A 72,089-nucleotide genomic window follows, 5' to 3' on the forward strand; every position below is an offset into this window, starting at 1 on the left:
GCCAAGCAGCCATTGCCGTCATGCAGGATGATCTCCACAGACTGGCAGCTCATTGCTACAGTACACTGGAGGTGGTCATTCATTGGTTGACAGCTGGGATCAGACACCTAAAAATAGACTAACAAAACAGACACCATTTCAATGAACATGAATCAGTCATCGTACCGGCAGCCTTTTCTGTAGCATAGAGTAGAGAAAGAACCCCTTTGACCATCTTCAAAACAGGATATAATGGCTTAATGTGCAACAGTTTCCTTATCATAACACATTTAAGTCAATCAACCTGGACATAAGACTCTTGAACCTAGATGGACCAGAAAGAAGCACTGCATACCAAGGAGAATTAGAATGTAATTACATTGGTTATATTTAATATTTTGACAAAAACTACAAGGAAAGCTAATAAAAGGTTTGTTAGCAAACATCAACATCATACTGAGTGCTATGTTTCAGGAGCATGTGAAAGGAAATTGAAAAAACAACAAACAAAATTAAAAAACAGCTAAATAAAACAAAAAGGTATCCCTTTCAAATACAGTCTTTTCCCCCTAAATCATCTGGAAACCAGTATAAAACTTGTGCAATCTGTAATGCTGGGTGCCTCGTTGATCATTAATGACCTTTGGGTCAGTTCCTGTCATCTTGGCTTTAAGTACATTCAAGAACACGTTACATTAGAGAGGAAACATATACCGAGCTTGGCTTATTGGGCCAAAAGAAGTGCTATAGGGAAGGGAAGCCCCATAGGTTGGAGGCACACTGGGCAAGTTAAAGTATAGAATTTCATGAATCTACGTTCTTGATCGTTTCAGCTAAAATCACAAAAATATACATATCATATACTATTACATTTTGATTTACAGAAATAGAATCACTTTTGTCAAGCGGAAGCATGAGTACAATATACAACACTGATCAATGGACATTCAATGAGTCAAAGATCCATTGAGGCAGATATAGTGCTTTTGTGAAACTGACTACAGCAGCTCTTTAACTTGCCAAGTGTGCAATTATAAAAGAAAGATTAGAGATTTAGTTATTATGACATACAGCTACTGTACAAATGGATAATTATTAAAAGAACAGGGATACCATAACAAGAAAGATGTCTTAGGGTGTTTTTTATCATTCACGTGCTTCACTGTTTAAATCTTGGGAATTAAACTATAACCCAAATGAGGCAGAAGCATAAGACAACACTCCGTTTCATTTCAGATATACATATCCATGCCATTTACGTATCAGAAAAACAAAGACTATTCTCATCGTCAACCCGAACAACAGTTTGGGTTATATACAATACAAGGGACAATGTACAAAAAGAAATGTTCAAGTACTATGTACTATGTAAGCTTCAATCATGACCCCCCCCCCCCCCCCCCCCCCCCCCCCATAGCCAGCAGCATAAGTTTTCTTTTGAGAGATAGAAATGCATACACAAGTTGATACCTGGATGAAATCACTCACTTAATCAAGGACATTTGGATATACAGGCTGCTGCCAAAGTAAAGAAAGCCATATTGTTAATACAAATACACACTACACCTTTAAAGCTGCATTGTGCAAAACTATAATAGTCATATGAATATACAGTAGGTTTAGTTGAGAACACTACCGACCAATGTGTACAGTACATGTGCCGTCCATGTTGTCCTTTGCATGTTGTCAAAATCATGCCAGATAGAATAAGCTCATCATACTGTCATAGGGACCATTACATACTCAACCCAAGCAATGTGTGCAAAGGGCTACACAAGGGGCATTCTATGTATTCTTGCATAGCAAAATGTGCAGTCCAGAATTTGCCCACACCTGCTACCATATCATGCATTTCAGGGGTGCTACATTTGGCTATTTGGGCGTTGACTATTGTATTCATACTATGCACCTGCACAAAGACCTATTTTAGAGGTGGTTTCCACTAATTAAAAGGGGTGCTACATGAAAAATACTACTCGACAAGCAACTACCAATTAAGAACAAATAATGTCCTGTGTAAACAAATGGTGACAGCCAGAGAGTGTGGCAGGGATTCATTTGTGTCTACAGACATGATACCTCATCATCACTGCATACAGAAATACTGAGAATATATGAAAGAACACCTTCCTCTACGGTGGCCATTTTTAAATACTACAGCATCGCATTGGCTTTGCTTCCCCCATGTGAATTAGTGATTTATAACCTCAGACGGTGCCCAAGGACGTCAATCTACGCACAGTTACTATGCGAAGAGCTTGTGCATGTCATACACTTTTGTTAGCGCATGTGCACCTTGTGGAGAGTATGTAATGGGTCAATGACTCCAGGCTCCCATCCCCAAGCTCCTGCCAGGTTTGTTGAAATATACCTTGGCAGCTACCGATCTCTTTAAAAGCATCACAACATATAATCCAGCACAAGATTATGTCTTAACCTTACCGTGGTTTAATGGCAGTTAACAACAATCTGTCTCTGTGTAAAAGCAAGGGGGAGAGTAGGCTTGTTTTGAAACACAAAGGCTTGTTATCATAATTCCCACTGATTATTGGTAGGAGTCTATTGCACAATGGAGCTTTACTGCATTCAAAAGCCTTTGTGTCTCTCATTTACCGAAGAGCTTACTTTATTTTGGCAGTATACCTATATCTGAAAGAATACTGAATAGACATTCAAGAGGACACATAACAATCACTTTCTCTTTAACAAAAATAGACATGGCTTATCCAGCCTTGAAATTCCTTCTTGGTATATATAAAATTAAGTCTGCCTATTTACAATCAGATAGCATTCTGGAGAGTTAGAAAGGACCTGTTCCATTGCTGCTGGGGATTGTGGGTAGTGCAGTTTTGTTGTCAACCTTTTCCAGGGCAGACAACTTGTGGTGAGTGAATAGGGCTCTACTGGGCAGAGCAGGTGTGTTTTGCTCCAACCAAGTCTTATCACAGCCCTAACCACAGTCTGGATACAAGACTCAGATTAGTATATAGGATGATTGTGACAAGCTGATGATGATTGAATGTTGACTATGTTAATGCTAGGCTGGAGCAAAAATCTGAATTGCCATTAAATAGACTACCATGCCTTGATCTCTACCTAGTGTGGACAGAGCCAACAAAGGGCCGAAGACATTTTGTAATAGTATGATACTACAGAGTGCATCCTTCCCATTTTTTAAATAACTTTGTCATTAATTTGCTAAATGTGGCTGTTAACTGTCGACTTGCAAGGCAAAACTGCTACAGGTGTGCTTATCTGTTATCTCTGATTTCACTTAACTAAGGCTTACAAAACCCGCAGAGTCAGGTCTTGAATTGAGAAATTCTGATCTACAACTTTTGAAGATGCCTCATGGAGCATGAGATACCTGATCTCTTCCCACAGGGGACAAAGCACCTATTCAAATAGATACGAGATCACCCTGCTTAAAACGTTGCTCATGTGGGCATTCTGTTGACCGAGGTCAAATAATTCAGGAAAAAAAGAATAAACCTGATTTTAATGACATCTACATTTTATGATGTTTCTCTCCTCTCTGCTGACAGCTACACCTGATTTCTCTGTGGGTTTCTCCATTTTTAAGTCAGATAGAACAGATGCGTGGCAGTGTTTCCTTGTTAGTTGGTGGCATTCTCAGTACCCTGCGCCCACTCTCCCATCCCCCAAGAGATAACGAGCTCTGTTCATGGTTGTGCTGAGTATGGTACTCCATTCTGATTGATGTTTTGCTGTGATTCAAACAGATGACTGGTCCCATACCTGTTGTAAGATTCATAAGGATGTTATCAGATACGTTTTGTGCATCAGAATGAAGGATTGGTGATGAACATTTAGTATGCAAAGTGAAAATAAACAAGGGACGAAACACGCAACAATAGTAATTAATATTGGTGCATCATCAGCAAAGAGATTTACCTTAGTGCAGGTATAGTAATAAATGCAACACACCTTGTTAACAGGGTTGATGGGTGTGCGTCCAGAGCCAGTATGGAGTCTCTGGCGCTCTTCAAAGCGCCCGGGGGACCTCTCCCTGCGTACATCCATCAGTCGGCCAGGCGAGCGGTCCATACGAGGGTCTGCCATGGCCCTCCCTGGGGAGCGGTCCATGCGAGGGTCCGCTAAGGCTCGACCAGGTGACCCCATGATGTGGCCCTCCAGCATCCTGCCAGGAGACTTCTCTCTCTCCATTGGACGGCCGCTAGGGGACTTGTCTCGGCGGAATTCAGTGCGGGCCTCTCTGTAGCGGTGAGGTGTGCCAGGATCTCCGTGAACCACAGGACTGGCTGCCAGCCTCTTAGAGATGTGCTCGTTGTAGGTGGGAGGCCCTCGTTTGTTAGGGCTGTGGGGGGAGGAAATTGTGGCATCAACATGGCCAAAGTCCATTTGTCAAAAGAAAGGGGATTTGTCTCATGGGTCATGGGTTTTTGGCTCAGCATTTGTCTACTATTGCGGTGAGGATAGGTTCAGGGACAGGCTATGGTTCTTCAACTATATGCCACCAGAGATGTCAGTTTTGAGTGTCTTTCAAAGCCAATCTCAAATTTAGCAAGGACTACAAAAATAAAGCACATGTGTAGCTTGGTCGTTACTGATCATTGTTTGCACGTAACAGAAGAGTCACAAAACTAAAGAAAGAAGACATTGTTTATTCAATTAATTCCTTCTGACAGGCACAACGTACATGAATATATAGTTCAGTATATACATATTTTTTTCTTTAAAAAAAAGCTTAAGCTTTGTTACAAATAAAAAATGCACTCTTCTTCCTGCAAAGAACAAAATGTTAGCATTACTCCCCTGTTCTAGAAAAGAATCATGGAGGCCAACCTTTGTCACCTGTGAACTCCAGTGCCAGCTACTGTAAATCCGAATGCCCTTTGACAACACCAGTGTAGATTGGATTAGGCCGTGCTATGTGCCAAAAAACACTACTGCTAGCCCACTTAAACCACACCTCACCGTGCAAGTAAAACAGAATGGTGCAGTGCAGAACTCAAGGGAGGAATGGTATGCATCACATTGCCAAACAGTATTTGTTATAGTAACTGATCTGTAATGCACAGTAGAGCTTTAAATGTAGGGATGGCAAGTGTTGGGGTTGAATAATAAAACATCACCAGTGTGAAATAACAACAGGAAATGTAATTAAGGGAGTTGAGTGAGTATAGTCACGCATACAGTACATTTAACCACTTAAAGGGCAAGACCACTTTGGTAGAGGTTTGGGTTGTGTAGTTACCTTGCCATGATGTAACTCCAAAGAAATAAAAGATAATTGCCCGATTGATTAGAAATTGATAATTCAAAATATGCTCCTCATTGACTTACATTGTACGGTAAAACTGCTCTCAAAGTCACTCTTTTAGCACAAAAACGAACGCAAAGTTGATTCAGACAATATAGAACATCACCAAACCCAGTACTGTTTTTTTTTTTAATAAAAATGTCAACTTCCTGTTGATTTTGCCATTTTTAATAAGTAGAAAACCCGGACTGGATTGGCGGATCCGGATCCAGATCTTCAAATAGTAAAATCAACAGTAAGTTGACATTTTTATTAAAAAAACGAACAGTACTGGGTTTGGTGATGTTCTATATTGTCTGAATCAGCTTTGTTTGGGTTCATTTATGTGCTAAAAGAGTGACTTTGAGAGCTGTTTTACCGTACAATGTAAGTCAATGAGGAGCATATTTTGAATTATCAATTTCTAATCAATGGAGCAATTATTTTTTATTTCTTGCCCACCTTTGGAGTCATATCATGGCAAGGTAACTACACAACCCAAACCTCTACCAAAGTGGTCTTACCCTTTAAACACTATATCTCTGCTGTCGGGCAGAAACCAGCTAACTCCCATTACAACATTTTTCAGGAAATGAAAAAAAAAGAAGAAAAAAACGTGGAGTTAGGAGGTTTTGTTCATCATTGATAAGTACAGCTAAATGGACCTCCAAGCTCACAATGAGGTTGGAGGTCAAAAGGGGGTGGAGCCTGGAGTCAGCAAAACCAGCTAACTCCACCCCCATTTGATGGAGTTAGCTGGTTAAGCAGAAAGTTTGAGGATCCAATGGAGTTAGCTGGTTTTGTCAGAAGCGCTTTTTAATACTTTTCATTGCTTCAACTATTTTTTTCTACCAACACACAGACATAAAGGGTGTTCAATAGCACTGATTTATGGAAAAAAAATCAAAAGTCAAAATGGAGTTAGCTGGTTTCTGCCCGACAGCAACGACTGGAGTCTATTTTTCCCCTCTACACCAAATCTTTTCATCGAAAATAGCAAGCTCACAATCTGCTATTTTCGATGAATGTTCACTCCAGAATAGGGATGCTAGGGTTCAAGTGGTTAAATAATAGTCTTGTGTAACCTTACCTGCGTCCAGAGCCGTTCCGCTGTAGGTCTCCCCCGACACCGACATCGTGGCTCTGGGCCAGGTTGCCCTTGCAGCAGATGACTCGTAGCTTGTTCTGGTAAGAGGAGGCCAGATAAATTGCACCTGAGGAAATGGCTGGCCCCAGGTAGCGAGGGTTTGGGATGTCCAGGTGGGCATACGAGTGGGGACTACAGAGAAAGAAAACAAACAACAACTGTAGATTAGACACCAAAATCCACCGTTTGAAATAACAGGTGGGGCCATATTTGGTGATTCTCGGAGAGCTACCTAATTGGCCAAAGCGGCAATGCAAAGGTAACCAATACAAATGGCTTGTTATCTGTACATGTCTTACCCAAGAGCTGCATGTCCATGGATCTCGATCACATCCAGTGAGTTGAAGTAAGTCACAAACAGGTATGGTTCCCTGTAGGCTGAAATCACAACAAAAATATCTATTAAACACGCTGGCACGCATGATGCATTAACACATTAACCGCCAAGAACGTAGTCCTACGGTCCATTAAATCCAACTGTTAAGCGCTGAGACCGTAGCCCTACGGTCCGAATGCTTTTTCCTTTTTTTGAAAAAAATGTGTTTTTTTTTTCAATTTTCGACACGGACCATTTCATTGTAACACCACCGGAAACGGAACTATTTGCGATCCGGTTTTGCCGATCCCGTCGGCCTCCATTCTAAAGCGCACACTAAAACTCAATTTTCTCCTTGTATTTTTTTCTCCTCGGTGATCACTGTTTAACATAAACCGTTCTAACTACAACATGGATGCCCCGTTTGACACGTGGTCTTCACTGCTCGAACCAGGTAGATGTCCGCGATGTATACAAACAGTGCAGAGCTCAATCTTACAGATTTTAACAAGGTCTATGGCGACGTGAAAAAAACAAAAAACAACAATAAAACATTGGCACTGGTGAGTACATTATGAGATTAACCTCTGGCGGTGGAAGTGTTAAAGCACAACTTTGCACAAACACATTTTTTACCTGAATCCTATCGCTCTATTGTGAGGAGGATTATGTGAAAATCTGAGATCTGGTGAGATCCAGAGCTACAATACATGTGTTTGAGATCCAAAAGCTAACTATGAGACCGGTAGAACTATCACAACCCAGAAAGCAGAGGAAGCAAAAATCTTTTGAATTTGAATCTGGGGGCGATCTTAGATCGGCCCAAGAAAACAACCATACAGTATGCTCCTTTTGAGGCTTAGGACCCGGGTTCAAATCCAACCACCATCTTGTCTGGGGGCTCATCTCTCTGCTTTTGTCTCTCTCTCTCTCGATCTAAAGTGAAGTATAAAATGCCTAAAAGCAATTTTTTTTTAAATCTAAAGAAAGCAATGCCCCAACTTTTTGTTTTTGCTTCTGTGAGTGGTGAGTGGTAAATGATAAAAACAGCAGTTTTATTGTATCAACATGAAACGTTGTTAGGCCAAATCCTAATCTGCGATTTGTGAGCCCCCGACACTGGCACTCTGTTTCCTAAACCTAAACAATGAGCATAATATGTAGAATTATGATGTTTAGGTATAATCATTGATCTATTTTCGCACTGTTCCACATAGTGTACAGCCAAATAGTTGAAGAAATTGCAGATTGAGGCTTTAAGCTTTTATGAAATATCCGAGACCATTAGGGTTTATGGAAGATGCTTCTGAACATGCATTCTTTTGCTAGTTTGACCACTTCAAACGCTCTTTAATCTATTATTCTATTGCTAGTTTGACCACTTCAAACGCTCTTTAAATCTATTATTCTATTGCTAGTTTGACCACTTCAAACGCTCTTTAATCTACAGTATTCTATTGCTAGTTTGACCCCTTCAAACGCTCTTTAATCTATTCTATTGCTAGTTTGACCCCTTCAAATACTCCTTAAAATAACGAATAAATGAATAGCCTATCTACAAGTTCACAACGTGACCAACGACGTGCTGTGAGCTTGTAGATAGTTGACCTATTATTTTCCTATAGACCTAGTCAGATTATTAGTACAGTCAAACACAGTTTTGACTGTACAGTCAAAACAGTACAGTCGGCCAATATCATACATATCATTTTGGGTGGTCCTTGTCATGAAAAAGTTTGAGAACCACTGATATAGAAAAACATACAGTACGTTTTTCAAAAAACTGTAGGATTTAGAGGACATTTGTAGAATCCCCAGAAGCAAAGATTTAAGTTACAAGTGTTTGCTTAAAAAAGATATATGTATTCAAAGATTTCAAACGTTTTCTCAAAAATAGCAGATCTACAAGCTCGTAGCGCGGCACTCTGTGAAAACGTTGAATGGGAACGGAATCTACAAATGTCTACTAAATCCTAACAGTTTTCTGAAAACCGTATGTTGCTATGGTTGCCAACTTTTTCATATCAAGGACCCCAAAAATTATATGTATTTGGTCACGGACCTCCATCTGAAAATATTTTGTTCCAGGGATGCCCCAGAAGCAAAGATTTGAGTTACAAATGTACACTTTAAAAAAAATATATTCAAAGATTGCACAAATCTAAATAACAGATCTACAATCTCATAGCTACAAGCACTCGGTGCCACACTATGAGCTTGTATATCTGCAATTTTTTAAAAGCCAAAGTATAACATAATGGTTATAGTAAAATCTAAAATGACACAGATGCGCACCAGCATGCTCCAAACTATGATGTGTAAACAGTACAGTATACTGTATACATTGTTAGTAAAGTAGTATTTTGTATAGATGTGTGTTTTCATGTTAAACACAGGCACAGTCACCCTTTAAAATAACTCCAGTTCTCTGCCTTTTCTGGATCAGGGTCCACCTGAAAATCTCAAAAGTGTTTGCGGCCCACCTATCTAAGCACGTGCTAAGTGGTCAGATGGGTGGGCTGTGTGTATTTTCAGAGCATGTTTATTTTAATATCATCAATCGATTTTGTTCTGGCTTGGATCAATGGAACAAACACAGTATTCCTATTTATCGGGATCACAATGAAAACAACATTTTCAAGGTTTTAAATAAAAAAAAGACCATGTAATTTGTTTTTTTACATAATGTTTAAAAAAAAAACATATTAATGTTTTATTATGTTAAAAATGTTAGTGTTTTGCCAATTATTTGGGGGCCCACTTGCAATATCCTCACTGGCCACAGGCTGAGAACCACAGCTCTAAATGGTGATCACAACAGCTCTGAGGCTGACACAGAGGAGATACAGTTTTCACTGACCGAACGACAGAGGCAGACGACTCCACTTGATGTCCTCACTTCTACTCCTGCGGCCGTACGCGTCCACAAACACACCGAACTCTGTACAAATGACAATGGCATCAATTAGGTTACAGTTTAATAGTCAATGTCATCAGTGGAAAAATATTTGTTACACTATCATGGATATATGCAGGAAAATAATGTCCCAATTAATACCCCATTAGAAATTAATTGGATTTGTATGTCCAATCCCACTCCCGCTCTTTGCCAAAAATAGCAAATCTACAAGATCACAACACGTCGCTTTGGCAAGGCGGTGTGAGCTTGTAGATCTGCTATTTTCGGCATGTCAAAGCCGTATGATCGAGAATAAATCAGGCTTAATACTGAAAAGGTGCAACAGCAGTCTGGATTAAACATACAGAGACAAATTCTTCACCGGCATGCTTTCCTGTGTGTACTCAACATACAGTACACATTACACAGACACACAATGGCTAACCATGGAAACAGAGCAGGTACTCGTCCTTCTGTGGTGCCGTGGTGACCTGGATGATGGAGATGGGGAAACTGTGCGAGGAGGCAGCAAACACAGCCGAAGCTAGCGTCACGTCATTCTTATCCAGGAACTCTGAGGGGGGAATGGACAGAACCGCTGTCAATTAGTTGGTTATAAGAACATTCTGTGCAAAATACCCAGCAAGCTTAAATGTACAACCCACAGTGCCTAGAGCCTCGTAGTGTCGCCAACAGCTGCAACTCAATCTCAACTATCGGCCGGACTGATACAAGCTCTGTTCTATTGTGTGTTTACCCCAAAAGAACAGAGCAGGACTTTTTTGGTGTTATCCTTTTAGACAAAGTGTTTGACTGTACTAATAAATGTGTGTATTTCTGTCTAATAAAATAATCAATCAATCAATAATTACTTATTTGGTCCTATTTTCATTGTGTGAATGTCTTACAGTAGAAATCTCCTAAATTAAGGCCCATTGTCATCCTTTTTTTTAAATAGCTAATAGTAGTTTTGGAATATTAATATAACTCATATTGAATTTTATTGGCCACCCCTGGTTAAATAAAGGTATAAATGTATCCATCTAATTTATGCCAAATTGACTTCCACTCTCACAGCCCAGCCCCAATGTTGGCTCTGGGCGGATGTTCATGTGAAAGAGCAGTGTAATAATCTACCTGGAAGGAAAGGAAGGTGGCCCAGCCCAAACCAGACTCCATATAAATATGAGTGCCCACACCGTCTCAGCTTGCCAAAACTCGTCCTAAGCAGCAGCAATCCTGACATGTCTTACATTTAATGCACAATGTAATGCAGATTCATGCTGGGAACCTTTTTGACAATGTCGGTCAATGTAAAGTACACAGCAGCAGTCCTGTCTTCAAACAGCTTGTCACTTTAAGCTGAATTAGTTCACATTTCATAATGTCAATATGGACATGGGCGGAATAATCTGGTGAAACTGACAATAAACTTTGTAGATCAGTGTGTGCTATAACATGCAGTATACAGTACTGTAGCAATATATATAGTAATATAGCAAATCTTAGTAGTTGATGACCTACCCTCAAGTACATACTGCTTCATCTCAATCTCATAGAACTTATTGGTGCCGATGATGATGCTGTAGCCTGTGAAGTGGATGCAGCTGCATGGTTCTGATGTCTCAATCTCCTGCAAAAATACACACACTTACATTACAACTTAAATCATTTACTGGGAAGCAGGCTTTGAGATGCAGACCATATTAAGCATGTGGGAGAAATGTCCTAACAACACAACTGCTCCCCAACTGCCAATCTCTGGGCACATGACGTCACCCAGGTATCCTCCCTTCCCATTAGGCAGTGACCATGGAGAGGTGGTGTTGGCATCATCAATATAGGGTCAACATAACTCACTTGTCTGATGCAGAACTTGTTGAGGCTTTCATTGTGGCGGAGAATGGTGATCTTGTTTGGCATGGCGGCACAGATACATAATCCGTTATCAATCTGCATGGGGAGAACAATGCTGTCAGATAACAACACACATTTCGTCGCTGTCGGGCAGAAACCTTGTATCTCTCGTATCTCAATTAATGCCCTACTTCGTAATACGAGTCTCACACAAAAGTAGTGAAAATAGCAGATCTATGGGCTCGCAATGCAACAAGTTGTGAGCTTATAAATCGTCTATTTTCACTATTTAATTACAAATAGATAATAATAAAAAAAGAACGGTTTTGGACATACAAGGTTTCCGCCCGACAACAATGATTTGCTATACTAACGTGGTAATATAAACAGTATGCTGGTGTGTTGAACTTCATGGCTTATTCAGTTTAGCATGAACAGATCTGTATGTGTAAAGCAGCTGTTAGCGCTATGTAAGTAAGAGCCTAACTCACCTTGCCAGAAGAAAAGAGGTGGCATCCCTTGACAGTCTCAAAGACAAAGGCGTTGAGGTCGGGCTGAGCCGGGAGGTGAGACTGAGACAAAGACTGCTTCACCCTTTTTATGTCCACCAGACAGAGTGTCCTCTCCTCTCCTACAGGACATATTACCGTCAGTGACACGGGCACATCAGTCACACGCACCATCAATGTTTTAGCTGTGCTTCAAGGAGCTGATTAAAGTCATACTGTGTAACATTCAATCCCAGCCACACTCTTTTGTCTTTTTTGGTGACTGGTAGATCCTGACAGTGTATGTCTGTACTGAAGGAACCCTGAGGAATTAATGCCGCAGGGGTGCCGCTAGCGCTCGAGGATATTTTGGAATACACAAACACATTTGCGGTATATTTCCGGCGCGAGTGTCGGCCCCAAGACTCGCAACTATACAGAGTATTTAATAGTGTTTAGAGAATTTGTCAAAAAACACATTTATGTGGAATGGTTATTGTGGACAAGAAGACATCAAAAATAACTTTTGTTTGATTGAAAAAGTTACACAGTATGACTTTAAGGAGATTAAGTATAAAACATTGTGTATTTAACATTAACTTGTTGTAATTACTTATTTCATTAATTATAACAGCACTGTTTAAATGTTCATTACAATATGACCATCTACAGTGAATTCCACTCGTTCTTCTGAAAATCACAGATCCTTTCTAGAGAACAAACCCGATGGTCCTTTTAAAATTTTATATCAGCAACAAGTATTCACTAACAACAGTATTTTTCCCCTAGAGTCAGATTTCCTTATGTAATGGGAAAATACACCAGATGCCGGTGTTCATCCATTTGTAATCAATTAAAAACTGATTCTGATTCTGATTAAATAAATTAATGATTTTCCCCATCCCTAGGTCTGACCTTCACAACTTTTAATTGCAGAGTTCTAAGTACATGTTTCCATTGACTTCAATTAAAACTAAACTCCAGTAAAGCACTCATTTCTTGGTGTGTAATACTGACCAGTGATCATCAGCAGCTTCTCAAGATCTTTAAGGATCTGGATCTGGAAAACGGAGGTCAGGCCCGGGATGTGGGTCAGAGAATTCTTTATGACGTTGAGAGCATACAGACCTTCTTCAGAACCAACCAGCACAATCTAGGAGAGATGAGAGTGACAGATTACAAGGATGGGAAATATGTCAGAGTCGTCCTTTGAGTTGGAGAGAGGCTGGTAGTCGGAAGATCATAAGTTTGCTCGAGAATGTTCAGTCTGTGTGACAGCCGACCACATAAGGACGTCCTCAAAGTTTGATTCCCAGCTGAGAAAGGACCTATGTTGCAATTAATCCCTCCTCTCCCCAAACACACCTGTTAGGGCTAGGCGATATGGCTTCAAATAAATATCACATTATTTCAAAAGTTTGCCTCGATTAGGATTAATGAGCGGTTATTTCAAAATAAGTGGTTAATCAGACTAATGGTTTTGTCGATTATAAAAAAATCTATTAAATGTTTTTGTGTCGATTCATTGATATACAATAAATAAAAAAACTGCATCTTGGTTATTTGATTAAGAGCCAGATTAAATCGTTTAGAGCTTCTAAATGTCAGTTTTGATATATTTTAGGTTAATTGCCCAGCCTATCTATTTCCAATTCATGACAAGACATCCTGGGAAGGAACAGCAGCTATAGGCCTACTGTACAAAAGGATAAAAATCCAACTTTCAAATTGTGACATCTACAATGCACATGGACTATTCATGGCGCTCCTTTCTCAAGGCACTGATACCTGGTCTGTGAGAGGCAGAGTGCAGTTGATATCCAAACGGTCATCGCCCTCCAGCTTCAGCAGAGAATTGCCCAGCAGCTTCTAACAGGATATGAAGCAGGCAGAGAGAGCAAAGAAGCATCACATGGGACAGGTTAGTCAGCAATCACTTTAGTACAGAGACAGATTAGTCATTATGGAATATGACCACAACGTGTGTACAAACTTAGAAATGGTATTGTTATCCAGTGTCTGTGAATTTCAATCCATGTTCTCGACTTCCCGTAGTTACCCACTTGAACCCTATATACTTTGTTGACAAGGCTCACCCAGGTACGTACTTGGTCCTTTCCCCCCCCCTCACACTAAATGTCTTGCTGAAAATAGCTACAAGCTACAAGATCTACAAGCTCACAACGCATCTTAACACGATGCATTGTGAGCTTGTAGAGATGCTATTTTCGAATAATATTCGCTTATTTTTGCCAAATGTTCGCCTATCATGACATGCCCTGAATAGGGACGCTAGCGTTCATGTAGTTAAGATGATGAAGATTTTTTATTCCAATCGTAACACATCAACATTTCTGTACGGCAGCACTACTGTCTTTCCAATTTTTTGCCGTTTGATATCACTAAAGAATTTCCAAAGATACCCGAAACACTTTACATATTATCTCCAACGGGAACCGTAAAATAGCATGGCACGTTTCAGAAACAAGACGTATACATCTCAGTAAAAACATAATACAATTTCCAAGGCTCAGTAAGCAGAGAATGACTAGGATGAAAAACTGCATTAATGCTGGCAGTAATTAATACACGAAAACACCCAGAACAGAAGTGTGCAAGCTCAGGAACAGCTTGGTATGCTACAACAGTGTGCACATGTGCTTCTACAGTAAGTGCTTCAATGAAGAGGGCTGAAGCAGAGCATGGCTTTTGGAGAAGCATGCATGACATAATATGACACACTAGGCCAATGCTGCACAGCGGTGTCTCTTCACATCCATGCATGGTGTGTGTATGTGTATGTGTATGTGTATGTGTGTGTGTGTGTGTGTGTGTGTGTGTGTGTGTGTGTGTGTGTGTGTGTGTGTGTGTGTGTGTGTGTGTGAGTGTATGTGTGTGTGTGTGGGTGTGTGTGTGTGTGTGTGTGTGTGTGTGTGTGTGTGTGAGAGTGTGAAACTGAATGCAGTTGGGTATCAAAGGTTGAGCCTGATTTATACTTAGTTGCACGCCAGTGTCACGGCCCAAAAATGGCAGATATACAAGCTCACAACACGTTGCGTTCTGAGCTTGTAGATTGACTAAAGTAAGAATTACGCAATAGTCATTTGTGCTGCCAAATTGTGTGAAATTCCTCTGTACAATGTCAGTAGTGTATTATGGATAAATATACGCCTACTGCATGCTCAGTCAGTCGGTCGACTGAAGCCCAAGCGTTCGTGCAGCCACTTACTGTACCTGAACCAGAGGGGATAGGTTCTTCGGTCTTTTAGCAACACCTGCCTACAATATGATCCACACAACCCCATTGGGTGGACATACACACACAACGTAATCACAGCAAGACAGAACAATGACAAAACACAGGTAGGAGACATGTGTATTGAAAACATGCAGATAAAAAGAGGGAAAGAGAAGAGGGAGGGGGAGAAAAAGAAGTGAAGGTGCTGGCTGACTATTATTGTAAAGCGGACATTCGCGGCTTTGTTTCATTTGTCTTATTTAAATTTTCATAAAAAAACACACTGCATGTTGTACACATGCGCTCACAAACGGAACACACTTAAGGGTTAAGATCGCTATTTTGAGATGGATGTCATTACTAAGCTGGTCAGGTATGAAACAGCCAATAGGGCCGTACATCTTACACTTCAGGCAGCCTAAAGCAAGCTTGAATAAATGACTGACCCCCGTGCCCCCAACACACCGTACTCACAGCATCGGAATCCACTTTGGATCCTCGACTGCCAGCCACCACCGACTCCAGTACAGCCACCCAGCGCTGCTTGTCGGGGAAGCTGGGCGCCATGAAGTAGAGGGACTGGCCTGGCCAACAGCTGGTGTAGGGGTGAGACTCTAGCTTCAACACGTAAGGGATATCTGTGTGCGCACAAACAAACACACACACACACACACACACACACAGTTATCCTAACAGTCCAGTTTCAATTCTAAACTGATTTGTCAACATTTGAAGCCTGATCTATACTTAGTGCCAGTGTCACGCACAGAAAATAGCAGATCTGCAAGCTCACAATGCTTTGCGATGTGATGTGTTGTGAGCTTGTAGATCCAGGCACGCAACACGGTGCACAACCAAAGTGTAGTGAGGATTTGCAGCAGAGAGGAGCCCTGTGGGTTCAATTTCAAATCTGGAGAGGAGGTAGATTCACTTCAAATCCTCCAACAAGATGAGTAAAGTAGGATTAGGCAGGATTGATCCAGTACCTGACTTGGCGGTGTTGATGAGCTCAGAGGCTCCCACTGCTCCATGCACGGACACCTCGCCATCAGGCAGACACAGCTCAAACTCCTCTTCAGCCGTCACACAGTCTGCAGGACAAACACCAGTAAACTAGGAATGCAACTATTTATTATTTTCTGAGCGATTTTCTATCGATTACTTTTGGCAATTAATCTAACTAGAAGCTTGTTTTTAAATATCAACAAATGGATACCAAATCATTTAAATTATTATTATTTATTTACTTTTAATTATTGACTGAATCGATAAGTCTGATTAACCACTTCAGCCCTATTTTATACTATATGAAAATTGCCAATCTACAAGCTCACAACATGTCACGGTGCATTGTGAGCTTGTAGATCTGCATTTTTTTCTTTATTTGCTACTGTATTCAGCAAAATCGTTTATTCTTCAAAAATAAATTAAATCCTTCAGTTCAATTAACTGTTGCACCCCTTAAACCTCATATAACTATGAACACCTTTAGTTGTTTTTTTTACACAAGGACACATAATCCACACATTTCTTTAGAAGCATTTAACAATTCTCATCCATGGAATGGTGATTCTCAGATTTTCCTTAAAAATGCTAGACTCATACAATACGAATGTAAATATATTTATCAAGTACAGACCTTCTCTGGGCTCAGTCTCAAAGACGGAGACTTTAGTTCCATCCAGCACAACATACTTCCTCTCCCAGCCCTGCTGGCCACGCTGGCCATGCCTGTGTGAGCAGATGCACATACTGTATGAGCAACGTAGAGCCTGACCGAGCAGATGTAGAGTCCTACAACCATGTTACCCATGTTTTGACCAATATTTATTCAGTTAAAAAACATGCATAATTTTCTTATCCATTTTAAAATAGATGATCTACAAGCTGACAACATGTTGTGAGCTTGTAGATCAGCTATTTTTGAGAATTTGTGAAAACCTTAGAAATATTTCACCTATGATGATATGCCCAAAATAGCGATGGCAGGTTGAAAGTGGTTAAAACGTCGGCTAATTGCCAATACTATAAAAAAGTCCAATAATGGCCTTTATATATCAGCCAAACTGATGTATCAGACAGGCTCTACACCAAAAGGTAGAAAGAAGCTTAAACATCTTCCATATAGTCAATAAAAAGTAAATACTATTGTAGGTGCTGAATGAGTTACCTTGGTTGTTTCATCCATCCCTCTAGGCGAACATGCCCGCTGGCCTCTTTGACCTGCAGGGCTGGGGAGTTAGCCTTGTCCCGACACAAAGCCTCTGTGAAGTGAGTGGCATACTCAGCTGGCAGGCCGCAAGTGGCCGGGAGGCACGGTGAACATTTGGGGTGGCACAGGGTGTGGCACTCTATAATCAGACAAAGACACAGGGTGGAAAAAACAGTCAACACAGTTTGATGTGTATTTCTTTCTTTTAGTTACATTTTAGTTATCCTTATTTACTCAATTGTCTTTTATAAATTCACACTTTATTCTTAATACTCTTTAATGGGGTCTGTTTATACATTAAATATGCATTCACGTAATTAGATTAAATTCTTTTTTGTATCATTCATACAGACAAAACAAAAAAAGGAACACAATTGTAAACTTGTGCTTCTGTACCTGTGCCGCTATACTTGTTCCCTAATAAAAACATGAACACAATCAAGTGCTGGGGGGTACAGACCTAGACAGGTAGCTGCCTGACGTCCAAAGTGCACAGTGTCCAGGCAGACGGCACACTTGGCAGCCCTCATGTTGAGGCCCACAGTGAAACGGTGAGGGATGTTGTGGTGCATCCTCTCTTTCACACGCCGACCAAACTCTGGTACACACAAGGAAGGAGAAAGCCTGAGTTACAAGTGGTTGTGGTGCACTGTGTTGCGCCCCGAAAATAGCCGATCTACAAGCTTGTAATTGTAGATTGGCTATTTTCAGGCTGAAGTGAGGCAGGAATGAGTGCTAATGACTGCAAAGAGGGCTGACAGGGTCCACATTATGTTTGCTCGTAGGCCAAATAAAAATGTGTTTTCAAGTTGTAGGTAAGTATTCGTGCTGAAGAATCTCATTACTTATTTATCACAGTGAGTGAGGCTGGGCCAATGACGATGGCATGCGTTACATTGTCTATGATAGATTGGCCCATAGATGCAAGGTAGCTTAATGGTAGTCTCAGGTGGTCAGACCCACCACATTACGATGGAGGGTCTCAATCACAAGTCAGCATGTCTGGGATTTGTCAGAGACAAATCCAGGGAAGCCTCTGATTGGCTGGGCTGTAACGGAAATCCATGGTTGGTCAATTCATATGTCTGACACGTATTGTGAGTGTGTGTTTGGTCTTCAACCACTTTTCAAATAGTTATGCCCCAGACATTAGATACCATGATCAATAAGAGATGAAGGAGCGCTATTAGATACAGTATCTATCTAATCAGCTGGCTATTGTGACACTAGCTCAAAGACCACCTGAAATGAAAAATATGTTGTTGTTGTTTTTCACTTTTATGGCATATCCGTATGGCATATCTACTTCCTGTCAAACAAAAACATAATGAGTGATGATCGGCACGATTCGGCAGGCTGAACCAGTTCCAACCAATAATACAATGACAGGCACCAGTCAATCAGTCTGCTAGACAGTAGAGAGAGGTGCTACTCTGAATGTAAAAGATGCCAGACGTAGCTAAACAAACATTTCTAAACGTTTGTTTACAAACTTCGTTTTTTTTTTTACAAACTTTATTTTTTGGGGGATTGCAGTTACATAAACTTGATTCAGTACTGAATTGTTGCAGTGCGCAACGTGTGACACAGCGTGCAGGAGTTAGATCCCAATTGGCCGAGTGGACGGGACGGTCGGCAGTGAATGAGTTTCATTCAGTGAACGACCTGCCCCCACAGCCCCTATCACTGTGATTGGTTGAAGAAGCACCCAGCCCCTGTTTCACTAGGAACTACGTCACGATATGGTCATGAAAAGCCATTTCGGCTGGTCTTTAATGACGACCAGAGGGAACAAAAGCAGCAAGACTGATGGCAGACAGCTTACTGCCCCAGACACTTGGCCATGGAGGTATTGAACTGGTGTGCCGACATGTTACTGCCTTATAAATCTGAACCGTTAACATGTCAGCAAGACAAGACAGACGGATGAGGTGTGTGCACATGTACACGTGTGGCAGTGCATGCAGATGAGCATGGGAGGATGCGGCCATACAGTGGAGGTCCTGGAAGACCCATAACTTACTCTCAAAAGTGACCCTCCTCTTTTCTGCGAAGGGCAGTGGAAAGGGAAAGAGAGAAGAAAGAGGTCTAGCAGCAGCTGGGTGAAAGCAAACAGACCTAGTAGAGTAAAGGACCTGAAGTACTAGAATAGCTGGGCAAGAGGGAATAAACACAACAGACACAACATAGACCAGTGGTTCGCTAACATTTTCATGTCAACGCAGCGTTGTGAGCTTGTAGATCGGATATTTTCACTACTTTCGATCAAGTATAAAAAGGGGCTTAAATGGGTTAATTAACCCATGGGTTCATTTTACTGAGGACCCCCCTCAAGGACCCCTGGGAGTCCTACTTTGAGAAATAATAACATGTGGGAAACCCTACAGCTTCAAAGCAGCAAGCATTATTCATATTGACTCGTGAGAAGGTGAGGTGTTTGAGTGACACAGCAGTATATCATCTAAATGTGCATTTCGTCTACCTGCCGGTGTTCGTTGGCAGAACTTCGCACGCATGACTGACCTTCTGGTGTGGCGGTCTCTTTGCAGCGCGTTGAGGGGTTGAGAAGGCTGCTGGGGCTGGGTTGATGTTCTGGGGATTTGACGATGGCCGACATGAGTATCTGCTGGCGGGCCATGGCAGGGGTGGACGGGGCAGCATGCTGATGCTCCTGAGCTTTAAAATGTGCCGCTGTAACATTTAGAAAGAAATAATACCACAACTTAGTTAACTCAATAACAGGGAATTATCTTCTTTGTTACTGGCAATGTTAAATTGACAATCTTGGACAAACATCTTGTTTCTGATAACTCCGATTTCCTCAAATGAGTGAGACGAGGCATGCAACGAGATTGCTTGTGCCGTATGAGCCTCTAAGTTCTCACACTCCAAAGTGAGGTGCTCTAAGAGCTCCGAAACTGAAATTATAATGAGTCATTATATGTGTGTGAAAGAGCCCAAATTGAGGAAGTCTCAAACTGTCAATACGAGCCGATCAAAAACAAGGGGTGGAGTTGCATATTCTCAATAGCAAATCCATTAGCACTGAGCTTCACTGAGAAAAGACATTGGATTTAAAAAAATGACATTATAGGCAATATGGCTATAATTGGTCATTGTGAACACCCACCCTCTTCTCTGAGGGATCGTAGCTCTATCTTCATCTTCTGCAGGGTCTCCTCCAGTTCAGAGCAACGCGAGCGCTCCTTCTCCAGTGCCAGCTTCATGTCACTGTACTGCACAGGCACCGCTGGCTGGAGCGGAGGACCCATTGCTCCGTTAGTCGTGGTGCCCACGTCCTCCCGACGGCGCCCGAATATACCCTGACCACCCGGACACAGAGGAACGTGTAAGCCACTGAATTAATTAACAATAATATACGTGTCATAATAAGAAACATACCACAAGTCATAACAGCATGATTGTGGATATTGTTATGGTGTATTTTGAATAATTTATGGGAATCCTGTTTACAATTGCCTTTTTTTTCTTAGTGGGTTGGTCCATTTTGGCTTGGAGGAAGTCGATGAGTTTGGTCTGCTGAGAGATGGTGCCTTCCATCTTCACCTTCTCATGGGAGTACACAGCCTGAGAGCAGGAAGAAAACACAGCCTCAGAGAAACACTCACTTCTAATTTGAACTCATGAGATTTGAGATCGCCATGGTAACTTCAAGATTTATTTGATCCCATTGATCCTCGTGAGATTTCTTAACTGTAGAGTAGAAGTGCTGGCAGCACCATTCCAATAACTAGCCAATGTTCTGATTGTGTTGCATCACATGCAGTGCATTTAACATAACCAAATCAAAATAAAATGGAGACACAACAGCTGTTTCATGAAAAAAAGTGATTGGTTTATTCAACTACAAAAACGTGACCTCTTGGCCTTCATCAGATTAAGACAAAGAAAAAACACTAAATTATAGTTTATTCATGTTTTTGTAGAGATCAAATGTTTTTAATGGAGCCAGTATCCCACAACTTTTGCCTGTTTCTGTAATATGCACTGAACATTTGAAGGCAGCACAACTGAGAACAAACCTTATTATCCTCCACACCCAAAGTAAAATAAAAGTCTGTTATGGAAATGGTCATGTACTGTAATTCACTTTGATGAGTTGCAGTAAGCATAATCGTGTGTGAGTGGCAGAGCCGTAATTCGATTTGAGGCATGAGGTGCGATTTTGCTTTGCAGCCGGGAGCAGTCATGCATGTGACCGTACCCTAAAACTGTTTTACCTCAACCACAGCAGCTGGATAGCTGTGTAATGAAAGTTGATGGACCCTTTTCACAGACACACAGTCATAGTAGTGTAAAGACAGCTGCAGCTAATTCAATTAACAAGTCAGTTTTATTTAGGTGTGCCAAAGAGCAAGCTACTGACAATATGCAATAGTATTGTCAATGCTTGCTAAGTGGCGCACCTAAATCAAATATACCCACAATCTTATTAGCTGCAGGTGTGGTCAACCTTTTTAAAAACTGCGTTATCTACAGTATGCTGTACATTCAAGCTATTGGCAAAACAAGATGAAGAACTTTGTGTATTTACAGCTTGGAAAAATGTTTGCCTGAGTAGAATATGATCACCCTGTACCAGTGGTGTTTGGAGATGGGAAAATAAATGTCCTAAAATAAAGGCAAAGGCTGTAAAATCTGTAATTTTGGCAAAATGCACTTCAAAATCCTTATGAGATTGCATTTCACATACTGAATGTACTACCTGTACATTGAGTTCTGAATGTACTACCTGTATGTTCTCCAGCTGGTAGTGAATGTACTACCTGTATGTTCTCCAGCTGGTAGTGAATGTACTAGCTGTATGTTCTCCAGCTGGTAGTGAATGTACTACCTGTATGTTCTCCAGCTGGTACTCCAGGTCCGTTCTCTCCGTCTTCAGCATGTCCGTCTGGTCCAAGGCCTCCTGCAGACCCTGGGTCAGACGGAAGATATGACTCTTCTGGAGGTCCATCTGCTGCTGCAGCTTCCCTTGCTGAAGAACAACCCACACACATGGACAGTTTATGGTCAAAGGTTTGATTCATGTATTCCAAGGACATTTCATTTACTAAAATAAGTTGTTAATTGACTATACACACAGATGGCCTCTTTGGTTCCATTTCAAATATTTGTTTTGGTGTCTCACTATGGGGGAACACTCACTGCGTTATGAGGTTTTAAGGCTATTACAGTATGTTAACACTTCTGAAATTAAATGTGTTGTGTGTGCGCTTGTATTTCTCTTTCTACCTCATCCATCAGCCTTTGTTTCAACTCTCTCTCCGTCTCCAGTTTCTGCTGTAGGCTGCGGGCGTTCATCTCCAGCATGGCATGCTTCTTTTCCAGATCATTGAGCTGCTCAAACACATTTTAATATTTCAAACACCTTCACTGTGTGAAACGGGTTTCCTCTCCCATGTAAAGCAACACATTTTTTTTCAATGCAAGATGGCAATATCAGATATTACAAAGTGCTTTGCAGGCTAGAAGACTGCGAGTTAACTTGACTAAATGATAGATTTGTGACTTACTGTATCAGAGAGGCTTTCGGCCTTGAGTCTCTGCTCCTTCAGGGCCTGCTGCAAGGCCATTATCTCAGCTTTGTGCTCTTTGACAGCCAGCTCTACTGCCTGCCGAGACTCGCTACTGCGCTGGTCCGCACGGAGCCTACACATAGAATCAGAACAATTCTTAACAATTATATTCTCTATTTAAATGATCCATTACAGTGAACTGTAGATGTGTTTGTCACAATTTGAGACTGCTTCCCTCTCAAATTAAAATCACTTTGCTTTTGCTTTGACAGGAACAAAATGTATTAATATATTAACTATTTGGCCAAACCAGGGCCAACCCAACACAAGAGCACTGGCTTTTAAAGCATTGTATGTCATCATTTTATTTTCAGTCTGTGTGCCCGATTCAGTCTACTATGTGGTTCTCCAAAAAAAGGGGAAGAGACACATAATATTTGTTAGGTTAGACATGGCTGTCATTCGTCAACCTTGCTCACGGAAGGTGCTGACGGGAGATTTTGTTATCACCTGCATGGAACTCAGTGACAGCACTGCACTGGGGAGTTGACAGCAGAGGGCGGCAGTTTACCGCCCTAAAACTGGAGGCCAAAGTCTCTTCCATAATGCCGGTAATTAAATCCATCTAAATGTTTCACAAATTAAGAGAATTTCCCAAAAGATGGCAAATGTTAATCCAACGTGTGTTTCTGTCAACTCGTTTTCTGAAGAGGCACAACAAGATTAAGCAAATGTCATAACAGCTCTATACCAGGTGTACACCACTATTGATTGTGGAGATGAGAGATACAGTATAACCTGATATCTTCAAATTACAATCTTAAGACTAGTTCTTGCCCCACCCGCAATTATGGTAATTTGCCTTTTCAAGTGTTTCCATCATCAGGTTCACACCTGCACAAATTCAAAATGGATGTAAAAACAGGCGGGGATGGTGCTTCCATCGTTTTGTCTATACCCTGTAATTAACCGTTTAGTTTGTGTGCGTGTAAATTTGAGTGTCTACCTATTCTGCTTCTCGTTGTCAAGTAGTCTCTGCATTTCCCTGGTACGTCTCTCAGCCTGGCTCTTCTCATCCTCCAGCGCAGATCTCCAGGCCTCCCACTGTCTCTCCTTTTCCAGCAGCTCATCATTCAGGGCATCCAGCTCTACCACCTGCTCCTCCAGCATGCTGCAGCTGGTCTTCAGTGTCTCAATGGTCTGTGTGGAACACCACCACACTTACAATTAGGGCTGCAACAGTTAATACAACTAATCCATTGAATTGATTATAAAAACCATATCGATAATTTAACAAAACTAGACTGCTGCCCTGAACGGGCATTATCGATTCAATTTGTTTTGATAATCGATGATTTAATAAAACTAAGCTTTTTGGGACAATTTAAGTTGGGAATGCATGCCGCACCCGGATATGCAATACCCGTTGTTGTCTGTGTCCCTTTTATGCCCATATATGGAGATCTCTGTGTCTGCCTGTCTGTCTGTCTGTCTGTCTGTCTGTGTCCCTTTTATGCCCATATATGGAGATACTGATGTCAACAGTATCTAAAACCCTGAGGAAGACTTCACTGTCGAAACGGTTTCTTTGGTTTCTTTAAACGTTTGCATCGTGGCTAAGAGCTGTGCGGCCTCAACCTTTGTCAATACTGTTACCTGCCGTGACCAGCACTCATCAACACAGTGTGCGCTCCCTCCTCGGTGTTTGCCCATCAGTATGTATATACCAATACTTTCTGGACAACTGATCTCCATATATGCCTATATAATAATGGCCAACATATCGGTCAGATGGGCGGTTCTGACAACCACCTATCCGAACGACTCGACACCGGGAACCGCACTCCCTCGAGTCCTGACGATTCGCGTGCCGAGTTTGAAGTCTGTCGGTCAGTGTGAAAATCAGGCACCACACTGACTGAACAACCAAAAAACTATAATAACTCTTACGCCAATCTGTGTAAGAAAGGTAATGTTCAGATGTGTATGTAGTTGTACTATTATGTGTGGGACTGTGTGTATCACCTGTTTTTGGTTATTGAGGTGCATCTCGCGGTCAGCGACCTCTCTCCTTAGGCGGTCTACGTCCTGGCTGAGCTGCAGCCGATCCTCCCTGTCATCTGAGGCCTCATCCAGCTGCTTGGACAGGTAGAAGTTCTGACGGTTGAGCTCAGCATTCTCCTGGCTCAGCTGTGTGAGCTGCTCCTCCAGGTCTGTGATCACCTGAGGCCACACACAGATAGAGCTGTTAGTACTGATAATTGGCAGCGGATGGTAAATCATAGAACCTGACATAATTTTTAAAGTAACTGCACTGTAGGGTAATAATGAGTTACAGATTTATAAGGTTATTGCTAAATGTTATACACTGATGTTGAGGTATTGAGCTCAAAGCTACATTATGTTTTCAATATCAATTTCCGTCACCTGACTATTCTATCAAAACAGCTACAAAACCTTTGTTATACTAAAACCATGCAGTCATGTATAAAAGACCAAAGCTTGTCATCAGAGCATCACAACAGTGTGCCAACAGAGCATGATGACCCTGTATAAACAGGGTTTTCAATATCAATTACCGTCACCTGACTATTCTATTAAAACAGCTACAAAACCTTTGTTATACTAAAACCATGCAGTCATGTATAAAAGACCAAAGCTTGTCATCAGAGCATCGCAACAGTGTGCCAACAGAGCATGATGACCCTGTATAAACTCAGGCCGTGGTGGGGGTCAGATGAACTTGTCTAAACAGTGACTGTGGCATACGATCTCTCTAGGGGGAAGGATGCACAAAAGGCCAGATATGACACATGAGTTGACAGTGCAGCAGCATCAACATTAGCTGTGCCAGGCCAACGCAGAGTGGAAGACAGCAAGATATGTGAGTGGATCAAGTTATGCAAACTGTGCCTCCATGCCAAGGTTTATATTCAGTCAAATCTGTTCTGTTGTCTTGGCATGTTGTTAGTACTGACAAACAACTCAATTGCCATAAATACACATTGAGTTACAGTGAAAACTGACGAAAAAGACTAAGGAGTAGTACTTACAGAGCAGCTGTCTCGCAGGGCATCAAATTTGCGCTGAATGTCATCCCTGTGACTCTGTTAGAGGAAGGGGGGAAATAACTTAAGTGAGTGGAGTGATTAAGTCCAAAATGATAAGCGACACATTCCAAAGCATGGGGAGAATACGTGGATACACAAATTGTCGACCGTGACTGACAAGCAGAAGACCATATCCTGTCATGTCAAACAGCTATATTTACTAACTACGTCCCCATTATAGGCCACAGCATACTCCACCCGAACAAGACATTTGTTCTGCTAGGGTAGGTCGATAACAAAATAGCATCATAGGAACAAGAACTGCGGCAGAGCCTTTCAGAACTTTTCTAACTAGCCAAACAAAGTTCTTAACCGAACATTGTTTGTGATTGGTCAGACACTCAATGCGCACATGATTTGTATTGTTTTATTATCGCAATCTATCAGCAACGTGCCATGGACAGTTTTGAAGAAACGTTAGCTGAGTATAATCTTTTTCAGAGCAACTAAACACATCCAGATGGCAATGAATTAATAGAGTGAGATAGCACACACTTTCTCGACCGTGTTTCCAACGTGTCTGACGCCAGAAATGGCTGTCATCTCCGAGACAAATTACGTCAAGGCATGTTGGAAATTAAAAGGCTCCAGCATTTTATACAATGCTTCAGTGGCTCGAGCCGCAGTGTTGCTAGGTTGAGTACAGAGTGGGCGGGGTCTAGTGTTCAGAACTCAAAATTGATGTTAGGATGTATAAAATAAATGTGTCCTTGGCTTGCAGAGCTCGGCCAGCTCTGATGACGCCGAACAATTTGTCCGTTGAAGTATGCTGCAGCCTTAAGGTAAAGAGATTCTCATACTTATTTCTTTTAGGCTGATATGTATGTAACTATCGGTGACTTAAGCACTAAATGTTGTGACCTCTCCTTTTGAACCTATAGTGGCTAGGAAGATGTGATTATGAGATGGTTTGGAACAATGCTCTCACCCTGAGAGCAGTGATCTCCTCTTCAGCTTCGGCGGTGGTGTCCTCCAGCTCAGTCTTGGCCTGCTGCAGCTGGCTCTCCAGGGCGTGGCGTGCAGCCTGCAGGCCACTGATCTGGGACTCACGCTCCTGCAGGGACAGGTTCAGCTCCGACACCTGCCGCTTGATCTCCAGCTTCTGCTCCTCATGTTCCAGGCCCATCTGCAAGTCAAACAGGACTGAACTAGTGAAGCCTTTAATACAGCAGAGACAGCCCAAGTAAGACAGCATTTGCATGCGATTTTCAGTGCATTGCAACTTTATTCGTTGATATATTCTTATATAGTCTCATATAGACTACAATGAGGAAAACAGATTGTGCCAATGTATAAAATAAAGCCACTTGACTCCCCTCCCCGTCTACTCACCTCCCGTATCCTGGTCTCCAGTTCCATAAGCCGACTCCTCTTGCTTTGTTCCTGCTGACTCACTTTTTCCAGATGTTCCTCCAGTTTGGCATTCTGGGCCTCCAGTTTGCCCGCCTGAGACTCTAAGTAGAACTTCTGCTGCCGGAGCTCCGAGATCATCTCCTCCTGGGCTTTCCTGACAGGAAAATGTAAACAAAACAAAAAATCATATACAAGAAAACAAAATGATGTTATGAGGAGCAGAAGCTCTTGCTGACTGTGAAAAGACTAAATAGAATATATTTTTAATTTAATGTGCTGCAGTAGAATCAGCTTCCATCTGAGCCCAACAGTGCATTATTAATTATTGGCACAGGTTAACGTTATTAATTATGTCAGTCATTTCTTTGTACATTTAAGTTATTTCTCCCCTGTGAAATTTTGCTGACGAAGCCAACACAATGCCAACAACACAATTAATTATTTGTAGGACAATCAATTGTCAAGTAAAATTTAATCACAGCCCGAAGTGTTTCACTTTTAACATGGGATACTTAAAGGCCTTTCCAGACAGGGTGTGATTGGTCAATCAGTTTTTACCGCATGCGAAAAGACGCATGAATCAAATGCGATTGGAAAAAAAAAACACGCACCGCCGCAGCCACTTGCCGCACAGCAAATTCGGAGCCGGTGTGCATGAGGTCATAGACAAACATGTGTTGCCATAAGCTGGGACTAATGAACATGCTGGAGGCTTTGGAAGGTTGGGTGGGGGCTTGGATGAGAGGATGGCGTAGGCAGAAGATCTAGCAGCTCACTCACATGTTCTTCTGGGTGTAGATACTACTGTTGGCGGCCAGCTTGTTAGCCTCTGACAGCTCCCCAATGCGCTGTTCCAGGTTCTTCATCTTGGAATCCATGGCATTAATGGTCTAAAGGGGGAGGGAGACACAACATGGTGGAAACCACCATCATGTAAAATGACTCAAAGATGCAAGGATCTGTGTCTAAATAACTAGATTTGACTCAGAATGGCTAGTTTTGGTCCATTAAGGTGTTGGAGCTGAATCTCCTACTGTTAACTCATTCACTGCCAAGGACGACTTATGACAGACTTTTTCTTTTTTTTCCCACACAGAAACAGGAGATAACGTGATCCGAAGATTTACTGCTCCATTCACTTCCTGGTTAATTTATTTTGGAAATAACCTGTATCTCGGCTCCTGTGTTTTACTATGTATTTTGGCAAGACACGCTATTTTCAACGGCGTATAACAAGCGAACGGGAGGTTGCGATGACTTTTTGCTTTTTTTGCGGAAGCATAGTGAAATAGATCATTCTGGAGATAAATATTCTGTGACTACTTGAAAAGGTAAGAAGAAAGTAAGAAGTAAGAAGAGTTAACGTCAGATCACTGCATTTGGATTGAACATGCCTCAAGTCTACCACGAGAGAGAGAGACACAGAGAGACAGACAGACAAAGACACACATACACACAAAGACACACATATACACACAGACACAGATACAGATACGTAGATAGACGGGTAATTAGACCTGATCCCGAGGGAAATTTAGTTGTCATAGCAGCACAACATGAGACGAGACAAAGATACAGGAAAGGGTAAAGAGCACGTACAGAATAAGTAGTAGGGTAACACTAACTAAAATAGGCTGTATAAAAGACAACTTAAGTTAACATCTGAACTGGCCCTCTGCACCTGGGTTAGTCAGGCGTGCCTGATGTATAATGATGAGTAGATATAGCCATGAGTAGATATAAATAGAGGTATCGTTCTATCACCAATTAAAATGGCATGGAGGAGAGGAAGGGTGTTGGGGGAGCCTGCGGGGGTCTGGTGGAGTGGGAGTGTAGATCCTAGATCTTACTTGAACCCAGGCTTTATAGTTGAACCTAATCAATTTCTCTGATGCAACTCTGGCCCTTTGCCTTAAATGAGTGCTTAATCACACGATGAACCATAGTCTTCAAACTCCCAGAGAAGAATGAGCAGGTGGTAGCGTGACTGCCTGGGAATGGTTCCTGGTTTGATCCATTCCCTTGCTCCTCCTGGTATCATGTTGAAGTGTCCTTGTGAACAAGACACTGAACCCTTAACGTCTCCTGATGAACAGGTATTATATACATTTGCTGCCTCCGCCGTTGGTGTTTGAATGGGTGACTATAAGGCATACAGTACATTGTGCTTTGGATAAAAGGCACAATGTAGGTCAATCAATAAGCACTGTAATCCACTAACCCATTAAGACCTGAGGCCAATTCTACAAATGTCTTCTAAATCCTAACAGTTTTCTGAAACACTTGTGTTGCTATAATATCAAATATTTAGTTCCAGGGACCCCCAGACGCAAAGATTTGAGTTACAAATGTAAAAATGATATACCGTAATTTTCGCATTATAAGCCGCACCTGAATATAAGCCGCAGCAGCTAAATTGAATGATTTGTACATATATAAGCCGCACTGGACTATAAACCGCGGGTGTAAAATCCCTAGATTTAGGAGGTCGCCTAGTGGCCGTTAGCTATAAAAATCCATAGATAAGCCGCACCGTTATATAAGCCGGGGTCGAAAAATGGGAAAAAAGTCGCGGCTTATAGTCCGAAATTTACGGTATATATATTCAAAGATTTGCACACATTTTCATGTTTTTTCAATAAAAATGCAGATCTACAAGCTCATAGCGCGGCACTCGGTGCCTTGCTATGAGCTTGTATATCTGCTATTTTTGAATAGCCCAAAGTGTAACATAATGGTTAAAGTGGTTCAAATTGAAAATGAGATGCTTTCCCGGTCTTAATGGGTTGAGACATTCCCAGAGGAACAGGCACCACACACACTGTAACTTCTGATACCACAACACAGTATGAACCATCTTAAATTATGCCATAATAGAATCCCTCATTAGGCTTTGTGTCTGTTTGTTAAATTATAACTAATAGGGCTGTCAATTCTCTCTTAAAAATCGTATTTGAATCCAGATCAAATAAAAGGATCAACATTTTAATCAATTTGAATCTTAATCATTATTTTGGTAACAAATACATTCAATATAGCAAAGTGCAGCATCGAGCTGTTATGTAATGAGGATCAGCTCGGGAACAAGGCTAAGCCACGTTTGTTTATCTAAATAGGAAATACAAAAAAGCTTGTTAATTTTCCCTGTTATTCTTTGGCAGAACAAAAGATGTGGAAGCCAGTATCTCATTCTGTTATTTGACATGAATATAAAAAATAGCGTGATCAAAAGTAAATTTGATTCCAGACAAACCTAGGCGTAACTTGAGGAGGCTGTCTCCTCAGTTTCAAACAGAAAAGATGACAAAAATTATAGTTTGCATACTTTCTTTGCAATATCACTGTGCAATCACACATTGTCTATGTGAGCGTCTGCAGAAACACTGAACAAGGTGTTTGGAGATGGAGACTAATACAGCGATTATTTATAATTAGTTCTACATCTGGTTTTCACATACTGTAGCACACCAATGGTGTTCTACTGGAGGCATGTTAGGGTAACCGGAAGACTTGCCCCAAAACACGCTCGCCCCCATTCTTTTCGCGGACCGCTTGAGCAGTTCTTGTATTCTTGAATTTATTTTGACTGAGGATAAGGTTACAAATAAGTTTAGGGTTAGGCATAGTTTTACTAAGGTTACGTTTAGGAATAAGGTTGGGTTTAGGCATAGTTTTACTGAGATTACGTTTAGGAATAAGGTTAGGTTTAGGCATAGTTTTACTGAGATTACGTTTAGGAATAAGGTTAGGTTTTGGCACCGTTTTACTGGGGTCACGTTTAGGAATAAGGTTAGGTTTAGGCATAGTTTTACTGAGATTACGTTTAGGAATAGCAGGTGGCGACCGTTCCGAGGTCGCCGGATTTGCCCTAGGGCGACTGTGTTTTGGGGCGAGCGTTTTGGTATTCCATGTTAGGGATTACCAACGTTCTCACCGTATAAGTCACAACATCTCTCTTTTCATTATGTAAAACGGACATGTGAGTTCAAATTGGGTCCAAATCTCTGGTCTATCTGGCTTATAAAACAGCAGCAGCAGCATCTAGAGCTTTTTTTTTATACACAGGCCTGGTACTGTAGTTACGACATCAACAGTCAAGTTACATTATACATTAAAAATAATAATTAATTTCAATAACTTTGAATTGGGTTCTAATCTTAAAATTCAATCCGACAACCCTAATAGCTAATCTAATCTTAATTCTAAATACCAAACAAAACCATGCTTACAGCTTTCTGTTCGCTGATGAGCTTGCATTTCTCTCTGGCCTCCTCCTCCTGCTCGGTGCGTTTGGCTTCCAGACTGTCCTTGTCAGCCAGGTCCGCCTTCATCTGGGCCTCCAGAACCTTCACACATAACCAGGACAATTTAGTCAACACAGCATTTGTAGGCAATTGTCAGACAAAATACTACGTAAAATTTTGAATTACTGTGAGGTTGTCACAGTAATTATGAGCTTGTATATCTGCTATTTTTGAATAGCCAAAGAAAAATGACACAGATGCGGTCTAAATGGATTAAATAACAGGGATCAATCTTGGATGCTTTAATCTTCTGAAATTCGTATTTACAGGATATTTACAGCAATGGAGATGGATGCGCTGATTTATTTATTGTCTATATTGACTAATAGGGATCAACTAAACAAAAACTGAAACATAATGTAAGATGTCCCACTCTGACAACAGCAGGTGGACATTAGTCTGCCCTACCTTTATCTTGTCTTCATAAAGCCTTTCCTTTTGAGCCAGGTGGGTTTCCATCCTCTGGGCTGTTGACTGCGTCTCCCTCAGGTTCTCTTCCAGTTCCTAGATGGGACGTTAATATACGAGGGAGGGATTTAACATGACTGCTGTCATAATGACATACTTGTTCACACAAACAATCACTATATTAATATATGAATTATATTAAAGCTATAATCCGGGAGTAGATGTGCCGCCATCATTATTTCAGACATTGTTGCAATTACCTTTCCGTCGGGCAAGACAATGGACATAAAACTTAGGGATTGTATCTTTAATGTCTTTTATATCACGTCACAACTAATCCCAACTAGTGGATAATGTAGCAAACACAGGATTTACAAGTTACGGAAGGAAAAAATAATACAACTGAAAAAAATAAATAATTCTTCTCCTTCTGGAGGGACTGCATAGCTCCTTGTGAGGACTCAGCCTACAACGGTAGGTCTTTAGCTCCCTAAAGAAAAGCCCTGCATGGGGTGTGTTCAAGGATAAACAGGGACGGAGAACGGAGGGTACACACAAGGATGGATTCACCAGCCAGCCGCAAGAATGAGTGGGTGAGTGGGGGTGAGAGAAGATGGGCACAAAGCATTAGATAGACGGCCTTATCTGTGGCTCTCTCACCAGGATCTTTTCAGCCATCTGCTGGATCTGTCCGGATTTGGTCTGGATGTCATCTTTCAGCTTGTTCTCTCTTCGCTCCACCATCTCCAGTCTTTTCACCTGGTTCTCTAGGGTCTTCCTGCCCTCCTACAGTACACACACACATTCACACGCACAGATAAACAGACACACATTTAACACTTTTGGCAAATCGCTACCCAGGAACATTCTCTGGACTGAGAGTTCTTGTCGGTTCCAGTAATTAAATATTAAAATAAGAGGGGTGGGCTGATGTGAATGTACTGAAAATATAACTAGCATTGTGAGTCATTACAACCAGACATTAAGCATTAAGCACTGTGGATCGGGTGGACTATGCTCATACCTCTGTTTCTCTCAAGCGGCGTTTGAGTGTGTCACTAGGGTCGGTCTTGCCTTTTAGACGCTCAAGATCTCGCTCCAGCCTTTCTTTGGCCTGACGAATGTTCTGCAACAGCTCGGTGGCTTCTGTGCTGGCTTTCACTGCCTAGGGGAGGTCAGGAGGTCAAAGACTGTTACAGTAAGTCTCAGTACAAGGCGAGCTTGTTGATTTGACAGGGAGTGGTGGAAAAAAAAGGTGGGTAAACCAGCTCAGCAGACACTATGGGAGACAAATGTTTGTGACAAAATGACAATTATGTTAGTCTGAAAATGAAAATGACACCGTTCAAAAGTAAGTTAAAGTCATACTGTGTTTTTGAAATAAACTAAAGTTAGTTTTGACAATCTTTCACAGGAATCTGCCGGCAACTTTTCTCGTCTTTCCAAGTCCATTCTCACTGCTTCCCTCTGTATTTCTCGTCAACTTTTCTCGTCTTTCCAAGTCCATTCTCACTGCTTCCCTCTGTATTTCTCTTCTCAATAACGTTTTTTCCATCATTTGACTTTTTGTTCTGCTACTGAATCATTTTGTTTTCCCCCTCATAACGTTTTCTTTCAATCTTGAACAAGCTGCCCTTACTGCACCTTCTCCTTTATTCTTGTCTTTGGCTCTTGCATCTCCAGTCTTTGCATTCCTTCCTTCTCTCTCCTTATCTCTTCCACTGCTGTCTTGAATTATAATATAGGCCACAGAGTTAAAATCTGAGACAAAGTATATACTGGACTGGTACTGTAGTTAATTATATCAATAGAGCTGTCAGTGGTTCTCAAAACTTTACATTTCAAGGACCCCCATAACCCTGAGGGTCCCTGGACCACACTTTGAGAACCACTGCAACAGAGGATCATGGAAAAGAAACATGATATAATCATGCTTCAGAATAAGCAGAACACTGCAACAAGCTAGTTCAAATTATACTTCTACTGATTAACTAGTAAAATGGATCGGGTTGCTGCACATAATTAATTGCAAAAAGAGACTTTGTGCTCTTTTATTTTGAATTAGCATGTGAACCTTTGGGGATAGAGCCTTCAGTGCGCCAGCCCCCCCCCAACCTGTGGAACTCTCTACCAATGGAGATTCACCACGCTTGATTAGGCAAATCGGTACACATTATCTCTATAGTCATGTGATCAAGACGGATCTGTCTGATTTTTCATATTCCATCCTGATTGCCAAATTACGAACATTGCTGGCCCACACTAACCTACCTGACCTGGCGGAGATCTGTGCTCCGAGGAGCACTTTTTCTAGTTATTTATTTGTTTGTTGGTTGGTTGGTTGTGGTTGTTCATTGTCTTTCTATCTTGATGTAAAGCATCCTGAGTCTCTTGAAAGGCGATGTATACATTCAAGCTGCTATTATTATTATTATTATTTTATTTTCTACACCAAATTATCATTAGTGCAGCACGCTTCAAATATTGCGTAATCTTTTATAAAGAAGGCTATCCGTCTTGTCTGTCGTCTGCGCCTGTGAAGGCAGCAGTCCAGACAAGGAAACGCTTGTTTTTATCCTTGCCAATAACTAGTGGGTGGTAAGTTGAGGACTGCTCATAATATGACAGACCTTTATACACAGTGTAAAACAATCATATTGTACTGCTGAATCCGATTTGACTAAGAAAAACAAAATCCTTAGTTTTTGAGCATACTGCATGCAATAACTGCTCCAGTGCAGCTGCTCTGTGGTCAATAGTATAAGACTGTGATTGTACTGGGAAGCTCAAAGGTGTAAATGTATGTCACTGTGTACTGTAAGTGTGAAGCAGAGCGCTGCTGAAAAAGAGCATTCATATTTCATACTTTGTAAACCTTCCCTTAGCAGTGAAGGTTAAAAGATATATGAAAAACGTATTTTCAAATTATTGCTATGTTGTTCTAGCCAGTTTAGAAACGTTATGTTGGACGTGGAACATAAGAATAGAAACTTCAAAATATTGGTTCTGTGCGCTGGGGTGGCACAGGCCTAATGTTCCTGTTCACCATTTTTTTAAATAAAGGATTTACAGAACTGAACGGTGTGCCTTGGAAGGGGAGGAACTTAAAGATTTTAAGTTCCTCCCCTTCCAAGGCATATGTCCTATGAATCAACTCTCTCCAAAGAGCACCAGACTTCAGTATAGTTCAGGCAGCATGTAGTGACTAAATGACAAGTTAATGCATATAAGCCGGTAGCAGAATTAGCAATGACAAATAATAGACAAAGATTAACATTTGTAAAAATGCCCGTGAAAATGATTAAGAACTAGTAAACATATAATTAATCAGACATGCATAGCAACAGACAAATGGAAAGACATAAATTACATAATAATCAGCTAAAACCATTAAGGGAAATCTTTTATCAGAAATGGGGGGCATGAAGTCACTTGAAGGCACCTACCTTGGAGAGTTTGTCCTGGAGCTCTTCGATTTTCAGCTGCTGTTCAGAATTGGTCTAAATAAAACAACAAGATGAGTGAATGACAGACGACTTTACCACAGTGTACTAGACACTTACTGTACAGCTCTGGAATGGAGAAATCAGCTGATTCTTAACTCACCTTCTCCAGTTTGGTGAGTAGCTCCTCTATTTCAGCTTTGCCCTGCTCTCTGGCCTAGGAAATAAACAGTGCAACAAGGAGACATCAATACAAAAAATATCCAGGCCTTCTCAAACCTTCTCAAAATCGTTTCATGTATTAGGCACTGGTATCTAAATGGCTTGAGAGAAATTGTCTCGACTTAAACATCTCATGGAAAGGTGCTCACTTGAGGTTGCGTTGCGAATAGTTAGCACAGTCAGACATGCAAATCATTGTTCAATAGAGTGGAAGATTATCTTTAATAATCTTCAAATGACAGCGGCAGCTTTCTCCATAATGTTCCGACATACCTTCTGGATTCTCTGTTGGTATTCTACAGCCTTCCTTTTCAGCTCTTCGCTGGTTTGCCTGGAATCTCTGAGCTCGGACTCGTATAGGTCGCTGCGGCGGCGGGCAGCCGACAGGTCTTCCTCCAGCTGCCTGATGGTCACCTGCATCTCCTCCAGCTGAGCGTGGTACTCCTGAGGTTTTTTAATGCAGTGTTTTTAATGGCAACAGTGCGTTGACCCTAACACCCTGGGGTCCTGGACCACCAAGGCGTGTCAAACTCGTATATGATGAGTCTGTGAGTGAGAATGTGTTGGCCAAAGAGAATATGTGAAATGGAATAAACATGGAAAATATTGCTGCGCATTTTAACCATATCGGCTATCGGGTGGTCTACAACAATTTCTTCTAGATTAAATAAGTATAAGTAAGTAAAGCTTTTAAATCCTCAAGAATCTCTGCCAAAAACAATCAGAGGAAACAAGCAAAACCTTCTTCTAACCAGCCATGTCTATGGCTTCAGAAGGAGTGCCCTGTGGGGAAGCCATCTGCATGTGTGCCATCTGGAGGGACGACCTTGGCATTTTAAGGACTGCAGAGGGTATCCTCAGAGGGAAGCCCTGCTTGTGTACCGATGTGGTATCTCAGCGTTTACCTGTGGCGGTGTAACAAGAACTGTACCTGTTCCTTGATCTCCTGCAGCTTGTTGCTCTGCTCGCGGATGTCGTGCAGAAGCTGCAAGGCCTTGTCATCCTCCTGGGAGACTTCCACGCGGGCCTGCTCCAAGCTACGCTTTAAGCTCTGCAAAAAACAAACATACATACAAAAAAATCAACCATAAAGCCGCTGCTGAGAGCTGTACTGGAGTTATAGTTTCAGGGCAAAAAGCTGATGCACTTAAAGGGATAGTTCACCCAAACAATTACTCTTTTTCAATCGATTAGTCACCCCATGGAGACTTGAATTCATGGATATTTTTTTGTTTTTGTCGCATTCCTAAGCCAATAATTTGATGACCAGCGGGCCGGTAGGCAGCGGTTCCGGTAGGACACACAAAGGAGACTCTTTGTGTCTCCTACCGGAACCACTGCCGGTCATCAAATTATTGGCTTAGGAATGTGACAAAAACTAAAAAATATCCATGAATTCAAGTCTCCATGGGGTGACTAATCGATAGAAAAAGTCATTTTGGGGGTGAACTACCAAACGTAGTGCTTTCTCCAAGTTTCGCAGAGGTCAGGATGAAATACCCCGTCAGCACTGAGATTCTTAAGTATTGTGAGCTGCTCCCTACTGATAGGACGCAATGTGTGCAGTGCGTGCCACTTGACAAAACACTAGGGAAGTTGAGGTGGCAGTTGTCCTAGTCACGTTTTAGTTATATTGTTGCAACCCAAACCCAAAAACCCAAACCCAAATTGCAACCCAAATCAACAGGGTATGTTGCTACCTGGTTCCATGAGAGATTTCTACTTTAAAGAAGAAGCTGCCAAAAGCAATTTATCCTGCAGTTTTCCTTACTTAACTTCTGTTTTCTATTGGACCGGAAGGAATTTCACCACAGAAATAGTTCAGGGCATGGTGCCAACCGGCGCAATACTCATACTTAGTGCCAGCTGCACCAATTTCACTGCTGTGTCAAACCTTTGAACCCATCATGTGAGCTGCCGATAAACATGAACATTACTGTCCTCAAACTAGAGGTCATAGAGTCTAATAATGGCATTACCTTCATGTCCAATCTTTAGCTACCGATACTGTGTAAGCCGTGTAAGTAAGTAGTGTAAGTGACTCACGCTGCATTCAGTGATGTAGGTGGCAAGGTCTTGCTCCAGGATGGTCCTCTGGCTCTCGGAGGCCTTGAGCTCCACATCCTTTTGGTGGAGCACCGACTCCAGGTCAGTCATCTTACGCTGGAACCTGGAGATCTCCTGCTCCATCTGATCACACAACAAGACCAGCCGACCGTTCAGGATGAGGGCTACGGTTAGCCTGATTATCAGACTGAAGCTGCGTCCCTGCGTGGAGCTTCAGTCTGACATTGGCTCCAGTGTAGGCGATTACAAGGGGGAGGGGATTAGAATTTCCTTAACCCAATTTGAATTGGTTTAGAATTTCTCTAAACCAATCACAAGGGATGAGAACCGCTGCCATAGACCTAAGCAAGCGTGATCCCTGAAAACAGAACCGGAGGCAAATGCACGCCCCTCACCTTGTGACATTTGTCTTGAGTTTCTTGTAGTTCTTTGCTTTTCAGGTGCAGCTTCTTTTCCATTGAGTTGGTCTTGGCAGGAGAGTCGAGTTGGCCTGCAGACACTGACCTGGGAGCAACAACATAAGATATTGATATGTATAATTTTACTTAATGAAGTATTACCAGTTAGAGCAGAACGGATAAGTGTCTGCAAAAAAACATTGAATGGGGTGTACAGTAGGTAGGCAAAACAAATACTGTAGACCTTTATCAATTGAACATTACCATGACAAAAGTCTACATTATTTAGGACTGCAACAATCGATGATTATATATCTTTTTTTAATATGGGGGGGTGTTCTTTATATAAACAAAAAATTGTAAAAATAGTGGAACTACAAGCTCCCACCGTTGTGATGCAACGCTTTGTGAGCTTGTAAATCTGCAATTATCACTATTTTTTAAATAGTTTGAAACGTTTTACCTATAATGACATGCCCAAATTAGAGATTGATTATTAATCAATTACAAGTATCAATTATTGTTCATGTTCAATTAAATAGATGAATTTGATTAACTGTTACACCCCTAGAATACATGATAAATCAATATGTCCTGATACCGTCATAATGGATGCACTAGCTGATACAGACACACAAGAAAAAAGTTACGGATGCTAAGGGAATGTTCAAACACATCATCTTGTATTTACTTTAAGAAGCATTAGCGGAGGATGAGGGTGATGATTCTTACAAAAAAGACAAGTATAGTATAGGGTAAAATAAGCTAGACTCTCAATTTGTAGTTATTTTAATGATAAAGATGAAGATAAGGTTTTGATAAATGATAAGTTATAGGCGTGGGTCAGTTAAAGGACAAAACAAATTTTGTGAACAGCATCTTAAGCTCAGAACTGTCACTTCAGTTTACCCAACAAATCAAATACTGTCAGATTGATTGACTGACGTTTGTATTGAGAATAGTGCATAAACATGTACATAATCCGTCAAAAGGATAAAACACAAAAAAAGCTTGAGAGCTTATTTCCATTGTGGTTCTTTGAGTGCAAATGTGTGTAAACTGAGTGTCATGTGTTGACGAGGGGGGGGGGGGGGTAGCAGAGACATACAGAACAATTCAATCACCTATGATCCTAGAGTACCATTTCTATGTATTACCTCGGGTTTACCTTGCTATATGCCTAAATTGTAAGGCATGAAACAACATGGTTGGTCAGATGGGGTTTTTGACCCGACTATTGCAAGGAGTCTGCCTCCAGAGGCCTATTAGTGGGATGCTGTAATGTGTTGTGACGTTGTTTACATCCTTCGGGCATATTTAATCTGTTTAGAGTACAAGATGAAGTACATTTTTGCGTCTTTGTATTACTGGGCAAAAAGCCAAGGTGCTTCTGAATCGAGGCTCTGAGATACATGAATCTGCTTTGTATGAATGAGTCTACAAATACACAGTTGAGTCAGTCTGACTCTGAGTCACATGTTAAAAATAATGTCACTGAATCGAGCGTTGCTGCTGCAGTTGATATTTAATTATTTGTCCACCAAAGGATACACAGTTGAGTCAGTCTGACTCTGAGTCACATGTTAAAAATAATGTCACTGAATCGAGCGTTGCTGCTGCAGTTGATATTTAATTATTTGTCCACCAAAGGATTTGTTTGGTGACTGAATGGCTCCTTGGAAATGTCACTTGCCATTCCAAATTCACATCACATGTTGGCGCGCAGAGCATTTGGCAAACAGCACAGAGAAACTTGCGCAGAAACTTAGAAACCATTCACAATCCAAATACACTGCTATCCTTTTACTTAAAAGCAGTGTTTGCGATGTCTGCAGAGCTCAGGAAAATAAATAAATAAAACAATGAAAAATGTCTCCTCAATTCTGGTGGCAATTTGAATTTTTACTGCAGTACGCCTACTTACAGCATGCACTGACTGCAGTCCCAGGTTAAGTCTACAGGTAAAGACTGAAACGCTTACTCTAATCCATTTAACGATACAAAGCTTGGGCAATAAAATCATTAGGATTAATACTGTGCCATTAGAACTGGTTGACACATCACACTGTCAAAGGCTTGGTGTTCAAACAACCCAAGAATTGAAAAGCTTAATGAATATCACAACCCAAACACAGACAGACACCAAACATCAGAGCCAATGCCCCAATAAATATAAAGTAGTGTCACCACAACATAGGAGACTTGGTCAAATACATTTTACTAGGTGTAAACTGGTTATCTGAGAGACAGTGTACTACCGTATTCCTACACAACTTTACTTAACTGCTATCTGACGAGTTGCCATTTTTACTAGGCAGGCTAATAACTATAAAGTAAAGCAAACGCAGAAAAATATATATATAATTTTGGTGTTGACAAAGCTATAATTGATATGGGAGTTAAAGACCTGGCTGTGCTGAAGAGCTGCACAAGACTTCAGAGAGACTAGCATACGCATATACTGTACACTCACACACACACACACACACACACACACACACACACACACACACACAGAACGGAAGAACGAACACGGAGCACTCAGCACAACACACGCATGGACACACACACAATAGAGTCTACGCACACCTTCAGTAAATCATTTCTGATATGAAAATCACCGTTAAGAAGACAGCAGCCCCCTAGTAGATCTGTTGGTGCTAATAAGATGGATTGTTTTACAAATAAAGTCAGAGAGAGACAGAGAAATGAATGTGTGCACAGAGAAGAAAGAATGCCATGAAACACCAAAACACATGATTAGGATTTCATGTCTGGCTCGGCCAGAGTGCAATTCTCTTTGGCTTTTCCCCACACACACACACACACACACACACACACACACACACACACACACACACACACACACACACACACACACACACACACACACACACACACACACACACACACACACACACACACACACACACACACACACACACACACACACACACACACACACACACACACACACACACACACACACACGCCATTAGCTTGGAGCTCCATTTCATTAAGTGCACAAAAGGAAACGACTGGCTTCAGTTAAAAACAATGCTGCTGGGGAGAACAGAGAGAGAGAGAAATATAGAAACATGGGAAGAAGGAGAACATTGAAAAAAAATAGAGGAGAGGAGTTGAGATGGGTGAAGATGGGGGGTGGGTGAAGAACAGAAAAAAACATCAAGGTTTAGAAATAGATTCTCTCCTCCCAATCTCTGATCATCCTTTTCACCGGTCTAATGTGTTCATGCTTTTTTTCCTCCATTCCTGCTGTCTGGCTATGGTGCGTAGTCTATGGCTTAATTAACCTGCGGGAGCAGTGCCAAGGGCTAGAGAGATGAAGCTCCATCCTCACGCATTATTATTATTGAGACGCCAAAGTCTGCTTGGTAAAATGATGGCTCCAAAGCCAGCGCAATAAAACTCACAAGCCCATTCTACTGCACAGTAGCAGGCGAGCACAATAACAGCATTAACAGCAGGGGAGGGTGTGCGCATGAATGTATGTGGTGGGGTTCCACCTCACAGAAAGCCTCTTTGACACACTGAGTCGAATACCAATCAGCACCGATGGCAAAGACGATAACACTGCCTTACATCCTTCAACTCATTCAACTGATCTATGGGATCCTTCTCACACAGATCTCACTGAGAGATGCCACGTTTGATCCCATATAGTACATCAATGCAGGCTTTCGATGTTTAATTCAATGGAGAGCCACATAACACAGGGGGGGACCCCCCCCTCCCCTCCCTCCTGGTCTGACACAGCATACGGCCAAGCCCACTGGAGTTCCAACAGACATAGACACCACCACCAATGTCACTCTGACGCAACACCAAATGGCCCGGGTTGGTACCCCTGGAACAAAACTGCCTGGATATTGTTGCCGTGGCAATGAGGAGTCTAGGAGCAAGGATGTTGCCACCTGTAACGGAGGGTCTCTAACCAATTGACAAAAGGGGGGGGGGGGAGGCTGACTAGCTGAAAGGGATTATGGAGGGTATCTTTAAATGAAGTAAAGCTGCTTATATTAAACAGAGAGTACTTACTCAGCCTTAGTCAATGCTGTCAAGACCCTGCTGTAGAACCAGCCTAGAAAGGGCAGATCCTGGCCCTGGAAGCCCGCTGGTAGAGCTCCTCGTTGGGCTGCTGGGGTTGGCCGGGGGGCTGCCTGCTCCGGCTCCTCAAAATTAGAGGTGTCATCTTCGGAGCGTAGCGCAGGAACAAAAGGGGGGAGGACTGCAGGAGAGGATAGTTAAAGGAGAGGAGAGAAAAGAGGAGTCCAGAGGGGTATGAAGCAATAGAAAAACAAGGGGGGAAAAGGGAAGAGAAAGGGAGGCGAGAGAGGTAACGGAGCAGAGCGATGTGAGCCTAGAGTGCGGTAAGTCGCGCGCTCATGCACATGCTGCCTCTGTCTGTCCCTCCCTCCTGCCTCTCTCTCCCTCTCTCTCTCTCACGCTCTCACACACACACATGTGCTCGCTCTCTCTCCCTCACTGCAGCAGCACAAGCTAATCAGCAGGAGCCAAACCAGAATCATGAAGCTCCATCTACATTCAAATGTCAACAAACCATGGCATGCCTATAATAGCAACACACACACACATATTCATGTGTTATTATTTATTCTTTCGCCTTTTGTGAATTGTTGTATTTTTTTTTATATATATATGACACATAGGAAATCAATAAATCAATTGACCCATCGTCCACCCCACCCATACATGCACATACGAACACAGACGGAAAAAGGACCAAACATATCAATATAGTCTATTGGTAAACACGTGCATCCTAAGGAAAACAGGTGAATTTATTAATAGTTTAATAATAAGACAAGCATGTTTAGATAGCTTTAAATTAACTTCTAATGTTGGTACAGAAGAACCACCAAGCAAAGCATTTTAAAATAATTCATATTCATAAAGAATATACATTTATTTTCATTACTAGAATTATGGTTCGTACCAGCAATTCCCTTTCTATAAACAAAAATGAACCATATGCCTTTCTGCAATATCTGCGTTGCCATAATTGACCAGTGCATCACTAGTAATGGCTGTTAGTAGATGCTGCAGATGTGATTCATGCCACAATTAGAATTCAAAATAATCTCATTCGGTGCAGTCTGAGGTTTGGGTGGGTGGGTGACAATGGGATTCAACAAACGCACGTGTATTTCCTCTACAGCAAGCGTGTCTGTCGCTAGCGTAAAAGATTTCTGCTGCGTCTACTGAGGGAGAGATGAGCTGCAGATCTTTACCTCGGTCTCCCTCTCTTCAGCTCTCTCTCTCTCTCTCTCTACCCTCTGGAGAGAACTGGCCTGTTGCCAGCAACACAGAGAATCTCATTATTTTACTAATGCACACAACCACCACTGGCAAAGCTGTTGCTTAGTGTGTTTGAGTGCATATGTGTGTGTGTGTGTGTGTGTGTGTGTGTGTGGGGGGGGGGGGGGGGGGGGTCTGTGACATGCACCCATCACGCTGTGTACATTTTCTCCCCACTGATTAGATTGTACATCCAAATCTGTCGACCAATAGCATATGATCTGTCCATTTCCAGCATGATCACTGTCACAGCCACATGATAGAATCATCAGACCACCACAAAGGCAGGAGGATACGGTGCTCTACGTTCAGAGGAGCATAGGATTATCCTCACCTTGTCTCAGGTTGTTCCAGTCCACGCTGGAAAAAAAGGCGTGACAGCGCAGCCCCTGGAAGCCCAAGCGCTCTTTGGCTCCGCACAGTAAGCTCTGCACCAGGTCCACAAACTGCTTACTGCTCTGCGGCTCTGCAGGAAACTTAAGGAAACGCTGAGAGGAAACAATGTGGATAGCGACTGATTAGAGCAGACAGGCCTTAATGGGCACTCATTGCGGTGAAGTAGAGCATATTTCTACTGAATGAACTGGGAACTGGCCAGTGTCACCAGTAGTGCTGGGATATATATTTAATTAGCTACAAACATAAACATAGTTTGAATTCAACATCAAGTTATTCAACATACTTTGACTTTCATTTCATCTTTCTGTGGTGCAAAGGAGCTCTCTGCTTCCCCTTTTAAACATGTTATTCATAACTCTGATTTCAGTAAATAGATTAAAACATGGAGGTACTGTGTTCAGTTGTGTAACTAAAGATCTTTAGAAACAACTTGATAAGACTGAGATCAATCAGATATTCATATTAACGATCTGTAGTCACCGGTTTATCGCAGCCAATTTTTTTTTCTTCACTCATGTGCCCATCCACACCAAAATGAGATGTGTTATTACCAGGCAGTGACTAGTATATCAACAACAGTAGTACAGTACAGTATGAGCAGCTGTGTACCTGGAAGTTGAGGATGTTCTGAATGGTCTTGGTAGAGGTGCCATCAGAAAAGGGAGATCTGGCATAGATCATCTCGTACGCTATGATGCCCAAGGACCACCAGTCACACTCGGCCCCGTACGTATTGTGGGGGCCCCCATTCATGGCTGTCAGAACCTCAGGGGAAAGGAAATCCCGGGTTCCCACTGGTACTGTGGCGGCCGCCACCTGAGAGACACACGCAATCAAAATACATTTTCATGCTGACACACGTGGTCAAGTTTATTTAGGTTTTATACAAGGAACAGATTCCACATAAATCCTCTCACTGTTTTGTTGGCAGTCAGTCTGGCAGCTGAGCCAAAGTCTGTCAGCTTAATGTGGCCGGTCCGATCGATGAGAACGTTCTCTGGTTTGACATCTCTGCAAGTGGATAGATTAGAGGAAACATCATACTGCTTTTACACTGCTTTTTGTTTACAAAGTATCACAAAATGTCTACCGCAATGAAATGAATAGAACCCATCTGTTTGTCTGAGCTACAAATTGTAATACAATACACTGTATTGACATTTTAGAACGTGTTTTCCTATCCAGTTACCGTTCACTTTCTACCTAATCCAGTTCTTTCATCCTCTATAACAGGATCTGAAAGGTGTTACCTGTGAACGTAGCCCAGTTGATGAACAGCATGTATAGCCTCTACCAGTTCAGCCAGGTAGAACTGAGCCATAGATTCATCAAACTGATCCTCATATCTGTTCATTAAGGACATCAGATCACCGCCTGGCAAGTACTCCATTGCCTAGTAAAGAAACAAACTTTGTCAGTGCAAAACTGATGCGGAAGATCTTTTAGTTTTTTACTTGAGTGGGTACAAAACAAGCGGACCCATGACACACACACACACACACACACACACACACGTGTGTGCATCCCACAGACTGGTGAACTGTAGCACCAGCCTTAGTGATAGTTTTCAGCATTCATATGGTATTTTGTGTGAATAAGCTTTCAAATTATTATATATCCTTTTTTCCCCCACAAAATAAAAAGAAAAAAGACTCACAACTCTCCAACCCCTTGACTAATACAGTTGATTGTTAGGTCTGAACATATTATACACAAAATTAGTGTATAATATGATCTTCTCGACATAAATGTTATTGCACCTTTTGTCGCGTTACCATTAAAACTTTAGAACTGCTGAAGACATAGGGCCGTTCTCCAAATTATTCAGTTACGTAACACTGTTATTATAGATTTATCTGTAATTCTGCAGTCAAACGCCTTGTCTTGGATACCACAGAATTATGCAGACACAGGGGTGCGAAATCGTTTCGTATCTTTATCCGTGTATATAGCTTACACATAAGCCTGTGCTTTCATTCAATAACTAAAATTAGACCTAATTTCCTTTGAAGATTGTGGTCACAAATAGTCTACCATTAAACTGGCTCTTGTTGAACATGCATTTTCTTTCGCTCAGCATCGCTATCTGCATTCTGAATGTACGCTAGAGAGAGGCAGTGGAATGGCAGATTCGAGTTGTACGGCCGCAGCCATGCAGGCAAGCCCCTGGTGCATGAATGGCCGAGGAGTCTGAATGAACAGCAGCATTCTCCAGTGTTACCTAGCAACAGAGCGACCGGGCGCCTCTCTGACACTTAGATAGAGATGGATTCTATTTTTTTTCCTTTTTCACCATGCCCAGTAAGGAAGAAGAGAGGCTGGGGGGGAATGGAAGGGGGGGGGGGGGATGTGAAGAGAAATGGAGGGAGAGGGGAAATAGAAATGCAAGGGGGCAGAGGGAAATACAGATGTACAGATGGGTTTAGCTCAGAGGGAAATTGGGGCAATGTGAAGACTATGGCTTAAACAGGCATTAAAATAATGTTTCCTGTCATCATGATTTGACCAAATGACATTTGCGATTTATGTCAATTATTTCTTCTTTGTTATTCTTTTCTGCTAGATAAGCTGGTGTTTGTGCTGGATGTCTGTGGGAAAAGATGGACACTGCATGTCATGCTCACTTATGACATACAAGCACAGGGTCATTCCAGTTGACAGGAGGCATGTCACACTAGGGTGGATTTAGACATCAGTAATCTCCAGCATGCATGCAATTTCTATCCATAAGGGACTGATCTCTATGTCTATATTCTTATCTTCTACCAAAACCCATTTCTAAACAATTATAGTGGTGTCAAATGTGGATGTAATAACTCAGAGGGTATTTTCTTGTTATTGAGATCACCTGTCCACACCAAAGTCTGGGTTTGGCTAGTCAAAGAAGTTTGTTCCAAAGATTGCAGCCAAGACAGTCTGCTTAGTAAAGAAAAATGACGGAAAACCCATAGCTATAAATCATTCACTGGCCATTCAATTCTTGAACACAATATTTCAAATAATTAAAAAGCGGAAAGCAAAACAGGGAACCAATAATAAGCAACTGTACCAAGAAATGGCATAAAAGTCAACAATTATTTTACACTCTTGTGCTATGCCTTGATACATTTCATATTGCTTCCCGCGTTCGCGCGTCTTACTTGTAACCTAGTCTACCTGCCATTTATCGGGTTATAAAAAAACAAATGTTAAAGTTAAACAGTCATTTGTATCCTATGTCTCCAGGGACGGGTCTTGGGCGTACCAAATAGACATGCTGTTTGTCCTGGAAGGCATATAGAAGCTGTGGGATCCAGGGGCTGTTGTTCAGGGCAAGGATCCTCCGCTCCTCTTCGTGGAACACCACCTGAGAATCAGATAAAGAAACAGTTGACAGAAGAACAAAAGTGCCTGTAATACGGTGTTTTTTTAAAGAATGTTAGGTTTTCACTGTTGCTACACTTAAAACATAAAATAAGTGTGAACCATAGTCATATTGTATCACTATTGCGATATTGGGCATAACTAGAGGTATGACATTTTGCCTATTATACACCCTCATCCAGTAGCACCTACCTGTAGTTTTTTTTCCTGCAGGAAACCCTGTACAGGCAAGCATTCTAATGCATTACACTTTTCTAGGCCTATATTGGTATCTATTAGCAACTATTTGGGGACCTCCAAATGTCTTCAAACTACTCTGTGTTTGTTCTACTTTTGTTCTCTGAGAGGTTTTCTGAGATTTAGGTGAACTTTACCACAAGGTAAATAAGTGTTAAATAGCTCTATATTCTGATAGTACTCATTGCTATAGAGTGTTTGTTCAGTAAAAGGAGTCTCCCATGTCTCTCCAGCTCTTTATTCATCAGAGAATGCATTTTCAGTGCTCTCTCCTGATTGGCTTAAATTTTGTCACCTACCAAAAAATGTACTATATTCTGTTTACTAAAGAGCTGGAGAGACGCCTGTGACCGAACAAACGCTCTGTAGCAATAATTACTATCAGAATGTACCAAAAGATATCACTTACCCTACCTTTAAGTCTACACAATTAGAGACTGTAGAAGAATTGTTATTTTGATCAACATTTGCCTGTTATCTCTCCTATGGTGCCAACATCAATACAGCATGGAATTGTGGACAGTGGACACTATCGTATCCAACGATAACAAAATATTCAAAGTTTTGGGTCTGAGAGTCTAAATCTCATCAAATGGTTGTCCGTGGCTCAAATGCCGAATAAATAATGGACCTTGATATGAAAAGGGTTGAAAACCACTGTCATAGAGGGGTGCGTGAAGACTATTCCTCTCCATACAAGTGATTTCTTTTATCACTGTCTTTAGATCCCATGTTGCAGCAGCAACTCATGTACTATTCTGACTGATATCGCTTGTTCTGAAAACTACTGTGTGTATTGAGATTGTACTTGTGTTTTGTTAGGCTCCAAAAGCCTATAGCACCCCCTACTGTTTATTTGTATTTTTACTCAAATGAAAAGACATTGAAGAATCGACTGTAAACACTCGAAGCAGGACATTTTACCTGAGAAGTACAGTCTACTGTCCCTAATGGAGAACACAATCATTTTCATTCTTTTAAAAGCCAAGCTGATATTTCAATGGACAGGGACAGTGCTTGCATATCAGTATTGTGCAAAAGAAGTGAAGATATGCAACTAATAAAACGTACAGACATGAAAAATTTAAAAGGAATCAAAACAAAGCAGTTAATCAAAATGCAAGGCCAGTATTTGAAAACTATAGAAATTCTGTTGGCCAATTTGATGCACGTACACCGAGAAGTTTGGAGTTTAATTAGTACTTTACTAATTAAACTGTAATTAGTATTAATTTACAACTTACTTACATAATCAGCTTACTATTCATACTTGACCATGACATATACTTGATCGTGTGTGCCTGATGAGTGTACAATGGGTGCAGTGTACAAATGGAACCCCATTTGTACACTCTCAGAGTTATGAGGGTCCTTGAAATTAAAACGTTTGAGAACCACTGATCTGGGAATAAATACAAATCCCCTTAATAGTTGTTAAAGTGCAGCTACAAGTTACAAAGATAATAATGAAAAAGTACAGTAAGAGTAAAAAACTGTTGTGCGACATCAACCGAAGAATTCAAAATATTACTGTAAATGAAATATCATCATGTGATAAATTGTGTGCTTGTCATAGACTAGCATACTCGTTGATACGGATACATTTTAAACAGTATCGGGCAGCTATTTCGATACCGGTGTTGGTATCAAAACAACTCTAGTTGTAATTACATGTTCTAATAACATGTACACAAATACTACTTACATTTTCCTGTGTACGTAAAACTGTCTTGTCCATGATTTTGAGGGCACATACATCCCCAGTGGCCCTCTCCCGGACCACCTTCACCTCGGCAAAGCGGCCACGACCCACCACGGCACGCTCCTCAAAATCATCAGGACCAGGCTGCAGGTCCTGTAGTTCTGAGAACACCTCAGAAACTGTCACACACACACACACACACACACACACACACACACACACACACACACACACACACACACACACACACACACACACACACACACACACACACACACACACACACACACACACACACACACACACACACACACACACACACACACACACACACACACACACACACACACACACAGCTTACTATTAAAAAGATTAATTCAAAATAATTTGCAATTAGACCACTGCTGCCGATTACAGATTTGTTGAATAAATATTTGAAGTTTTTCAGAAAACTTAGGTCAGGAGATTTAGAAGGCGTTTTTTGTATCGTCCTCAGGTCGAAATGGGTTAAACGGGTATTTCACTTTAAAACACTTCTGGGGTCATTTTAGACGTTTACTCTGGCTTGTGTGTGCACCCCAGACAGGTTTCTTAATTCAATATTTAGATAGTTGATATTCATTTTATCAGAAACGTCCCCCTCCTATTTATAGCCTTTGTAACTTTAAACTCCAAATTTGTTTTAAAATGTATTTATTTTATTTCATTTTTCAAAAACTTAATTAGAAGGACAATGTGTGTGTGTGTGTGTGTGTGTGTGTGTGTGTGTGTGTGTGTGTGTGTGTGTGTGTGTGTGTGTGTGTGTGTGTGTGTGTGTGTGTGTGTGTGTGTGTGTGTGATACGATATATACAGTACACTTACATTTGTTAACAAACTGGGCAACATGTTCTATCTTCATGAGCTGTGGGGAGCTACACTCCTGGTAGAGAAGGACCAGAGCATCCAGGAACTCCTCCCTGCCCAAATTACCTCCTCCCTGCTGGCCACATAGACTGACCCGGCCCTGGGGACACACAACACACAAACACAGGATGAGGAAGTCACTTACTGTAAGCAACAATGCAAATAGTCTCCAACGGTTTTCAACAATGTTGTGCATATACAGAAAACACCAGGTAAGAAAATGTTATCAAGACTGAACGTTAAATACAATATCTTCTGGCATTATTGTTGCAAAAGGGATGGGCTGATTCGGCTCCCATTTTGTATTTCCAGGAGACATAATTTATTGAGGGCAGTTGAAGACAGTCATTAACAGCCTGTAACAGCACCCTGTTACAGACATAGAGCCTCAACCAACTGGATTTGGTTCCTGTTGTTAATAACACTGAGGAGATTGGGGTACCAGAGATTTTAAAAAAACGTATCAATATCAAATGGGGGTCTGTGTACTAATTAATATCAAACTGGGGGTCTATGAAATTAAAAAGGTTGAGAATCACTGATCTGAGCTATACCTACATTATAGCATAATAACATGATTATTATTATATAGCAGATTAGCCTTGGATCAAGACATAGATGTATTTTATCGAGTCTGACATTTGCTGTAAGCAACAGGAAATGTCAGACTTGATAAGTCTTGATCCAAGGCTAAAGGCAGATGTACATTATACAGTATGTGTTCATTATTATATAGTAGATAGGTGTTCATTATAATATTATAATAATGAATGTACAATATTTACTAATGATATGTTTATCTCTATTATGAAACTGTATCTATCAGAGATGGGTCCCATAATGTGAGGTAAGATCAAGATTTACCTGAAACAGCAGGTTGAGTCTGGAGATGCGACCAGTGATGGGGTCAGCAGAGGAACACTTCATGTTTCCTTGACTCACGTATTTGAACTTTAACATGATTTCTGTATTATACAGTCAACCTGAGCAGAGAACATACATCAAGTTATATTAAAATAAAGACGGGAAAAACCAGTGGTGGAAAGTAACTAGGTACAATTACTTAAGTACAATTTTGAAGTATTTGTCCTTTACTTGCGTATTTCTAATTTCCAATACTTTTACTTTGAAAACTTTAGTAACTAGTTACTTTGTAGATTTGTATTATTATTATAAAACATACATTAACCACTTCAACCCTATATACTGTACATTTCGGGGATTTGAAAATAGCCAATCTACAAGCATGTGTTGCCATGCATGCATGCATTGTGAACTTAATGTAGATCTGCTATTTTCAAAAGATCGGTACTTTAAGTACATTTTGATACCAATACTTTTGTACTTTCACTCAAGTAAATGTTTAATTCCGGATTTTTACATGTAACAGGTTATTTCTATATTGCAGTATTGATACTTTTACTTGAGTACAAAATGTGAGTACTTTTTCCACCACTGGAAAAAAACATAACAGGACGGTTATTATACCGGTATCTATGATCTAACTAACGTCAGTTAGCTGATGTGTTGCCACATTGTGTTGACAGTTGACAGCAAGGTGGTGAATAAACATCAACAACTTTCCTAACGTCACAGCTTATAGACGGATTTCCGCGCGACGTCATCACAGAGCAGAATGCGCAATCTGCGCATGCCTGGGGGTCAGTGGGGGAAAGGCGCGTTCGAAAATACAGCCCTGAGCGGCAGTGAGCGCACTGGCCAATACAAACTAATAGGCGAGTGTGCTCCGGTGCGTAATTCCCAAACGCACCCATAGGCTTCCCCCCGCAGCTGCGCGGTCATATTCCTCTCATGTTTACTAACAGGAAACCTCCCTATGTGTAACGTTAGCTAGCTTGTTCGTTAGCACAGTATAGCACACCCGCTCGCACAGGATATTCAACAGAAATGAGAATAACTTACCAGGGCGCCATGCACCTTTTAAACTTCTCTTTTCCAGTTGAAATGAAACATTGACAAAGACAAACGTGAACAAACACAGGCTATTCTTATCTTACACTGACGTGACGACGATGCTTCCGGGCAACTTTCAAATTTTTGCGCGTTCTCCGCCCATGTCTCTCAGAGGACCGCCCATGTCTCTCAGAGGACCGCCCATGTCTCCAAGCTGCACGCAGAGACGAAACCATGGATCACACGACGGTCGTCTGTCACGACCGTCATGGATGACTTCAACCTTGTCCTTGTGTTTTCACTTTCTCAATTTTTGGCCCGTACATCTACATAAACGTCCACATTTCAAATATAAAGTACTTACCCCATGGCCACGGATGTTAAAATTCACTTCGGATGGTTATAAGTACCGGTATCTTCCATTTGAATCCGATTGCTGGCCATTTTCTCATAGAGTTATACTGTATCAGACTGCAATACACCTCCCAACCAATAGAGTTGCGTGGTTGAAAGCATATGGTGAAAATACGGAGATAATGGCCACCAATCGGATTAAAATGCTTTTTATTGAAAAATACGGAAGATATGGGTATTTATGAGAACCCGTACACAATTGCAACATCCGTAACCATTGAGTAAACACTTTGTATATGCAATTCGAACGTTTATGTAGATGCACAAGCCAAAAGGGTAAAAAGTGCAAACACCAGTTTGAAGTTCATCCATGACTGTCTTGATACGACGGTCATGTATCAGGGCTAACAGAGACGGAGACGAGACCTGACTGGATGCGGATATTGTTCAGGGCGGTTCCAGTTGGACTTATTAACCAATAACGGACGCCATATGCCTTCCTTTCATGTCAAGGAAACTGCCCAGCATAACATATAGATCAAATATCTGTTTAGTTATAAACCTACTACTATGGTATAGTTTCAATATATTACATTATATTTTGAATAAAACACTACACTGTAGTCCCATTGTTGTTATTATAGTCTATTCAGTTTACTGTAGCACAGTGGTTCTCAAACGTTTTCATGTCAAGGACCCCCAAATCGATATGTATTTGGCTGTATACCACCCCCACTTGAAAATATTTTGTGCCAGGGACCCCCATGAGAGAACATTTTGTTTAGTTTAGTAATCTAAACAATAATTTAAAAAAAATGTTCAAGATTATAGTTTTTTTTATAGGCTCTCTACATATTTGCTTTTCTAATTTCTAAAGAAATGTCCAAATGAAAAAAAAAATAGCAGATCTACAAGCTCACAATGAGGTGTTTACTTTACATTGCTCCTCAATTTGCTGGGGACCCCCTGGAAACCCCTCAGGGACCCCTTTGGGTCCCCAGACCCCACTTTCAGAACCACTGCTGTAGCAGGCTAATTTATTAGGTTATTTTACTGCATCCCGACCACAGCACATTCTCTTTGCTGCTGTTTTTCCAGGGCAGACTTTTTTTTTCTTGCTGTGCTGTTTTTATTTGACATATAATACCATAAAATGTCAAATCAACATTAGAAGAACACACTTATGTAAAATAAATAACACATTGTCAATTTTCTCATAAGCCAAATAAGTGAAACCTTTATTTCCAACCAATATACAATATATGGTTCATTACTGTCACTTCCAATTGAGTTGTTTTATGGTGGGCCTTTGAGAGGAGAAGGCAGGATTGCAAGGGCCTGGACTACAGGAGGAACTAACTGACTTCAGTTTGTCCCAGCTGGAGCAGATGGAGGAGCGGGGGGTGCGGGGTTAGGGTTGGGGGTTGGATTTGGGTTGGGAGTAGGGTTGGGGTTGGGATTGGGGTTGGGGTTGGGGTTGGGAACAGGCGTAGGGGCAGGTGCAGGTGCAGTGAAGCATCCCCTCTTGTGCCACTGCATGTCCCGCACGCGTCGGACGGACTGGATCTGAGGCGCAGTGGCTCCCCAATCGTTCCAGTGCTTGTAGTCACCATGCTCGAACACATACTGACGCCCTCTGTAGCCTGGATACATGTACCCTACCCACCTTGAGAGAGAAGAGAAGAGAGGACACCACAGTAATACAGTAGTACCAATGGACTAACACTGTGTTAAATGTTACTGTACAATACAATTGAGTACAGTGGTGGAAAGTAACTAAGTACATGTACTCAAGTACTGTACTTATGTACAATTTTGAGGTATTTGTACTTCACTTGAGTATTTCCAAATTCCAATGCTTTTACTTTTTCTCCACTACATCTCAGAGGAAAATATTGTACTTTTACACCACTGCAATTATTTTAAAACTTTAGTTACTAGTTACTTTGCAGATTATTATTACAAAACATACATTAACCACTTCAGCCCATTTCAACCATTTCGAAAAAAGCCGATCTACAAGCTCACAATGCGCCACGTGCTATTTTCAAATGATTTTATACAATTGAAAACTTGAAATGGGACATTCTGTATAATGAGCACTTTTACTTTTGGTACTTTAAGTACATTTTGATGCCAATACTTTTATACTTTTAATCAAGTATGAATTACAGAGTATTTCTACATTGCAGTATTTATACTTTTACTTAAGTAAAACATTTGAGTACTTTTTCCACCACTGATTGAGTACTTCCTAATGGTAGTGGTACGTGTCCAACGAGAGGAGATGTCCTGCCTGCAGGAACCAAACAAAAAAACTTTGCATGCTTTCCCAGGATTTCCCACTGGCTTCAATGTACCTACCCTAGAAGCCCACACAGCTGCAAACAAACATCAGATTTAGCATCCTGCCTTTCATGGAAATGCAGAGACACCATGGAGCCCCAAAGGGGCCTTAGAAAGGCTTACGTTCCATTCAAAGCTTTGACACTGGCCACCCGGTCTTGGAAGCCATGAGCCCATAGACTAGGGACGTCATCATCCACAATCTCCATCTTTCTGCCTGCATAGCCTGCATTTTCAAACAGATGCAGCTTGTGTTCTGCGCTGTCCTAGAGAGAAACAACAAGTTATATTTTGTGAATTCAAAAGTATATTGCGTCATATGCATTATCCCACAATGCATATGAATGGCCATGGAACGTGCCATCTCCTCTCTGTGTAATGAACATGTTCTAACAATAGGCTGCCAATAAATTACAACTTATCTTAGTACCATTAGGGTTCCATGTATAAAAACTAAAAACATAGGTGGGGGTTAACTTAGGGCTTAAGTCTTAGGCCCTATACCTCACCATAATTGAGGTAGATAGTCTGCTAACAAATAGAAGACCATCTACAAGCTCACAACATGCAATTGCATTGCGATGTGTTTTGAGCCTGTATATCTGCAATATTTCTTATATTCTAAATTTGAAAATAATGAAACATTTTTGATAAATCTTGACAAATTTAGAAACTTTGCTCAAAATAGAGATTCCAGGATTAACGTGGTTAACATACATTTTTAATTAAATTGTGATATTATCAAACCTAAATATATATTAAAAATATAATTTCCCAAAAGATAATGTATGTATCTAAATCAGTCTGACCAAAACCAGGGATAAAACATATCCCCACGGCCACCGGTGATCAAAATGAATGACCAGAAGGGGGGTATCAAAAGCAGAAGCATGGATTCCCCCCTAGCAAATCAAAGCCCGAATACTGGTGAGTACTGTACTAACCATTCTGAGTGGCTTGAAGGAGCCCAGACAATAGCTACTCTGACTGTTAGTCCATGTGCTCCAACGGGGATATTCTCCTTTCTCCAGCACAAACTGCTCCCCCTCAAAGCCGGAACGCTCGAACCCCACCCAGCTGAGGACATGAAGGGACATGGTGTTAGAGACAATCACATGCATGCTGCTTCTAACCCAAACAGCAACTGTTGAATGTGGTGATGGTTAGATGGTACAATGGTGCATGGGAAACAATTTGACTAAACCAGTGAATGGCATTTGTTTGCGAAACTGGATTACTCACGGTCCCGACTCCACGATGACCGAGCCCACCCTCTCTATCTTCTCCATCACATCCTTACACTCAGCAGACAACTCCACCTTCTTTCCACAGAAGTTCTCAAACTCAAAAGCCGCCAACTGCAAGCCAGGAGAAGACAGAATATAATCACATTTTGGAACATAATGTGGATTCTCTACAGGCTGCATTTCCACAATGCCATGGCAACCCTGTCTATGCGTACAGTATATTTCCCAGTGTTTATGTGGTCAGATAAACATTAACACATGAATTCACACAACTTGGTAAACCTAGAAACTGTACCTTGAAGGTGGCTCCGGCCCCTCCTTGGCTCTTCCCCGCAGCCAGCTGGTCTGGGGCTCCCTGCTGTTCTGACATTTTCCCTCTGCAACGCACAATTGCAGATTGAGGATCACATCCAAGCAGGGAAAATCAGAGGACCAGCAAGTGTTTAGCACTCTCCCGTGCTACAGATGGGAAGATGTGACATACAATATGTATAACACCCCAGCTAGTTTCACTACGCTTGAAAAGTAAAATGCAGTAGAATACTTCACTGATGTATTGCAGAATTGGATTTCTAAAATTAAATGAAAAGATGGTCAGTTTTCAATATAAAATAGAGAGGACATCATGCAGTGACATTTCCCCTAACCATGCCTAAGCCTGAAAGCAAAACATTGACAAATTTTGCTGTGCAAATTCAGCATCCCCAAAACCTAATTTCTCATACACACAACTCAGAATGCAACTGTAGATTGTGTATGGAGGCAGCGAAAAGAAACTTGGGAAAGTACTAAACAGGAAGATGGAAGACCTGTTGAGGGAGAGGGGTAATCTTTTTTTTTTTTTTTTTTTTACCTGGATGGCTTGTGCTTCACTGCACCACGTACGAGCCACACACTCTCCGTCTTTTCTTTCTTTCTCTCTTTTCTGTCTCGCTCAGTGTGAGGGCGTGTGAGTGTGGAGGCCTGGTGAGTGGTCAGTGGAGGCCAGTGGGGGGTATTTATGGTTTATTTCTGGCCACAGCAGCAAAAACCCTGTTGATGCAGCAAGTCTGTCGCTTCCATTGTGTCCATCACACTGCCTCTCAATAGACTTGCCCTCTGCCCCTGGCACACTGGCACTCGCTGCCCTGCACTGCCCATGCTGCCATCCTGCTCACGGCCCTACTGGGCAAAACACACTGCCAGCCATGCAGGAGGATTCATAGAGATCAACCCAACTCAGCACTATTGGCCCCACCCAACTATTTGGCTGCCCAGACACCTATCTTATACCACTTTCTCAGCTTTCTCGTTATCCCGCTTACTTACTTACAGTGTTACTACTTAGTATCTTCAAATGTTCTGTTTCTTCACACTGCTGTTTTCATCAAAAGTCCTCTTTGGTCAACTCACTTCTCCATCCTTTTGCTGCATAGCGCTGACAAGGATGTTCTTGGTTTTGGGTTGAGAAATTGTGTCTTTTTCCACACTGAGTTTTTTGGACTTTGTTTTGCTTTTCAGTTTGTTTACTTGTTTCTTGTTCGTGTCACTTTTGATTCGATCTTCTTCTCAGCATTGGAGGTTTTTATTCTTCTTCTGGGCTTTACCATTTGGGACTTTTTTGTTTTAATTTTGCTGTCATAAACTGTTAAGTTGTCTCTGCACTTGCGTTTCCAACCCTTTTGTACACAGAGGGTTGTGTCTCAGCAAGTTAGGGCCTGAGACCCAGGTCTGGTTCCTGACCCTGACAAAAGCCTGCGGCACATGAGTTTCATGAAGACAATTTTATTTCCATTTTATTCCTAAATTGTATGTTACTTACTGACCCATTAGGTCGCATACTTGGCCATGCTGCACTGACACTGCTTGCATAAAAATGCAAGCAGTGCCAGTTCTGCTTACCAAAAGTGGCCCACTGGGCACTCACATTCCACGGCCGGCTCCAAGCCAGCGAGCCAGGCCTCTAACCAATTTAAAGTTTGAGAATACATTTCACATAAAAAAGCACACAAGTACATTGCATAGAAAAACATTATATTCCCACAATTTATTATCATACAGATCTCAATCAAAAATGATTAGTTATGAAAATATTTATCTTAACCAACAGACAGATACAAAGTTAATAGATGCTATTTTTGACTGGTTTAGGTATTTTGAAAAGGCTATAATTCCCATGACCATGTACAGTTTACAGTAAATGTGTAGTTGCTCTTCTATTGTCTTTGTTTACATGTACTTTATAGATGGAGAGTCTTTAAAGTGTTATGTGGTTGTGGGTCAATCTGTGTGTGGTGCCGTACAATTATGTAATTCACAATGTAAGTCATTTTGAGCATTTTATAGACCTTTTACTAGAATATATTGTAATTTGTTCAGCTAGATAAAATGGTATATTCTGTTTTCATATTTTCTGTACATATTCTCTTTTGTAGTTATTTTTCTGTGTGCTTACACACAGCTCGAACTTTCCATCACTTTAAGCATGATCACCTTGGTCTAATGTACCTTCAACCCCAGTAGATACAGTTTACAGTGCTCTTGCACATAAGGCAAAACAATAAAAGCACAATGACCTTGTTCCAAATTACAGTGCTCCATTCTTAATCCATTTGGTATGACAGTAAATCAACTGTGTGCTTGACCATAACAGATCATTCTTGGCACTTGGAAGGCACTTAGATCATCTCATCTCAAAAACCTGATTTATTCCACAAGTAATAACAAAAGTATTCTGAATGGTCAACAAAAAGTGCTCAAAGGCCAACATGCCTCACAAAAGCATACATTTCCTTTCCTTCCATATTTTCAGTTCATGTCTGCATAAATACACAGGCATGGAGCAATCCCATGAGAAGATATTTTCTCAGAAGTTATAGCTGTGAAAAATTCCTGCTCCACTTCAGGAGTTCAGCGTCTCCTGAAAGATAATCAAACCATAAAGTGCATTTTAGCATCACTATACAAACAATTACACGCACAAGAAGGAGTCAAGGTCGGGAGAAATAGGGATCCTGATGATAAAAGTGGCAAGAAATCTAAAGTAAAATTGAGAGTTATGCTTTTCTCCTATGTAGTAGGAAGAGATTTACATGATACTAGATCTACATAATGCTAGTTGATACTAGATATTATATTAACACATTAAAACCCGGTTTACATCTGTGTCATTTTAAATTTTAGCTATATATATATATATATATATATATATATATATATATATATATAGCACATTGGTTCTCAAAGTGGGATCTGGGGACTCCCAGGGGTCCTTGGGGGGTACCAGGGGGTCCCCAGCAAAAGTAGTTAATATAGCATCCCAATCATTTTAACCACTTTGACTATTCAAAAATAGCAGATATACAATAGTGTAGTCACTTCGTGCAAGCGCACGACAAGCGCTATGAGCTTGTAGATCTGCTATTTTTGAAAAACCGTGAAAACTTGTGCAAATCTTTGAATACATAAAATATTTTGAATTCAAATCTTTGCTTCTAAGGGGGGCCCTGGAGCAAAATATTTTGAGATTGGGGGTTGGTGGCCACATAGAATTCTGGTGGTCCTTGACATGAAAAAGTTTGAGCACCACTGATATAGCACCATACGTTTTTCAGAAAACTGTTAGGAATAATCAGACATTTTTAGAATCGGCCTCAGGTCTTAATGGGTTAACTAGATTTCATGCAGTAGCGAGGTATTCAAACATTACTCCTCACCCATGTTGACTCATTTGTGCCTGGTAACTGCTTAGGCCTCACTGTCGCACTGACTCAAACGTTTCTTTGACTTCAGTTCTTTCAACCAGGAGGGGGCAGAGTTTGTCCTAGGAGACACACGATCACAAATGGAATGTCATCATGTCCACATGCAGTCATAACTTTTGTGTAGCACAGATTTGGCATGATACCGAAAACATCGCTTTGCATGTGTATGTTTCCCAGAATGTACAATATATTGTCACTGTCGGGTGGAAACCTTGAGTGTTACTTTTCAGGAAATGGAAAAAGAGAAACCTGTGTTTCAATGGATGTAATGTAGTTATTAACTTTAGTCACAAGCTCTAGTACTTCTCATTGGTTTAACATTTATAAAACCCACAAACAGAATTAATGACTTCCAAACTGACGACCCTATTTGGGCCATGTCATTACAGGAAAAAAATGTCAAACCTCGAACATTCAGGGGTTAACACTGTCATACGATGAAATACAAGATTACATAATTTATGAAAGAAATAAATATGGATACAAGGTTTCCCCAACAGCAACGATATTTCAAAGGTACCTTTTCAAGGTTTTGTAATGATTCTGCTGTAACGCTTGTTGGTGCTTACCCTCCGCCTGTGCCTCCTATAGGGGGCAGCACTCGAGCAGCCCCAGCCAGCAGAGCAGGAGAACGAGGGGAGCGTGAGAGCTGAGAGGTAGGTGGCGCTAGCTCCTCACCTGGACTCTCCTCCTCCACTCCTTTCTCTGGGCTTTCCTCTGCGCCTCCTCCCGTTCTCTTTTTCAGCTGAGCCTTAAAGCAGGACACAGACAAGTACACAGCTCCTCAGGGTTCGTTTTTAAATGCCAGCCTACTATTTATCATGCCATAGCAAACTTGGAAAGTCATTGATTTGATTCATTGTTTGACAGCACCTACCATGAGGGCAGAGGGATTCATCCTAGGGAAAATGGGGACCCTCTGAGAAGTAGGAGGGGGAGAAACGACCTCCTTCAGTCTGGGCTGCTCCTCCTCAGACTCTGATGCCCGCCTCTTGGATACCACTTCTCCATCTTGGTAAAACAGTCAATGGACCAATTAGTGCAAACATACAATATATCAATGTTTCCAGAATGCTTTTCACCTGACTATGGCCATGAAACCCTAAGCTTCGCTTCCATAAAGTTCCATTCAATGAGACAGGGTGGAGCTGCCTCTTGTGGCGCGTTGGCGCATCACGTGCCGTTGCGTGGAGTTCAGCGATGTTGAACTCCACGTGATGGCATGGCGGTTTGGTGCCTTGGCATGCGTTGGCTAAACCCCTTGAGTTGCTTAAGTGTAACGTAATGTAGTAGACCATGATGTAAGAAACACAGCTGCAGCTAATAAAATGAATAAAGGGTGTTTTAGATCTAGGAGTGAGAATGTGCAAGCATTGACAAGACTGTTGACTATACTATGCTTGCACATTGCCATATCCATGACTCAGGACACACCTAAATCTAACACACCCATTGTTAATTTTATTAGCTGCATACTAGCTTGTAGCTTGTATGTATATTTTAACCTGTACATGAAAACAAACTTCAACATTTGCCTAGGGGTTTGTGCCCCTTTAAGTGATTGATTAATGATAATAATAATACAAATCATTGTTAGGTTATTAGATTAATAAGATGACTGAGGTGATAAAAAAAAGAGAAATAAAACGTATATTTTAGACAGCTTTTTTGTTGTTGCTTTATTTAGATGAGAGATACTGTAGGAAACTAGTGCAGGGTAGGGGGACGGACATGGATCCAGGGAAGTTGCAATTAAGTTGTTGATGCACAATCTAGTCATCTACATGTACACCATTTTAAGATTACTTTAATTACAAATGGATTGATGTAATAGGTGCGTGCTAACCTGTAGAGTCGCACGTCCTCCAGTCAGGAGTGGTAGGAGTGGCGCTCTCAGTATGCGTGGGCAATGCTGCTGGGGAGTTTCGGACAGATGTTGGCAGACGTGTTCGCTGACTCCTCCTCTTACCTAGCTGTGCCCGTGACCTCTGGACCTGGTTGTCCAGGAGAGGGGTGGTGCTCTGTGCACCAAAAGACAACAAAACAATGATCAGACACTTCCAAGAAAATCTTCTAGGCCAGTGGTTTTCAACCCTTTTCATATCAAGGTCCATTATTTATTTGGCATTTGAGCCAAAGACCACCATTTGATGAGATTTAGAATCTCAGACCCAGGACTTAAAATATTTTGTTGTCGTTGGATGAGATTTTGTCCACAATTCCATGCTGTATTGATGTGGTGCCATTAGGAGAGATAACAGGCAGACGTTGATCAAAATAACAATTCTTAAATTAAGCCATGCAAGATGTTCAACAATGAAACCAAATAGAACCGTAAGGGTCCATTTGGTTTCATTTTACGCTCTCAAGAGTTAAAAGATCTATGAGGGTCCATTTGGTTACCAACTCTCCATCATTTAGCTGGGGACCACCTGGAACCCCCTCAAGAACCACTGGTGGTCCCTGGAACACTGGTTGAGAACCACTGTTCTAGGCAGGTGCCAGACCCATAGACAGGAAATGAAAGTCTGCACACTGTTGCTCCCCTTTGTATATTTGAATCCAGCACTGCTTCGAAATGTCACTAATGGTGTTGGACTGACATCTGCAAAGGAGAGCTATATTCTGCAGACTTTCATTTTCTGTTTTCAAGATTTGTGCACACACACACGCATGTGCAGGCCATAAAGAAATGAATACACAGTCATAGTTACGTTGTAATGTGCTACCATACACACAACCAACACAAAGCAAAGTGACATCTCAATGAAGATATTACTACCGTTCACATGCACAACAAAAATATAAAGATAGCAAATAGTAAACGTGTTCACTGTTCACCAGTGATGCTGTGCTGGCGTTGTGTCGAAAAACAACTAAATGTCTACAAGAAAAATAATATGTGGCCATTTCTCACTTAACAGAACACGATAAGCTTGAAACAACTATGTATAAGTCTAGGTTTATAGCTTATAGTGTGCAGAGCATGTGCCATGCATGTGGTGTCACCGCTGATGTCATTGAGTGGGTGTAGTACGATTAGTTCACTCCTATCCTAGGTGGAAAACATAAGCAGAGCTTTTAATGCTGTGGTGTGTGTAAGGGATTCATGAAAAGTATGAGGTAAATGCTGCTTCTCGTGTTGCCTAAACAACTACAAACATGGCTGTCATGTTTTTCTTGTGACTGGCCTGTGTGGTCCAACATCCAGCAAATGCATATTTCTCGCCACAAATGTTTTCAGAAACATATTTTAGTGTCGCCTTTCCTGTTAGTCCTTTGGGTCATTGGCAATCAGGGAAGACTTGAGTTCTTCCATAGATTCGTCGCCCCTTGTGGCTAACACGTGCTACAATGTGACAAACAAACAAACAAACACACCAAGACCAATGCATAGTCCCCCCCCACCCCACCCGATTCCATCAGGGTGGAGGACAAACAATAACATACTAACCTCAGGAAGGGCAGGTAGCTCCGTCTCTGTGTCAAGAATTCCAGTGTCAGGGTCATCAGGTGACATTTCAGGTTCCTGGTCACATATAGGCTTTGGACTAAAGAGGGTAAAAGCCAGTTAATTAATTTAGGCTGACATGAGGAATAGTGAGAACTTGAAGCAGAGGATATTACAATGATTTTGAGTTTGGTTCCATTTTTTACAAGCTCCTCACAGATGAAATTACATATTTAGCTTTTATAAAACACTAGGTGGCAGAGTAAGCTTAAATCTGGAAAATGTATTACACTTTGTTTTTGTTTTTCATTTCATGTTGAGAGAAATGTGCAAAATGTGTTTCATGTGTTTGCGTGTTGTTAACCTTATGGGCCAAGTAGGCAAAGGGTAAATACATTTCTAAATGTTATGGTGTGGAAAAGGGGTTATTTTGGTCTAGGAAAACACATTAAACATGATTCTCGTTTGCACAAAGTGCGTCAAAGATCTTGCCTTGTGAGCTAATCCTAGCTCTCAAACTGTACCTGTAGGCTACTTACTTTACGACTTTAATTTGATGTGGTACCTCGCCAATAGGGCTTCAGTTTGAATCATAACTTCTCTATATAACATACTTTGAAACCACTCCTTTAGTGTATGATACACAGATGTGCTCTTGAACATGTTTTGACTAGACTTCCATCAGCACACATCAAAGGACACTACTGACAGCTGATGTCATTTTCTAGTCTACAGTAAGGGTGATTTGGGTTAAGTAGTTCAGTTTGTTTCTTACCTGTCCATTGCAGGAGACGTCTGTTCACAGGACCCATACTGTTGGTCTCCTGGTTCACTGTTAATCAAAGCGTCTGTGTCTGAACCGTCTCCCCCAGTACAGTAACCTTTTATCTGCTCCTGGGGTGGCAGAAAGGAGAGATAATACGATAGTTAGATATAGGTAATATAGGAGAGATAGTGTAATATGGACAGAAATGTAATAACATTCTAAAAAAGAAAGAAAAAAGAGAAAGAACATGGATGAACTTGCATTTTAAACTATATATATCATATATATCATATATCGATTAACTATCTAAGGATTTCACATAATGCTTTGAATGTTTCCTTATCTTCTCATCTAAACAGTGTATACTATATAGAATGAAGGCTGAGGGAGATAATGGGCTGTGTGGGATGCCAAAGTGCAAACTACAGAGAAAGAGCTCCAACAAGCAGCCAAGCATGCATCTTTTAATGAGTTGGTTACAGAGGGTAGCCTGTCCTCAGTAAATATCAAACGTACAACTGCGTACACACACACACACACACACACACACACACACACACACACACACACACACACACACACACACACACACACACACACACACACACACACACACACACACACACACACACACACACACACACACACACACAGTGCATGTTACCTGGATACTAAACATCTGTTGGCTGCACAGCACTTGGTAATTTAATTCACATAAGACTACATCTGGTTCATAAGTCCATGTATCGTGTGAAACTGATAGGGTGTTGGAGTCACACAACAAGCAGCTTCATTTGCACAATGTCTCTTATCTGGCAGCATCATGGTGTGGATGAATGGGCTACTGAGAGGATTTGCTTATGGCCTCAAAAAGGGTGGGTGTAGATGTGCAGAGCCAAGTTCAACCTCCTGTATCTACCTGAGTCCATAGCAAAAGAGAAGTAATCGTCCATGCAGGTCTATGCAATTATCCTCCACCTATCCTGCTTCATCATAACAGTACCTGGTGCAACCTATTCCTTTTAATGTTGTGAGAGAGTTGAATAGGCATATTGTAACCCAAAATATAACAACTGTCCCCCAGACCATTCGTCATGCAATTCGACAGGAGAAAAGCAAATAGTAAGCATGTGTCCTCCACCCCACCAATGGTGCACCGCCGGCTTTGTGCAGAAAAAAAGACTGCCTGACAAAAAAGACTGCACTTCACTTGAATGAGCATAAAATCTATTTGACCAAATGATCGCATTTCTCCAAAGAATAAAGACAGCCATTAGTACTAGGCCAACCCAATTAACACACTTATAAATTGTTTAATTGGACTATAAACCGTGTGTGTGACCACCTGATGCCATCAGGTGGTCTACAGTTAGTACGCCTAACCTAGTTGTTATGAAAACAGATAAGCAAAGCTTTTAATGTGTCAACTTTACGCATTAAAAGCCTTGCTTATTTGTTTTGCTTCGTTTGTGAATCCTTTACAGTTTACACCATCACAAAGCTGAAGCCAAAGCTGCTTCTCATATTGCCCTCGCAACTGCAAACAAACTGCAAAGTTTTTTCCTGTGTCTCGCCTGGCTCACCAAAGTCAGATCGTACCGTCTGCAGTAGGCATTGCACGTTATATACGAATCAAGGACGAGCAACTGTAATGCATATTTCTTGCCTCAAATGTTTTCTGTTTCTTCCATAGATTCATTGCCGCTTGTGGAAGACACGTGATACTACACAGTGTGACCGATGACAACACAGAGACAAATCCATAGCAGAGAAAGCTGAAGAAAAATGCAACAGGAAGTGATACTTCTACAATGATGATGGTGATGATGTTGTCTAAGCACATCAATACATGGGCGTGTCTGTCTACTCCTTAAACATGAGTGATTCAGTGAGTTATATTAAAGTCTACCTCATTTCATATAGAGCAGTGGTTCCCAAACCTTTCAGTTCGAGACCCAAAAGATACATGGTGTCTCCCCCGAACCCAAACGTACAAAAACATATTTAATAGCCCTATTTAATAGTGAAAACAGTGTATCTACAAGCTCACAACATGTCTCACATCGCGGGCCGCGGCATGTTGTGAGCTTGATCGGCTATTTTCACTATTCCTTATTTTAATGTATGGAACTTTAACATTTTTCCATTTGTTTGGAAAAATATTTGATTTGTTTTTGAAGAATGTAGATTCATCTTTTGCTTTTCTGCAGGGAGCGTAAAATAAATACATTGTAGGAAAGAAAAACCACAAAAGGGGGAAAGAAATATATTTACTTGCAACCCATAAAAATTAGTCCTCAACCCCAAGAATGGGTCCTGACCCAGTGTTTGGGAAACACTGATATAGAGAGCAGCTACTTTAGTCGTTAAACCTGGAACATGAACTGTAGTGTCCCTATTCTGGGCATGTCATAACAGGCAAACATCTGGCAAAAATAGCCCATTTACAAGTTCACAATGCGTTGTGATGCGTTGCTGTAGATCGGCTATTTTTGCTACTTTCGCGTGACACTATCGTACGACTAAGTAGGGCATATGATGTTTCAGCCAGATATCGACGATATTTTACCACATACTGTACATACAAACATATTCCAGACCATTATGTAAGGCAATGAGTTCTTACATGTCTATTACTACTCTATACTTACTCTTGACACCATCCAATATTAATTATGGTTGGAATTCCAATATACCAAAACTATACTTAACAGACCACTAATAAAACAACGTTGTGTGTCTGCGTGAGTGCACACGTGAGTTTACATGTGAGTAGGCCTATGTCCTTAGTGGCAGGGAGGATGTACTGTGCAAGTTGAGACATGGCCAGATTCTTTATAGTTCTCTTCCAATACTTTTTCATCATGCTCTATGCAGTGGTTTTCATTTTTGTGCCCAAGCCCCAAGGAACACCACTGGGCACGTCAAAATCTCAAGGCACACCTGTATTCCCTCTGGGGGGTCCCTAGAACAAAATATTTTGAGATGGGTGTCCGCGGCCTCAGGTCTTAATGGGTTAAAAAAGTAAAGCCTGCAGTGCATGTTCCTGTCTCTTAAACCATATATAAAGATGCGCGCATGTGTAGCAGTAGTGGCTCAGAGCCTCTGCCTGATGACCAAAAGCCTAATATCTCCCCCGGCCAAGGGAGATATACCCCTTTAGGCTAGTGGTTATTAGGGCTGTGAATCGCCTGCCATCTCACGATTCGATTCCGATTTTTGGGGTCACGATTCCATTCAAAATATTTTTTTTAGATTCAAAACGATTTAAAAAATATATATTCTCATAAAAAAAAAATCCCAATCAGTTTAATCCAAATTATATTGTTTTCATCTCGACTTTAAGAACCAAGTGTAGCCTAGTTATTTCCGACAGCTCAAACAAAAAAATATATAATACCAGAGAGGGTCATGTAAACATTCTTGGCTTTGATGGAATCTTAGATTAGGTTTAGTTCTATTTGATGCAGAAACACAACACAATTGCTTTGACACAAGTAACATTAACGAGTGTCAACGAACGTCAGCTGGACAGTGACACACTTAAAAAAATAAGTTTTGGAAATTGTGAATCGATTTTCATAACCTCTAGTGGTTATGATGTTGACTTTCCACACGGGAGACCCGAGTTCGAATCCCGGACACAGAGACACATGCACTGTCTGTGTACATTGCTACCAACACAGTTTGTCTCGACACAACTAAGAAGACATCTGACATATAATAAAAATACACAGGTTTAGAAAACAGACCACACACACACACACACACACACACACACACACACACACACACACACACACACACACACACACACACACACACACACACACACACACACACACACACACACACACACACACACACACACACACACACACACACACACACACACACACACAATTCCATGAACCTTATCTAAGTATGTCAGGCTTTCTCTCAAGCCTTTCCCCAGTCTCTGACATGCACCACAGAGAGCGAGGATGTATGTTTACTGATAAAACGCATGCTTTGCAGTGTACACACTACAGGTCAACACTATCACATATGTCCTCCCTGGAGCTGAAAAGCACCCATCATGTTCTTTATTTAGATGTGAATACTTATGTTCTAACTTATGTGAACACACAATGAACATAAAACGGTCAGGACTTAATTCTGTGTGAACAGAGTTGTTCATTGAGAGTGAAGCTGAAACATTTGCTATGCTTAAGTTAGGCTTAGTATGGTTGTTTAATTATCTAAGCCACTATTTCTCAACCCGTGGTCCATGGGAAAATGTATTCAAATGTTAAAAGAAGAAAAAAAAAAGAAAGAATACACACACATTTGTGGGGTGGTCCTTGAGAATTATTCCAAATATGCTAGTTGTCCAGAGCTGAAAAACTAAGAAAGAAATAAAAAGGTTGAGACCCACTGATCTAAGCCATTTGAAAGTTGAAACTAACTATTAATCAGAAAGGCTAGGCTTCAATAAAGAATATATTCAGAGAAGAGAGCATGGAAATCCCGTCAGTAGGACTTGCAGAGATATTACATCATCTCTTACAGGGCAGGTTTCCGTGGTTCTCCTCTGCAGAGCCTGCTGGCGACCTCTGAGGGACACGCTGCGCAGGGATCTCCTGCTTCGTCTGGCAAAGCTACGAAGTGGCGACATGGCCCTCTGAAACCTTCCCCCTGCATCGTCTTCTTCTTCTCGCTCGCCCTCGCCCTCTTCCTCATCCTCCTCCTCTTCTTCTTGCTGCCCCTCTTCCACCGGGCCCCAGACCAGCTCCAGAGCCCCCTGGACCGACCGCCGCACGCTGCCCACCCAGCCCACCACCTGCAGCTGTGCGGCCGATAGCTTTCCTCCCAAGTACTGCATAGCTGGTGGCCTCCTCGGTCCTCACACACCTGGCCGTCGACGACGTACAAGGATCAACATGGAAACAAGGTAACCGGGGGGATACTCAAGCCCTGCCTTCATAGGGCTCAAGTGTCTTTGAGTTCTTACAGTTGACAGGTCATGTCTCTAATCTGGGCTAGCGTGAAGAAAATATGTTGTAGAAAAAGTCAAATGAAGGCAGTCTAGAGATGTCTTTCGATTAAAGAGGCTTAAGTCCAAATTCCATGTAGGTGGGGTCCATCTTTTCTCCCCATCCTTTGATGGGGTCAGGGCAGGACAGCTTCTTAGAACAGCCTCCTTAAATCAGTATCCATCAGTAAAAGGGGTAACGAAGTCTGGCCAAAAATGTTGGCACAGTAAAAACAGTCCTTCTGCAATACCTCTATGGCATTCCTTTTACGATAGGCAAGACATACCAAAAGACAACATTCCCAAAGTTACCTCATCTTCACAGAATGACGACCGGTGGAACTATCAATCACGTGCCATATCAAGTTCATCCTTTTGTCTCACCTTTAAATAATGAAGAAATTAGAAGGGTCTCTCTTACTCTGAGAGCAATCTCAAAGTTTACCTGTTCTTCAGCTCTCGCCTTTTCTCTTTTGTTAAAATGTGTTCTGCCTTAAAACATCCTCAAGCTTGTCTGCCAACATGCCTTTATCCCAGCTCTCGTCACATATCCATTTTCTGTTGAGGAAAAAAAAGCAGCGTGGGAAATGTCTGCCGCACTAGATATCCCAGGCCAGAAACAGAGAGCTGGATCACCCCTTTCTCTCACTCTTTGACTCCAGAGGGTGTCAAACAAAGCTAAGGTCTGTGCTCAGAAGTGGAAATTCCCGAGGGAGGGCAAGGCTGGGCCAAGGTGCTTTCTGTACCTTCCTCGATGGATCTCTCCTAGTAGGTAAACCAGGGTACACGAAGGCACTGCCCTTCTTCCGCTTTTGTAAAAACAGCAGAGATAAAGACAGTGTGAGAGAGAGAGAACAAGAGAGTGCGAGAGTCAGGAAGTGCTGGTGTTTATGGATGAGAGATGAGCGAGAAAGCAGATAGGGGATATGCAAACTTTCTTGTCTGTGGATGAGCCCACCCTTTTCTCAGTGAAAGAGAGAGAGAGAGAGAGTGTGGATGGAGGTGGAGGTGGGGGGACTCTCTTAGGGGCGGAGAGACAGAGTGGAGGAAGTGAGAGGAGAGCGGGGGCAGCCAATTGAGGGACCATTTATGGTCATTCATTCTGATATGCTATCATGAGAGAGGACAAGGGAAGGAGTGAAAAACGTCGTCCACGTCTAATTGAGGCCCAGTGACCACATAGCACATCCTTGCTAAAAGGCCCATCTGTCTATCCGTCTCTGGGTTCGTCAGCCACTCAGCCTGAATGAGGCCTGACGGTTGGCTGCACAGCCTGTTTGCACAGCAAACATCTAACTCACTCTGCTATGCCAAACTGAATAGCTCTTTGCCCGCTCTCTCTCCGATTCGCCACTAGTCAGACAGTCAAAGGTTTTTAGTGGAAAAAGTACTCAAATGTTTTACTTAAGTAAAAGTATCAATACCCCAATGTAGAAATACTCTGTTACAAGTAAAAGTCCGGAATTCAAAATGTACAGTAAAAGTATAAAAGCATTGGCATCAAAATGTACTTAAAGTACCAAAAGCAAAAGTACTAATTATGCAATGTTGCGACGCATTGTGAGCTTGTAGATCGGCTATTTTCAAAAGGCCGAAATAGGTTCGAGTGGTTAATATATGTTTTGTAATAATAATCAAAACCTACAAAGTAACTAGTAACTAAAGTTTTCAAATAATTGTAGTGGAGTAAAAGTATAATATTTGCCTCTGGATGTAGTGGAGTACAAGTAAAAGTACTGAAAATTGGAAAATACCTCTGAAAATTGGAAAAAACCTAAACATTGTACTTGAGTAAATGTAAGCAACAACCACGTCTGCTGTTGTGGCTCTGTTGTAACAGTCTCCATTACAAAACATTGTGTTCAATTCCGTAGTGTAGTGCAGGCAGAAAGTAGGTAGTGGTATTACTGAGTACCATGGTGCCTCCTGGTGGTCAAAGTAGCATTAATCTCAGACTATAATGACTTCCCCAACCCATGACTCAACATGCAGTTCCAATAACATTGTGTTGGCAGTTTGTACCAGCAGCATGTAGTACCTACTTATGGTCGCTCAGAGTGAATTATTCCACTTATACCTTACCTCTAACACAATTTACCAATTGATTACAATATAATCACCCTGATGAATATGAGTCACCCTGATGAAGGCATTGTTGCAGCAATGCGTAGGTGCATTTTTTATTCTTGCTATGCATTAGCCAAACTATTAGAGAGAGAGAAAGGCTTTTTAACTTTTCCACATGAGTGCCTTGGTCTCATCCCTTTTGTTGCATCAATTCTGTCACCCAGTTGTACCAAAGAGCACCGTGTTGGAGAGTTTTACTCTAGCCAAACGGATGCGCTCCTTCCCCTCTTTTTTCCCGATTAAAATATAAGTAGTGCTCATTAAAATGCTGCTAAAATATGCTCTTTAAATTGGAACTTTGTGTTGCTACTATGTCATCAATCTTGGAATAAAGTTGGAGAAGCCATAGTAATGACCTAGAAAACAGCTGAGTCAGTCAGCTGACTACAGTAATGAAGTACTGCATCTGTGGTTTGTGCTGATGTCATAACTATAGGCTTACCTTGCTACTCTCTTTCTTGTCCTGCATCAAGCTGGATGATTGTATATATGGTGTTTACGTCTGTATACTTTATTATTTATTGACATGTCTTCTTGTTCTGCACCAGGCGGGATGATTGTACAGGGTGTATACGTCTGTGTACGTTTATTAATATTTGTTTGAGGGTGTCTTTATTGTGATGTAACAAAAATGCATATCCTACGTCCCAACAGCTGAGAATGGTCTTTTTTTGTTTCGTCTATTATGGTCAGCCTAAACAAAATTACATTTCACTTAGTGAAACCACACAGCATTGTTATTTCTGAATAGTGCTTCCTGTTTCTGTTTCTCATGTTGTGAGAAACCTATACTATATTTATCTACCTGCCGTTTTCAGAGTTCAGTAATACACGTCTGCGGTCACGCCAAACTTTAATTCTGCCTGTACGGGCGGATTCTGCCATTCGCGTATTTCCGCTAAAAGACGCTCCATTCCCAT

General features: G+C 41.4%; 3 protein-coding genes across 4 annotated transcripts in view; all 3 read right to left on the reverse strand.

Annotated features, from left to right (window-relative positions):
• Positions 1-343: 343 nt before the first annotated feature.
• Positions 344-52,239, reverse strand: cita (citron rho-interacting serine/threonine kinase a). Of its 2 annotated transcripts, none has more exons than XM_084063522.1 (48): positions 52,131-52,239; positions 51,072-51,190; positions 50,166-50,307; positions 49,307-49,482; positions 47,246-47,347; positions 45,252-45,394; positions 44,919-45,012; positions 44,611-44,817; positions 43,937-44,090; positions 42,322-42,511; positions 38,260-38,368; positions 37,844-37,987; positions 36,729-36,848; positions 36,071-36,241; positions 35,739-35,792; positions 35,579-35,632; positions 33,157-33,297; positions 32,793-32,918; positions 32,133-32,228; positions 31,650-31,766; positions 28,201-28,310; positions 27,400-27,574; positions 26,996-27,193; positions 26,011-26,064; positions 24,983-25,180; positions 23,964-24,157; positions 22,955-23,090; positions 22,674-22,778; positions 22,276-22,416; positions 20,895-21,008; positions 20,551-20,743; positions 19,944-20,111; positions 17,881-18,018; positions 17,379-17,559; positions 16,848-16,939; positions 16,195-16,299; positions 15,683-15,846; positions 13,759-13,839; positions 12,988-13,123; positions 11,974-12,113; positions 11,486-11,578; positions 11,150-11,258; positions 10,071-10,199; positions 9,587-9,667; positions 6,710-6,788; positions 6,354-6,542; positions 3,928-4,318; positions 344-3,738 (listed from the first exon to the last, which is right to left on the reverse strand). In XM_084063522.1, the coding sequence occupies exons 2-48, from the start codon at positions 51,165-51,167 to the stop codon at positions 3,715-3,717; spliced, it is 6,354 nt and encodes a 2,117-aa protein (XP_083919648.1). In that variant the 5' UTR covers positions 51,168-51,190; positions 52,131-52,239; the 3' UTR covers positions 344-3,714. The 2 variants fall into 2 exon arrangements, with proteins under 2 accessions (XP_083919648.1, XP_083919647.1); XM_084063521.1 differs by having other exon boundaries at positions 15,674-15,846.
• Positions 52,240-53,788: 1,549 nt separating this feature from the next.
• On the reverse strand, positions 53,789-56,438 carry crybb3 (crystallin, beta B3; the record flags this gene model as incomplete). Its single annotated transcript, XM_084061982.1, has 5 exons — positions 53,789-54,141; positions 54,945-55,087; positions 55,766-55,898; positions 56,064-56,179; positions 56,364-56,438. The coding sequence occupies 5 exons, from the start codon at positions 56,436-56,438 to the stop codon at positions 53,841-53,843; spliced, it is 768 nt and encodes a 255-aa protein (XP_083918108.1). The 3' UTR covers positions 53,789-53,840.
• A 1,631-nt stretch (positions 56,439-58,069) lies between these two features.
• Positions 58,070-72,089, reverse strand: part of LOC311049795 (uncharacterized protein) — a 22,032-nt gene continuing 8,012 nt past the window's right edge. Inside the window, exons 4-10 of the mRNA XM_084063645.1 lie at positions 64,038-64,156; positions 63,266-63,362; positions 61,658-61,832; positions 60,689-60,822; positions 60,381-60,562; positions 59,764-59,870; positions 58,070-58,967 (exon numbers count right to left, since the gene is read on the reverse strand). Of these exons, the coding sequence (XP_083919771.1) occupies positions 59,795-59,870; positions 60,381-60,562; positions 60,689-60,822; positions 61,658-61,832; positions 63,266-63,362; positions 64,038-64,156 (783 nt within the window). The 3' untranslated portion in view covers positions 58,070-58,967; positions 59,764-59,794. The remainder of the gene's footprint in view (positions 58,968-59,763; positions 59,871-60,380; positions 60,563-60,688; positions 60,823-61,657; positions 61,833-63,265; positions 63,363-64,037; positions 64,157-72,089) is intronic.

The sequence above is a fragment of the Gymnoscopelus microlampas genome (assembly GCF_963454915.1).
Source record: "Gymnoscopelus microlampas genome assembly, chromosome: 7".
Classification (NCBI taxonomy): Eukaryota; Metazoa; Chordata; class Actinopteri; order Myctophiformes; family Myctophidae; genus Gymnoscopelus; species Gymnoscopelus microlampas.

Excerpts from the sequence above, each read along its gene's own strand:
- cita (XM_084063521.1), bottom strand. The coding sequence starts at position 51,167 with ATGTTAAAGTTCAAATACGTGAGTCAAGGAAACATGAAGTGTTCCTCT. Across the intron at positions 27,194-27,399 it reads TGGAGACCAGGATACGGGAG|ATGGGCCTGGAACATGAGGA; the intron begins GTGAGTAGACGG and ends TTTGACTTGCAG. Across the intron at positions 24,158-24,982 it reads ACCTCAATAACCAAAAACAG|ACCATTGAGACACTGAAGAC; the intron begins GTGATACACACA and ends TGTTCCACACAG.